Here is a 72,089-nt window from a genome sequence, read left to right as displayed (position 1 = left end):
GAGAAGGCCCTCCCCGTGGAGGTCGCCAGCCGACATTGTTTAGCTGACAATATCTGGAGGAGGCCCTCTCTGTGAGAGCGCACTGGTCGGTGAGAGGCTAATGGTGGCAGTAGGCGGTCCCGTAAATATCCCGGTCCTAAGCCATATAGTGCTTTAAAGGTGATAACAAGTACCTTGAAGTGAACCCGGAAGACCACCGGGAGCCAGTGCAGATTACGCAGGAGGGGTGTTACACGGGAGCCACAAGGTGCTCCCTCTATCTCCCGCGCAGCCGCATTCTGGACCAGTTGGAGTCTCCGGGTACCCTTCAAGGGGAGCCCCATTACAGTAGTCCAGGCGGGATGTAACAAGGGCATGAGTGACCATGCATAAGGAAGCCCGATCCAGAAAGGGGCGTAACTGGCGTATCAGGCGAACCTGATGAAAAGCTTCCCTGGTGACGGCCGTCATATGATCTTCTAAAGACAGCCATGCATCCAGGAGGACGCCCAGATTGTGAGCCCTTTCTGTGGGGGCCAATAGCTTGCCCCCAATGGTCAGTGATGGAATTAGCTGACTATACCGGGCCGCCGGCAACCACAGCCACTCGGTCTTGGTGGGATTGAGTCTGAGTCTGTTCCTCCCCATCCAGACCCGTACGGCCTCCAGGCACTGGGACATCACTTCAACAGCCTCGTTGGGGTGGTTATTGAACTGTGTTTTGCTGAACTGAAAGAAGACCTTGTTTGTTTTGCAAGTCTATGTTTGGTAAGAAGACTGACTGACTGGCTTTATATGTGTATGACCTGGAATTGTTTTTGGACTATGACTTTGCCTTTTCCCTAAAAGTAAAGGAATATCAAACCCCAGTTTGTCTGCAAGTGACTGTTATTGTATACAACCAGTCTCAGTCGTTTTCATGCGTAGGGTACTCTGCTCAACAGTCCACAACCTTGGTTGTGAACCCAGATTACCCTTAACACATAGCAACAATGCTGTAAACAACTGTTGTACAGGTCAATGGGCAGATAGGAAGAGAAAAATCTTTGCTCACTTTTTTTGTTGTTGTTGTTTACATTTATATCCCACCCTTCTCCGAAGACTCAGGGCGGCTTACAGTGTATAAGGCAATAGTCTTATTCTATTTGTATATTTTTTACAAAGTCAACTTATTGCCCCCCCAACAATCTGGGTCCTCATTTTACCTACCTTATAAAGGATGGAAGGCTGAGTCAACCTTGGGCCGGGCTTGAACCTGCAGTAATTGCAGGCTACTGTGTTCTAATAACAGGCTCTAACAGCCTGAGCTATTCCGGCCCTTTGAGGATGAGTAAGGAGGCCTTTGCTGTACTAGCAGATTACAAAGTAGGTTCATATGTGCTCATGAAACTCTGCATTGATAAAGATGGATCACTTGGCGCAGAGAAGAGATCCCAGATCTCTACTGGGAAAGATGATCTCTTGTATCAGTTAAAGTCATCTCTTTGAATTTTAGGGAACATCTATGGAATATTTTATGGAATGTTTTTCACTTTTGCTGCTTCCAGACAGTCCAAACATTCATCTTCTCACCCACCCTTCTGCGCCAACTCAGTAAGCTCAAACTGCCCAAGGAGCTGCTGATCCAATTCTACAGAGGAATTATTGAGTCTGTCATTTGCACCTCTATAACTGTCTGGTTTGGTTCTGCAACCCAACAAGAAAAACACAGACTTCAAAGGATAATTAGAACTGCAGAAAAAATAATTGCTACCAACCTGCCTTCCATTGAGGACCTGTATACTGCACGAATCAAGAAGCGGGCCGTGAAAATATTTACAGATCCCTCACATCCAGGACATAAACTGTTTCTACTCCTACCCTCAAAACGACGCTATAGAGCACTGCACACCAGAACAACTAGACACAAGAACAGTTTTTTCCCGAAGGCCATCACTTTGCTAAACAAATAATTCCATCAACACTGTCCACCTATTTACTGAATCTGCACTACTATTAATCTTCTCATAGTTCCCATCACTAATCTCTTTCCACTTGTGACTGTATGACTATAACTTGTTGCTGGCAATCCTTATGATTTATATTGATATATTGACCATCAATTTTGTTGTAAATGTTTATTTATTTATTTATTTATTAAATTTTTATACCGCCCTTCTCCCGAACGACTCAGGGCGGTGTACAGCCAAAGATAAAACACAATACATATACAATTAAAACCAACAATTAAAACCTAGCAAATTACAAAAGGCTGATAATTAAAAGTTTAAATTTAAAAATTATAAAAGACTTTAAAAACCCAATAAAAACCCCAGTTTAAAATTAAAACTATTAAAACCATTATGCCAGTCCCGCTTGAATAAATAAATATGTTTTTAGCTCACGACGGAAGGTCCGAAGATCAGGCACTTGATGTAGGCCAGGGGGAAGTTCATTCCAGAGCATCGATGCTCCAACAGAGAAGGCCCTACTCCTGGGGGCCGCCAGCCGGCACTGTTTGGCGGACGGCACCCTGAGGAGACCCTCTCAGTGAGAGCGTACGGGTCGGTGGGAGGCATAGGGTAACAGCAGGCAGTCTCGTAAGTACCCGGGTCCTAAGCCATGGAGTGCTTTAAAGGTGGTAACCAAAATCTTGAAGCACACCCGAAAGACCACAGGAAGCCAGTGCAAACTACGCAGCAGTGATGTTACATGGGAGCCGCGAGTGGCTCCCGTTACTACTCACGCAGCCGCATTCTGGACTAACTGTAGCCTCCGGGTGCACCTCAAGGGCAGCCCCATGTAGAGAGCATTGCAATAATCCAACCGAGACGTGACCAGAGCGTGAGTGACTGTGCATAAGGCATCTGGGTCAAGGAAGGGACGCAACTGGTGGACCAAGCGAACTTGGTAGAAAGCCCTCCTGGAGACGGCCACCAGATGTTCATCAAAGGACAGACGTCCATCCAGGAGGACACCCAAGTTGCGAACCACCTCCTTTGGGGCCACTAACTCGCCCCCAACAGTCAGCTGCGGCTGCAGCTGACTGTACCGGGGTGCCGGCATCCACAGCCACTCCGTCTTGGAGGGATTGAGCCTGCGTCTGTTTCTCCCCATCCAGACCCGTACGGCTTCCAGGCACCGGGACAGCACTTCGACCGATGTTGTACCTTGATGAACGTATCTTTTCTTTTATGTACACTGAGAGCATATGCACCAAGACAAATTCCTTGTGTGTCCAATCACACTTGGCCAATAAAATTCTATTCTATTCTATTCTATTCTTAGCCTTCTTAGCTTCTTGGCCAAATGGGCTTCTCCATATGCTGCTGCTTGGTGAGATCCTTTGTTATCTGCTATTCTACTGAGGTAAGGGACACGGTGGCTCAGGGGCTAGGATGTTGAGCTTGTCGATTGAAAGGTCGGCAGCTCGGGGCTTCTGGGTGGCGCCACCTTTCTCGCTGGGTGCTAATTTATGGCACTCCGCATTGAATATGGTAAAAGCCGGACATAACAACTGATCCCGGCTTAATTTCTCTCTCTGGTTGAAAGAGAGAGAAAGAGCAAGGGGGGGGGAACTGTGGTAGATTCCCCTAGGGGCTTTGTTTTTGTAATGCAAAGTCCTGAAAGGTCGAATCGCCTTACCCCTCCCCCAACCTCCAGTATTCACTGCGCTCCTGAAAAAGCAGGAAAAGAGGAAGGTGTCCACTTCTGCTAGCAATTGATTTCTTTTTGTGGTTACTAAAAGCAGGCGGAACAAGCGTGAGTGAACAATTATTGGTTTGAAAGTATTTTTGATTTTCTGACTTCTACCTTTTTTTTTAAAAAAAAGAGAAATTTCTGGGCCCCCCCCTTCAGTTTCGTTTTAGAGAAACTGAAAGCAGAGCGATACATCAAAGGGAGCTTTGCTGTTGAATCGAAACTGAATGGAGATTTTATCTTATTGTGTTTGAATGTGGACTGTTGGATTATATTACGTTGTTTAAGTACTTTACAAGGGGATTCTCAGCAGGAACTTTGTCATGGAGGTTCTTTCAGAAGAATGGATTTGTGACTTTATACAGGACTACACAGAAAGTATGTATTTAATTATTCAAAAATACGAATTGATAAAAAATGGGGACGTTTTGGATGAGAGCTTGGAGCAAATTAACCAGTGCAACCATTCGGAAAATGGAATGCAGGAGATACAAATAAAAGTGGATAAATATGAAGATTTGATCGTGAAGAAACAAGGTGATGTAAAGAAGTTTTCTTTAAATAGTTTGGATGAACTGCCTGAATTTGTGCTACAGGAGATTGTCCCTCAAATGGAAAAGACTCACAAGCTTAATGTTTCCCAAGAGTTCTCTTTTTGGACTGATGGAATATACGGCAGTAATTTTTGGATTCTTGGACATAAGGAATTACTAGGAAATATTGTGATTGACTTTTTAAAAGGAGTAACGAAGGAAAGACATTAATTAATGCACCAAAAAAAATGGCAAGAGACAAAAGTATTATTCTTGAAACAAGGTTTTTTTAAAATATTAATAGACAAAAATATTAGTGTTCCGGAAAGACAATTTGTGAGGAATCTGGAAGAAATGGGTTGATTATATGTTTTATATCTATCATAAAAGACTAGATATTTGGATCTATACTGGATTTTGATGAGGAAGGACTAAAGTTGAATAGATATTGTAATTTTCTGTATTGAAATTTTATAAGGTGTTGCACTAAATTTTAAATAGAATATTTTCAAAAGATCTTATGTAAGAAAGACATGGGGGGAAAAATTATATGGTTATAGAAGTTATAAGGGACATATTTTTTGAATTGGATTGGATTTTTATGCTTTAGTTGGTTTTAAATACTTTAGGATTAATTTGTTCTATTGATTTATATATTTTACTATTGTTAATTGTTAATTTTATTTTATTTTATTTTTTTTGAAGGATTTTGGTTATGTTAGGAGGAAGTCAGAGCTAGAGAGGAAAATTGGTATAATAGTTTTGGGAGAAAATTTTCTTAGCATATGTTTGTCTTATTTTTAACTATACCTTGTGCTTGTTCCGGAAAGCCAGGGGGGAGGGGGGAGGGTATTAGTGAAGGGAGGGGGGTTGGGGGGAAAGGGGGGGGGATTTTTTTTCTGTAAAACTTTTTGAATAAAAAAAAAGAAAAGAAAAGAAAGGTCGGCAGCTCAGCGGTTCGAATCCCTAGTGCTGCCATGTAACGGGGTGAGCTCCCGTTACTTGTCCCAGCTTCTGCCAACCTAGCAGTTTCGAAAGCACGTAAAAATGCAAGTAGAAAAAATAGGGACCACCTTTGGTGGGAAGGGAACAGCGTTCCATGCGCCTTTGGTGTTGAGTCATGCCAGCCACATGACCACAGAGACGTCTTCGGACAGCGCTGGCTCTTCGGCTTTGAAACGGAGATGAGCACCGCCCCTTAGAGTCCGCAACAACTAGCACATATGTGCGAGGGGAACTTTTACCTTTACCTATTCTACTGAGAGTTTTGAGCTGGGGAAGGCAAATCAAAGGGATTCTTAGCCAAATACCCACTCTGGGTAAAGGCTGCCCTTGAGCAGAAGTGCAGCTCAGGAAGTGAGAGGATTAGAGCTGTTAGATAGCTTAATATACGCAGCACACTTTTTTAGACTGTGTGTGACATGGTCATGGTTCTGCTTGTAAAAAAAAAAAAGAGTCAAAGAAGAAAGAGGTGGAAGAAAAATATTTTTTACCAAGAAATAAAGATTGTAAAAAGATATTGGAAAAGAAGTGAGCAGCGTGAAATGAATTGCAGAAAGGAGAGCAATGGAAAATTTGAATTTAAGGTCAATTTTAGATTCAGAATACCGTATAACTATTGTCAGATTCTTACAATAATGTTACAATTATTGTAACATTCTTACAATAATTCTCAGCTGTTATGGAAAGCTGTGCAATAGAAAATAAGTACCTGCCATGCCTTCAGCTTTGGAGTTTTCACATTTTTACCAGTGTTCCTGGATCTGGTTAAGTAAGCTGCATTGAAGGCCCATGCCACAGCCCAGATTGTGTTGTAAATGAAATAGTTGTCCCGGGTCAGGATTAGATCCATCTCCTCTTCCATAAGAGCTTTCAGATCTTCTCTCTGCCTGCATCGTCTCCAGATTTTCACCGAAAAGGCATTGTTGGTGTAGGAACACAGGAAGGAGGTCTCTACATGGTGTCTCATAAAAGAATAAAGGTTCAAACGCTTAACATACTTTGCAAATTGATTTTTTTTCATAGGAAAGGAAAATATGCTATGGATGTATTGAACAGGAAAAGATTTTTTTTCCAAATAAGCCGTGAAGTCCCAGCGGATTGTCATGAGCAGGACTTTTCCTCTAGGAGGTTCCATAAGCCCTTCAAAGACTAGATTCAGAAGCAAAATTCCTACATTGAATGCACTCGAGTCTGAACCAAAAATAAAGACATTCACTTTTCTCCAACTGAGGTATAAATTCCAGTTTATTTTCGCTTGCCGAGAAGCTGGAGAAAAAGTTTGTGATAAAACTGGGCAAATGCCATTCCTGACCAGCAGGGAAGTCAACCTCCTCATGAACCTTTGTCCATTCTCAGTGTCTGGAGCAAGGAGACCCACCAAAGTCCACCTGAAATGGAGGACCAGCTTCACCATCCCTGGGTACTGGGCTCCTTCAACAGGAAGCATTGGGTAGAAGAAAGGATTTTCATCACTCACAACCTGGGAATCAAGACTGTGACTGATCTGAAAAAAAAACCTTAATAATAATAATAATAGAGTTGGAAGGGACCTCGGAGGCCTTCTAGTCCAACCCCCTGCCCAGGCAGGAAACCCTACATCACTTCAGACAAATGGTTATCCAACATTTTCATAAAAATTTCCAGAGCATTCACAACTTCTGCAGGCAAGTTGTTCCACTGATTAATTGTTCTAACTGTCAGGAAATTCTCCTTAGTTCTAAGTTGCTTCTCTCCTTGATTAGTATCCACCCATTGCTTCTTGTTCTACCCTCAGGTGCTTTGGAGAACAGCCCAACTCCCTTTTCTTTGTGGCAACCCCTGAGATATTGGAACACTGCTATCATGTCTCCCCTAGTCCTTCTTTTTGTTAAACTAGACATACCCAGTTCCTGCAACCGTTCTTCATATGTTTTAGCCTCCAGTCCCCTAATCATCTTTGTTGCTCTTCTCTGCACTCTTTCTAGAGTCTCAACATCTTTTTTACATCGTGGCGACCAAAACTGAATGCAATATTCCAAGTGTGGCCTTACCAAGGCATTTTTAATGTTTTAATATTTTATAATTATGGGGTTTTATTCTAAATGTTTTAATTCGGCCATTTATGTAATAAGTTTTTTAATTATGGTTTTATGTGTATATTGCTGTTGTTTTACTATGGCTGTAAACCGCCCTGAGTCCTTCGGGAGAAGGGCGGTATAAAAATTTACTAAATAAATAAAATAAAATAAATAAATTATAAAATGGCACTAACACTTCACGTGATCTTGATTCTATCCCTCTGTTTATGCAGCCCAGAACTGTGTTGACTTTTTTAGCAGCTGCTGCACACTGCTGGCTCATATCTAAATGGTTGTCCACTAGGACTCCAAGATCCCTCTCACAGTTACTACTATCGATCAAGGTACCACATATCCGGTACCTGTGAATTTTGGTTTTCTTGCCTGAATGTAGAATCTAGCTCTAATGGAGGAATTGTTCCACTCCTTGCAATGAAGAACCTTTTATAGGGAGTCTCTGGTTATTCTGCTCTTGCATTACTTTTCTTCTCATTTCAGTGTAGCATTTGGCTGTTGCAAGTAGCCAGCAGAGATGCACAATCTGCACTATGAGTGTAGCAGAGAGAGGATGGTCTGCTCGGATCCTTCTCTTCCATTTGATAGAACCTTCATCCTTACTTCATGCAATTCCCACAATAGAACTTTGCTCTTCATTTACAAGAGAGGATGTCTAAAAATGGTCTTCACAACAAAGACACACCTGTGGGATTTTGTAGGTTCCCAACATGGTTGAAATCTGGAAGGAGATGTCAGTATCAGCCCCTTCGAGAACAGCCACGGTGTTTCTCTGCCTTCCACAGCTGTAGTTGGGAACATTGGCCTCCCCCTCCGAAAGCAGGTCCAGCGAAGCCTCCGAGGTCATTTGTGTTTTGAAATAATTGTCATAAATGTTGTATCCCAGGGTGACATTGAACAAAATATTGGGATTCTTGTTGATCGCTTGGATTGCGAAAAGGAAGGACAGCACTTTCCAGGACTCTGATGATGGTCTCCTGAAAAGTATGAATATATCAGGATATAATCAATGGACGTGCCATATTATTTAACTTTAACAACTGCATTTTTAATCCACCTAAGGCTGAGAGGTTTGGAGGCATTTTCAAATCTAAAAAAAAAAAAAAATCTCACCTATCTGAATGGAACTGAATGGAACAGAATGTAAACCAAATACCAGTTACCCAAACTCTCTGTATCTCTATTTAATATCTGAATTTAATAGTGAATTCAGTCATGCAACTTGAGCCTTTTCATCTTCTGTTTCAAATCCATAAAGCTTTATAGATTTTTGATATTACATGTTCACCATTTGTACATAATTCAGTTTCAAATTCAGTTTTGGCTTATTTTTCATATTGTCCTTATTACTGCTGTTGAATTAAGATTTCAAATTGACTTTCAATTTCTTTCTCTCCCTTTGCCTATTTATCTTCTCCAATAATTAATAATTGAAAATATGACCCATTATTCCACATAAAATATAGAATAATTAAAGGACACAGACAAAGACACCCAAACTGACACTTAAAATGAGCAACTGTGACTGTTAACAAATGGACCAAGTGCTCAATTTCTAGAGGTGTTATATGACCCACATGTCTATCATAGACACCTAGCTGACATTTAACTCATTGGATGATTAGGATCCTGGCATCCATTCAAATGAGATTCAAACATTTAAGAAAAGTCCATTTGGAACTGGGATCCATTCATTTAATTGGTAATACAGAATAAAATTGTCAAACTTATCTTATTTTTACTTCAGAGAAAAAGTCAACATTTCTGCATTTTTCAACCCATTGTGATGATCTTATTGGGCCTGAGTGTGGTAGAAGAGAAGAACCATCCTCTCTTCTCCATCCACAGTCCAACTCTGCTAAGAAGATCTCAAAAAAAGCAGATGCTTCTTCTTCAAAGTCAAGAAAATGAGAAAATCTCTACTGATTATTTATTTGAGAATTTCAAATCAGGTTCATCAGCTGAAAAGGATGAGCCAAGGATGAAATCAGACAGAAAGAGAAAAAAACTAGCAGATCAAAGAGATCATTCATTGTAAGAGAGGCAGGTAAAACTTTATAATTTAGGGTGGAATGGAAAATCTCTAATTCTGTGCACAAAATTTGACATACAGAGAAATTTGAGTCAAAGGAGATTTGTTGAAGCTTATTGGTAGAAGCAACTTCCTTGTTGCAGAGACGATGCCACCAACGAGAAACTCTCCTGGCTTGTAATAGTTCTCTGGATGAACTTCATCCCTCTTCAGAGTCAGGAGGCATTTGGCTCTGAGACTTGCCAGAACTTCCTGGGGCAGCAGAAGCAGCAGAAACAACAACATGACTTGTGTTCCTGATGGAGTCCCCAGCCTTGCTTTGAAGACACCGTGATAGGAAGAGGTGGAAGAAACCAAAGTCCTCTTCCAAGACAGAAGCTCCAATGGTTTTCTAATCCTGACAGAGTCTTTACAAGTCTTTATATCTGCATCCCCTGCCTGTCATAAAAGCTTTCAAAGTTCTCTCTTTCTCCAGGGCCATTTATGCCCCCAAGATTTCCCAGGGCAAAGAGATCAGCTAACAAGGTGTTGATATGATGTCAAAGTGGAAGCATGTTATGGCTGTGTTTGTGTGATATCTGAAAGCAATCCAAAATGTCTTTTGAGATTTAGCACCAAGAGAATAAATAAATCACTATGATTTGGATAATGGCAACAAGAAGAGATATTATCTCTGTAGACTATGAGTGAGTCAACAAGCAGGTGCCCAATAGGAGGAATCACAAATGGGATGAAACTCTGAAAATGTGCCCAGGAGTGAAACAGGAGAACTTTCTCCCAAACAACAATTAATAAGTGGAACAACCTGCCTGCAGAAGTTGTGAATGCTCCAACACTGGAAATTTTAAAGAAAATGTTGGATAACCATCTGACTGAGATGGTGTAGGGTTTCCTGCCTTATTTATTTATTTATTTATTTGGGCAGGGGGTTGGACTAGAAGGCCTTCAAGGTCCCTTCCAACTCTGTTGTTATATTATATTATAGTATCTCATTCCTACCATTGCATCATCATTATAGCATTACAGCATTACAGCATCATGGCAGCTGGTCAGCTCATCCCTTAGAAAATCTCTCAATACATTCCAGTCTCAAGAGAGAATTTTGGCACATTTGAGTCTGAAATGTTAATCCTCCAAATGGACACAGTTAATTCTAATTTGCCTTTGTTAAGGGATGGGTGGCTGTTTTTGTTCATATCAGTGGAACAACTTGCCTGCAGAAGCTGTAAATGCTCCAACACTGGAAATTTTTAAGAAAATGTTGGAGAACCATCTGTCTGAGATGGTGTAGGGTTTTCTGCCTGGGCAGGGGGTTAGACTAGAAGACCTCCAAAGTCCCTTCCAACTCTGATATTATTATTATTATTATTATTATTATTATTATTATTATTATTATTATTATTATTATTATTATTATTATTATTATTATTATTATTATTATTAGACATTCTTCTCTCTTACAAAGTTCCAAACCAGAACAAAATCCCTGAAAATCATTTTTATCCATGATAGTCAACAAAAGTTTGGGTTCTACTGTTGGGATATTTCAATTCTGGGGGGAAAAAAACTAAACATTTTTCTTCATTGGAGAAAAGCCATTATTTCTTTGTAAAGGTGGAACTAAATAACAGAATGAACCAGAAGAGGGTAGTTGTCAGGGACCAGTGTGTAAGGAGAGAGAGAAAATGTAGCAAAATGTCTACATCTTTAGAGATAGATCAATAAATAGATAGAATTAGGATAGCATAACATTTACACACATAAAACGTATGAAACCTGTTTAACTGATCTAGGCAAGTAAACCTAACAGAATCCACCATCTTTAAAACTTGTCTAATTTGTTTGATACTCTATAGTCCTTGTGTCAGTCCTGAAGCTGACCTGACCGAGGCCATTTCTGAGGCTTCAGTGTTGCCACAGTGGAGCTGAGGGAGAGGAAGTAGGGGGGGAACCTGACGCCTCGGTTAAATATGTGTGAAGAATTTATCAGAAAGTGGAATGTGTTAAGTGAATAACTCTTTGGCATCCAACATGGCCCAGAGCAGGGCTAGTACAGGGAGCTTCTAGGCATCCCCTCTATGAAACCATATCATCTAGTTGGGCCAGAAAGCATCTCTTCTCTCTGGCATCCCCTGCCTTGTGGAAGAGCCTCCCTGGAGATCCAGATGGCCCCCAACTACCTCAAGGTTAGGTGTATTGTTGCTATTGGTGTTGATGAATCTTTAGTGATTGATTGATTGATTGATTGATCGATCGATCGATCGATTGATTGATTCCTGGCACAAACTGGTTCCAAACTGTTTTGCACTCTTTCAACTGTTATTCCCCTCTCCCAAATTCCCACCATAGAAGTATACTTACTTACTTACTTACTTACTTATTTACTTACTTATTTATTTATTTATTTATTTATTTATTTATTTATTTATTTATTTATTTTATTTTATTTTAATTTATATATCGCCCTTCTCCCGAAGGACTCAGGGCGGTTTACAACCAGAGTAAAAACACATCTCAGAAAAGATTAAAAGATATATAAAAACTACTTAAATTAAAAACTGAAGGAAAATAAAACTATAATAAAACCCCAACCAAAACTTCATTAAGCCAGCCCTGCACGATAAAATAAAAAGGTCTTTAGCTCGCGGCGAAAGGTCTGGAGATCCGGAAGTTGACGTATCCTCGGAGGCAGCTCATTCCAAAGGGCAGGAGCCCCCACAGAGAAGGCTCTCCCTCTGGGGGTCGCCAGTCTACATTGTTTGACCGATGGCACCCTGAGGAGACCCTCTCTATGGGAGCACACGGGTCGATGGGAGGCTATTGATAGCAGCAGGTAGTCTCATAAATAAACTGGTCCTATGCCGTGGAGTGCTTTAAAGGTGATAACCAACACCTTGAATTGCACCCGGAAGACCACCGGAAGCCAGTGCAGCTTGCGCAGGACAGTGTTACATGGGAGCCTCGGGTTGTTCCCACTATTACCCGCGCGGCCGCATTCTGAACCAGCTGGAGCCTCCGGGTGCTCTTCAAGGGAAGCCCCATGTAGAGAGCATTACAGTAGTCCAGGATTTATTGCCCATCTGTCCCCCTCCCTTCCCCTCCATCCTTTGATGACAGGATTGTAGTAAGACAATTGCTTCATCGGAGAATGTGACTGATGACACACCTTGGGGAGACAGGGGAAACAGGATCAGAGCCGGGATGTAAATTAAGTGAGGTCATTTGTTCATTTGGTGATATGTGTTTGAACCTTGTGCTTTGATGTGGCCTATAGGCTAATCAAAAAAAAGCTTATTATTATTATCATTGGTTCATCATTTGCTATATCATTTGTTACTTATACATTAGTCTATCCTTCCATTTTGAAACGCATAAATATGAGTGCATCACTTTGTTGTGTGGGGGCCGTCTCTCAATATTAGTTCAGGGAGTCTGACCAGAACATGCTAAAAAACACTGCAGAAAGAATTCAATAATTGCTTTGGGTCCTACACTTTATTCTGAATTCTGAAAGAACCATGAAGAAGAGGTTGAGACCCTCCTAACTAACTCTGAAGTTACCCACCAAACTTAAATCAGTCCAAAACCCAGGACATGGTTTATATGTGACTCTCTTCAAGAGTTGCTTAAGGCAAATATTTGCTAACCTGTGTGCTGAGGAAAAAGAAGGTTATCTATAGTTTAAAAACACAAATAGCAATAAAATAATTCATTTTATTGTTTAGTGATTATCTTAGATTAATCTAACTGTTTTTATTTTCTTTGGTTATTAATGAATGTAAACTGTCAAATACAGGCTAACAAAGCATATAAACCAACAACAATTGCAATCATTAGTTAAATGTTATGATCCTAAGAAACAATTTCATTGTCAGTTCCATACTTTTATTGTTAGATGTTCCTTAGTGCTTAGATCTGGTCTAAGGATGAGAACGTAGCACTTGGGGAAGAAGATGCAGCCCAGCAGTCCAGCACTGGAAGCTGTTCTGTCTCCTTCCCCACTTCGGATTAACGAGCCAGTGGATTCATGGCTCTTAACAGTCCTGGCAGAGAAAACGCAGCTGTCTGCCAAAGTTCAAACAAATGACTCACGTAGCAAGACTTTCAGCTCTTTTTGAAATGGTTCAGCTAAACTTTTGCTTCCCGTGGAGTGATAGCAGTCCCAAAGCTCCTTATATATCCTGTGGGGTGGGGCTCCTGCCCCACCCTTCCCTTTGATGACGCCGCCTCTCTAATCTTCTGAAGTGTGGGTCCAAGCTTGATTATTATTATTATCAGCTGTGTCTGAAGGCGTAGCCTGGGGAAGAGAGGAATCGGGATGTCAGCCTCATTACGTCCTCCGACTGGTCTGGTCCTGGAGCCGGGCCAAAGGAATCGGTGCTCCTGAGGTAAGCCTTACCGGCCCTTCCCCCTCACTTTCAAGCATGCTGAAAGTTATCAGTCTGGCTTCATTGAAGGCCCCAGGCAGGTTTCTAGGCAGGAAAGCCACTATGAAGCAAATGACAGCTAGGAAATGACAGCCAATCTCTCAGAGCCCCAGGAGAGAGACAATGGCAAACCACTTCAGAAGAACCCTTTCACCTACAGTCTTTCTGATAACTTTCAAATGGAGCTGGCTGAGGCTGTGGGCCTTCCTGAGTCTGGCTTTAGTCTTGCAAAACCAGCCAGACTCCAATTTGCTAAACATGGGTAGATTTTTTTAAAATCTGGTTGTTCTATATAGAAGCGGCAGGAAAATTTGCGAGAGCAAGTTTCAAGCCCTCATGAAACCTTTTATCTTTCCAAGGTCAGGGAAATGAGGGCCCAGATTGTTGTGGGCAATACGCTGACTCTGTAAACTGCTTAGAGAAGGCTGTAAAGTGCTGTGAAGTGGTATATATGTCTAATCCTATAGGGCCTCTGGTGGCTCAGACTGCTAAAACAGTCTGTATTAACACAGCTGCTTGCAATTACTGCAGGTTCAAGTCCCACCAGGCCCAAGGTTGATTCAGCCTTCCATCCTTTATAAGGTAGGTAAAATGAGGACCCAGCTTGTTGGGGGCAATAAGTTGACTTTGTATATAATATACAAATGGATGAAGACTATTACTTAACATAGTATAAGCCGCCCTGAGTCTTCGGAGATAGGCAGGATATAAATGCAAATTTTAAAAAAATGCTATTGTTATCTTACTGTTCAAAAAAATCTTGGATTTTAATTTCATGAGTCTTAGACTCTTCATATTTTTATTTATTTCAGTTTTAAATGACAATTGTTAAACTGAGGTTAAGGAAGCATACAAGCCCAATAATAACTTCAACAACAATCTAAATGTTATGAGCCTAAGAAACAATTTCACAATCAGTTCCCTACTTTTATCATTAGATGTTCCTTTGTGTTGAGATCTGGTCTCAGGATGATAATGTAGCACTTGGGGAAGAAGATGCAGCACAGAAGTCCAGCACTGGAGGCCAAGATGGAGAAGACCTGCACAGCAACCATGTATTTCCCTTTGGTGCTCAGGTACGTAGGCAGGAAGGAGACCCAGACGCTGCAGAAGACCAACATGCTGAAGGTGATTAGCTTGGCTTCATTAAAGGCCCCAGGCAAGTTCCTGGCCAGAAAAGCTACTGTGAAACAAATGGCAGCTAGGAAACCCATGTAGCTGAGAACAACATAAAACATGGTAACAGAGCCTTCATTACATTGTAGGATGATCTCTCCAAGCTGGGAGTGCAGGTCAGATTCAGGAAATGGGGGAGAAACTCCCATCCATATGGAGCAGATGACAATTTGGACACCAGAACAAGAAAGGATGATGGAGTTGGCCAAGCTCTTCCCCAACCATCTTCTCATCCTGTTTCCTGGTTTTGAGGCCAGGAAGGCCAGCACTACTGTGATCGTTTTGGCCAACACGGAAGACACGGCTACTGAGAAGACAATGCTGAACATGGTTTGTCGGAGAAGACAGGTGACTCTCCTTGGTCGTCCAATGAAGAGAAAGGAGGACAAGAAGCAAAACAGAAGGGAAATCAGGAGGATAAAGGAGAGGTCCCGGTTATTGGCTTTCACAATGGGAGTTTCTAAGTATTTAACAAATATGATTAACATGAAGCCTGTGGTTAAGAATAGGAGTAGGGCAAAAGAGACCAGAATAATTCCCAGATGCTCTTCATGGGACAGGAAGGTTATTCTTTTGGGGATACATTGGATTCGGTCCTCATTTGGATATTGATCCTCTGAGCACTTGGTGCATTTTTCAGTATCTGAAGAAACAGACAGCAAGGTTCCTTTTGTAACTCTCTGTTTATATTTCAAGAAACACTTTCTTTGATTTACAGCTGATAGTGAGATACAGGAAGGTTAAGGCAAATGGTAAATAGGAGCCTGTATAAAACATTTTTGTAGCAGACCATTGTGAAGTAAACTTCGGGCAGCTTATAGCTCAGCAAAAATACACCAATATATACTTCGATATACTTTTAATACCCCAATATATAACATAACATAACATAATAACAGAGTTGGAAGGGACCTTGGGGGTCTTCTAGTCCAACCCCCTGCCCAGGCAGGAAACCCTACACCATTTCAGACAAATGGCTATCCAACATTTTCTTAAAAATTTCCAGTGTTGGAGCATTGACAACTTCTGCAGGCAAGTTATTCCACTTATTGATTGTTCTAACTGTCAGGAAATTTCTCCTTAGTTCTAAGTTGCTTCTCTCCTTGGTTAGTTTCCACCCATTCCACCCATATTTATTTTATTTATTTATTTATTTATCATACTTTTATACCCTATCTCCCTAGGGACTCAGGGCGGTGTACAGCCATATAAAAGCACAAAAATATACAAAGTAAAACATTCATCTAAAAAACTTATTATATAGGCCAAAATTTAAAATAGACATATAAATAATTAAAACCCAATTTAAAACCAAATCTAAAATTAAACATTTAAAATTTTAAAAATCTAGTCCAGTCCTGCGCAAATGAATAGGTGTGTCTTGAGCTCGCGGCGGAAGGTCCGAAGGTCAGGAAGTTGACGAAGTCCTGGGGGAAGCTCGTTCCAGAGGGTGGGAGCCCCCACAGAAAAGGCCCTTCCCCTGGGCATCGCCAGTCGGCACTGCCTGGCCGACGGCACCCTGAGGAGTCCCTCCCTGTGAGAGCGCACGGGCCGGTGGGAGGCATTCAGTGGCAGTAGACGGTCCCGTAAGTAACCCGGACCTATGCCATGGAGCGCTTTGAAGATCATTACCAAAACCTTGAAGCGCACCCGGAAAACCACAGGTAGCCAGTGCAGTCTGCGCAGGAGGGGTGTTACATGGGAGCCACAAGGGGCTCCCTCTATCACCCGCGCAGCCGCATTCTGAACTACCTGGAGTCTCCGGGTGCTTCTCAAGGGGAGCCCCATGTAGAGAGCATTGCAGTAGTCCAGGCGAGATGTCACGAGAGCATGAGTGACCGTGCATAAGGCATCCCGGTCCAGAAAGGGACGCAACTGGCGCACCAGGCGTATCTGGTGAAAGGCTCTCCTGGAGACGGCCGTCAAGTGGTCTTCAAAAGACAGCCGCCCATCCAGGAGAACACCCAAGTTGCGTACCCTCTCCATTGGGGCCAATGACTCGCCCCCAACAGTCAGCCGAGGCTGCAGCTGACTGTACCAGGATGCCGCATCCACAGCCACTCCGTCTTGGAGGGATTGAGCCTGAGCCTGTTTCTCCCCATCCAGACCCGTACGGCTTCCAGACACCGGGACAACACCTTGATAGCTTCGTTGGGGTGGTCCGGTGTGGAAAAGTACAGCTGAGTGTCGTCAGCGTACAGCTGGTACCTCACACCGAAGCCACTGATGATCTCACCCAGCGGCTTCATATAGATGTTGAACAAGAGGGGCGAGAGAATCGACCCCTGAGGCACCCCACAAGTGAGGCGTCTCGGGGCCGACCTCTGCCCCCCCGTCAACACCGTCTGCGACCGATCGGAGAGATAGGAGGAGAACCACCGATAAAGGGTGCCTCCCACTCCCAATCCCTCCAACCGGTGCAGCAGGATACCATGGTCGATGGTATCAAAAGCCGCTGAGAGGTCTAATAGGACCAAGGCAGAGGAATAACTCCTTCAACTGCAAAAAATAAAACCCAAGATAGAAATAAATAGTGCCACAACTAGCCTTCAGTGATACAATCCACCACATTCTTATCCTGTACTAACCTCACTTTCTTGAAAATGCCTGAGAAAATTATTTCAGAATTTTAGAAGAATGGGACTTATTGGAAAAAGCAGTCTTTGGAGGTTCCTCAAGGTGGAAATAAGGAGTGGATCTGGTGTATGTCTATTATATCTGCTGTGGTGGAACCACAGTACCCTTCTCCTATGTGAAGTAAGACTCTGAATTTAACTGCATTTGGAAAGAAACTCTACAGCTCACAAAACTCATTTTGTGTCTCATTCAAGACAATGACGAATCCGCATATAGACAAGAGGTCGAACGACTAGCCTTATGGTGCAACCAAAACAATCTGGAACTGAACACACTCAAAACCGTAGAAATGGTGGTAGACTTTAGGAGAAACCCTTCCATACTTCCACCTCTCACAATACTAGACAACACAGTATCAACAGTAGAAACCTTCAAATTTCTAGGTTCTATCATATCGCAAGATCTAAAATGGACAGCTAACATCAAAAACATCATTAAAAAAGGACAACAAAGAATGTTCTTTCTGCGCCAACTCAGTAAGCTCAAACTGCCCAAGGAGCTGCTGATTCAGTTCTACAGAGGAATTATTGAGTCTGTCATTTGCACCTCTATAACTGTCTGGTTCGGTTCTGCAACCCAACAAGAAAAACACAGACTTCAGAGGATAATTAGAACTGCAGAAAAAATAATTGCTACCAACCTGCCTTCCATTGAGGACCTGTATACTGCACGAATCAAGAAGAGGGCCGTGAAAATATTACCCCTCGCATCCTGACATAAACTGTTTCAACTCCTACCTCAAACGACGCTATAGAGCACTGCACACCAGAACAACTAGACACAAGAACAGTTTTTTCCCGAAGGCCATCACTCTGCTAAACAAATAATTCCATCAACACTGTCAGACTATTTACTGAATCTGCACTACTATTAATCTTCTCATAGTTCCCATCACCAATCTCTTTCCATTTATGACTGTATGACTATAACTTGTTGCTGGCAATCCTTATGATTTATATTGATATATTGACCATCAATTGTGTTGTAAATGTTGTACCTTGATGAACGTATCTTTTCTTTTATGTACACTGAGAGCGTATGCACCAAGACAAATTCCTTGTGTGTCCAATCACACTTGGCCAATAAAAAAAGTTCTATTCTATTCTATTCTAAACAGGGATATAGGAATGTAGGGGAACCCAACAATGTGAATGCTGTGGCATTCTGGAGCATTTGTAAATTCCAGGTGGACTTCAAGGGCAGCCCCACATGGAGCACATTGCAATAATTCAAACAGGAAGTGAACAAGGCATAAGCAAGGCCAGTCCAGGAAAGGACACAATTGGTTCACAAGAAGAATATATGCAAATGCCCGTTTAAGGATGGCATCCACCTCCACATCAAGCTGTAGCCCTGAGTCTAGAAGGATTCCAAAATTGTGCACCATGCACAGGGGTGGGCTGCTGGGGGTTCGCAGGGGTTTAGGATAACCTCTAGCTAAGATTCTGTGCAGTTCAGAGGACCCCCAAATCCCACCCCTGGCTGGCCCTCCCCCCCCCCAGCCCTGCCCCTCCCAGGAGTCCCCACACAGCCCGTTTTGGATGCAGGTAAGTGCAGAGCATGTGTGCAGAGGCTCGGGGAGGGCGAAAATGGGCCTACTGGAAGTTCGGGAAGGCAGGAAAAGGTCCTGTTTCCAGTCTCCAGAGAACCTCTGGAGGCTGGGGAGGCCGTTTTCACTCTCCCAGAGGCTCAAGAATAGCCTCCGGAGCCCAGGAAAGGCAAAAACACCCCCCCTGCCATGGTGCAGGAGGCTAAATAGGTCATGCCCACCATGGCCACACCCACCCAGCAACCGGACCGAGAACCCCTTGCTAAAAAATTTTTTTCATAAAAAGTTTTATTTTTACAATCATATCAAACAGCTCATCCAATGTACAGTTATATACAATTAGTTGGGCTTGCCCAGTCATCACCACCCCTTTTTAACACTCTTCCCTCTTCTACCTCCTTCTACTTTCCAGACCTTCCTCTCCTTCTCTTATCTACATCCTCTCCTCCCTCCACCCTACACCTTCTTTCTCCCTCTTCTACCCCTCTTCCTTCCTCTTCTCCTCTTTCCTACCTCCTACTCTCTCCTCTTTTCTCCCTCCCCACCATTCTAAAATGGTAACTGGGCAGACCTGACCCTACATTAATTATATTTATACATCTTCAATAATCCCTGTACATCACTCCATCCTCTACCCTCAACCCCCCAATTCCCCTCCCCCTTACCCCCCACCCCTAGCCCGACTTCCCAGAACAAAATGCAGGGTATCAAAACTAACAATCATAATCCAAAATAATTCCTAGATTATAATCTCTAGTCACTCCACACATAATCACACTCTCAATTCCCCTCTCCTCCAAAAATATATCTAATACAAAATATTTCCTAAATTTACTCATATGCTATTCAATATTTTTTTATCTGATACTTATTTTGAATATAATCAATCCACATTTTCCATTCTAAAATATATTTTTCTTGTGTATAGTCTTTCAAGTAAGCAGAAATTTTTGCCATTTCTGCCAGATTTGATACTTTGAGTGTCCATTCTTCAATTGTAGGTAATTCTTCTTTCTTCCAATATTGCTAAAATTTTTGAAGCCCACCCCTGACCATACCTCCACCTAGGGCCGCGATGGTGACCCTATGGCACGTATGGCACACGGAGCAATATCTGTGGGTATGCATTGCACATACATGCATTGGCCAGCTGATTTTCAGGCCTTCTGGTCCCACTGGAAGTTGGGAAATGGGCCACTTCCAGCCACCCGGGGGAGCCTCCAGGGGGTGGGGAAGGTTGTTTTTGTCCTCCCCAGGCTCCAAGAAAGCCTCTGGAGCCTGGGGAGGGTGAAAAACGGGCCTACCCAGCCTACCATACCATCGCGTACCAAAAGTGGGGGATTCCTGCGTGCATGCGCGGAGAGGTGAGGTGCAATGAATTATGGGTGTGGGCATGCGCACATGCAACTCCCCCGTGGACCCCCCGCTTTTGCCATGCGATGGCAAAAAGATTAGCCATCCCTGATCTAGGGAATAATATCACCTGATCCAGAATTAGAGATGGCTTTCATTATTTATTTATTTTATTTATTTTATTTTATTTGCATTTATATCCCGCCCTTCTCCAAAGACTCAGGGCAGCTTACACTATGTTAGCAATAGTCTTCATCCTATTTGTATATTTATATACAAAGTCAACTTATTGCCCCCAACAATCTGGGTCCTCATTTTACCTACCTTATAAAGGATGGAAGGCTGAGTCAACCTTGGGCCTGGTGGGACTCGAGCCTGCAGTAATTGCAAGCAGCTGTGTTGCAATTGCAAGCAGCTTTGTTGAGTTTCCATCTATTGCTTCTTGTTTTGCCTTCTGGTGCTTTGGAAAATACTTTTCCCCCCCCTTCTTTCTAGCAGCCCCTTAAAAGACTGTTGCCTACCACACTCTTGGGCAAAGCATGTGAGCCATTTCCTCCTTTCAGTGGTCCATGAAAGTGCATCTATAGCAGAGGTCTCTAACCTTGGCCACTTTAAGACTTTAAGACAGCAAAACTGGCTGAGGAATTCTGGGAGTTGAAGTCCATAAGTCTTAATGTGGCCAAGTTTGGAGACCCCTGATCTATAGTATGTAGATAATAAATTTGAAAAAAGGTGAACAACATTTTTGCAGAACTATAGATACGTTGAGGCTGGGTGTGACAAGGAATGGCTGGGAGGGGAGGGGCAAGGCAAGGTACCCCTTGACGTGAGTGACATTGAGTTGGCCATGCCTACCCAGTCATATGACCATCAAGCCACACCCACTGTCACATGACCATCAAAATAAGCCACGCCCACAGAACCGGTAGAAAAAAAAAATTAAAACCCACCCCTGCTTCTCATCCAAGAAGGTTCTTCAGGTTAGGGCTTCTTGGATGAGAAGCAAAATGTCTTCAAAGAAAAACCAGAAAGTACAGTTGCCTCTTGAAAAAGCACCTTTGGGATAAAGCTTGACTAGTCTGCCACACTCTCCTGTCTTGATCCAACTCCAACTTTGAGTTCTTTTAGGTATTCTTCCCTTTAGATAAACAATTGTGCCATTTGAAAATAAACATGAAAAAAAAAATTGAACTTCAATGCATCTTATATCATTGACTTTCATTCAAGTGCTCTGGATACAATTCCTTCCATTTTCTTCAGCGTGACCCACCTTCCTGAGTGGAGATGGTCCCCTCTGGACAAGGAATGCAATCATAGCAACAGAGTGGTTCTCCTTCTCGATCCCGCTTGACAAATCCAGGATGGCAACTTATCACACATTTGGACTGAGGCAGAGACTGAGCAAAAGAAAAGAAAAGAAAAGAAATTCCAAAGGAAATGTGTCAGGAATAACCAACCATAGAATATGGATGTAGGCATGAACATTAGCCAAGTAGGCTCCAAGCCTACTAAATACAAAATCACTGACTCATTCCAAACAAATATAGGAGATAGAAGTGTTAGCAGATTACTCATTTCATAGAATGTAGAACACAGAATAATAGGGATCTTCTACTCCAATACCCTGCCAGTGGCAGGAGTTTCTGTACAATTCTGGACTTTCTTTGGGTTTGGATTGGATCATACAAAGAATAACAGAAAAAACAAAACAAAATAATAGAGTTGAAAGGGATCCGGGAGGTCCTCCAGTCCACCTCCATACCCAACTTGGAGACCCGATATCATTTCAGACAAGTGGCTGTCCAATCCTCATGATTTATATTGATATATTGACCATCATTTGTGTTGTAAATGTTGTACCTTGATGAAGGTATCTTTTCTTTTATATACAATGAGAGCATATGCACCAAGACAAATTCCTTGTGTGTCCAGTCACACTTGGCCAATAAAAAATTCTATTCTATTCTATTCTATTCTATTCTATTCTATTCTATTCTATTCTATTCTATTCTATTCTACTGTACTCTACTCCATTCCATTCCATTTATTCCATTCCACATTTTTCTATTCTATTCTATTCTATTCTATTCTATTCTATTCTATTCTATTCTATTCCATTGTAATTATTCCATCCCACATTTTCTTTTCTATTCTATTCTATTCTATTCTATTCTATTCTATTCTATTCTATTCTATTCTATTCTATTCTATTCTATTCTTAAAAGCCCTCCTGCGATGGAGCATCCACAATTTCTGGAAGGAAGCCATTCCACTAACTAATTGTTCTCACTGTCAGAAAATTTCTCCTTAGTTCTAGGTTGCTTCTCTCCCTGATTATTTTCTATCTGTTGCTTGTTGTCCTGCTTTCAGGTGCTTTCGAGAATATGATCCCTCCCCCTTCTTTGTGTCAGCCCCTTAAATATTGGGATATTGGAACCCAGCTATAGTTTCACCCCAGTTCTTCTTTTCTCTAGAAATGCCCAATTCCTGCAATGTTAGATGCCAAATTTTGGTTTTGGCATCTAACATTGCAGTAAGGGACTTTTCTATTCAATAAAATCTGGAGAGATTTTATTGAGAAAATTTTTTTTGCATTGTGAGAACCAGTGGGTTCTGGATCATGGCTGTATTAGCATCTTGTCACATCCCGCCTGGACTACTGCAACGCTCTCTACATGGGGCTCCCCTTGAAGAGTACCCGGAGGCTTCAACTGGTCCAGAATGCGGCTGCGCGGGTGATAGAGGGAGCACCTCGTGGCTCCCATGTGACACCTCTTCTGCGTAGTCTGCACTGGCTCCCGGTGGTCTTCCGGGTCCAATTCAAGGTACTTGTTATCACCTTTAAAGCACTCCATGGCTTAGGACCGGGGTACTTACGGGACCGCCTACTGCCACCAGTAGCCTCTCACTGACCAGTGCGTTCTCACAGAGAGGGCCTCCTTCGGATACCGTCAGCCAAACAATGTCGGCTGGTGACCTCCAGGGGGAGGGCCTTCTCTGTGGGGGCTCCCGCCCTCTGGAACGAGCTGCCTCCGGGGCTTCGTCAACTCCCCGACCTCCGGACTTTCCGCCGCGAGCTGAAGACGTTGCTGTTTCGATGTGCAGGACTAACTTGAACATGGTTTTAAATTGGGGTTTTAAATTGGGGTTTTAATTGTATTTAAAAAATTTTAGGCCATTCATCGAATTAGTTTTTTATATTGTTTTTAATTTGTATTATATGTATTTTGGTTTTTATTGGCTGTGAACTGCCCTGAGTCCTTCGGGAAAAGGGTGGTATACAAATATAAATCATCATCATCATCATCATCATCTTTTACTCCATTCATCATATATCCATGATTTTAAAATATGATGATCAATTTGTAGAACATGAGTATGAGCCTTGGGTCTGAAAAATATATATTTTTGTCATTGCATGCACGGGAAAGAGCACTCCCACCAGCACCCATAATGCAATGCATGCACGATGTCTCCGTGTCCCATTTTGCACCTAGCAGGCTTCCCTGCAGCTTCCTGGGACCCATAATGGGCGGCAGGGGGGCGTGCTGCACTCTCCCATGCTCCCCCACCCACCCCTGCACACATGCACATACAGCTCCCATATGAGCCTCGTCCCCCGTGTATGCGTGGCAGAGACCCAAAAATCAACTGGCCGGCAGGAGGCACGAGCACATGCGCGGTGGAGCTGAGCTGGGGCAATGGCTCACGTGCCCATAGAGAGGGCTCTTGTGTGCCACCTGTGGCATGCCTGTCATAAGTTCACCATCACGGCACTAGCCTGTGGGTTCAGCATGTGACCAAAACCGTGGAAGGTTTGCTTGACTGTTTTTATGCTTTCTACATTTTCCATATCTTTATTTATTTTATTTTATTTATAATTAAACTTTTATACCGCCCTTCTCCCGAAGGACTCAGGGCGGTGTACAGCCATCTTAAAATACAACAAATAAATAGCAAATTTAAAATAATTTAAAAACAAATATTAACAAGGCCATCAACTAAAACGGTCAAAGACCGACTTAAAACCCCTTAAAATACAGTTAAAATACACATTAAAATATACTTAGGCTAGTCCCGCCCGATGAAATAGTAACGTCTTCAATTCCCGCTTGAAGGTCCAGAGGTCAGGAAGTTGGCATAAACCCAGAGGCAACTCGTTCCAAAGGGCCGGTGCTGTCACAGAGAAGGCTCTCCCTCTGGGGGCCGCCAACCGACATTGTTTGGTCGATGGCACCCTTAGAAGGCCCACTCTGTGGGAGCGCACAGGATGTTGGGAGGCTATAGGTGGCAGAAGGCGGTCTCGTAAATATCCCGGTCCTAAGCCATGGAGCGCTTTGAAGGTGGTCACTAACACCTTGAATTGCACCCGGAAGGCTACCGGCAACAAGTGCAGGCCATGCAGGATGGGTGTTATATGGGAGCAGTGTGATGCTCCCTCTATCACCCGCGCGGCTGCATTCTGGACTAGCTGGAGCCTCCTGGTGCTCTTCAAGGGGAGCCCCATGTAGAGAGCATTGCAATAGTCCAATAGCCCGATATCTTATCTACAGGATGCATATTATGTGATGAAATGAATGTATGAATGAAGTGAAAGTAAAGAAATGTATAAATAGTTGCCTTGCATTATCTTCTAGGTTCCTTCCCGTTACGAAGGGACCCGTCTTTGTTTAGGCGAATAAATAAGTTGACTTATCATCATACAACCCTGGGCTCTGTCTTTTATTTTACTGAGCCACACCTGTAGATCAGCGTAAAAACCCCCAGTCAATCAAAGAAAAATATGAAGTTTCTTCTCCCCACATTCATTTCTCAGTGAAGATCAGCCACCTTGTGTGAATTAGATTAAACCAGGGGTGAAATCCAGCAGGTTCTGACAGGTTCTGGAGAACCGGTAGCGGAAATTTTGAGTAGTTAGGAGAACGGGCAAATACCGTCTCTGGCTGGCCGCAGAGTGGGGTGGGAATGGAGATTTTGCAATATCCTTCCCCCAGTGGGGAGGGAATGGGGATTTTGCAGTATCCTTCCCCTGCCACACCCACCAAGCCACACCACGCCCACCAAGCCACACCCACAGAACCGGTAGTAAAAAAAAATTGGATTTCAACCCCGGATTAAACCCACTTGAAAGGATGCTGAGGCTTTGGAAAAAAGAGAAAACAGCAATATTTCATCCACCTTGTTGAGTGACTTTAGCCGTAACAGTGCATCTTCTTTAACCATAAGTCTCTCTCGTTCAAAACTCCCCAGTTGCTCTTGGAGGGGATTCTCGTGGGGGAATACCAGCAAACTCACAATGCCCAGATCTGCTGCTACATCTCCATTTTGGTCCAAGTACAGTTTCGACCATGAAAGATTGCAAAATTCATTCTTCTCCAGGAACGGATGAAACTAGAATGAAAACATCCAGGAATTTTGAACACCGAAACCTTGATTTCTTATCCCAGGTGGTCTTTCTACAATTGAAGTTTTTTAGTGTACAAATAGGCTTATTTGGGAGAACAAAAAACCTGTTGCTAAAATTCACCTCTGGGAACAGCTAATTGGAAGTATTCCGGGAGGCCGACCCACCTGCCAATCAGCTTTTTTCTTATTTTCCTCGCCAAAAACTAAGATGCGTCTTATACTCTGAGCCGGAATAGCTCAGGCTGTTAAGAACCCTGTTATTAGAACACAGTAGCCTGCAATTACTGCAGGTTCAAGCCCAGCCCAAGGTTGACTCAGCCTTCCATCCTTTATAAGGTAGGTAAAATGAGGACCCAGATTGTTGGGGGGGCAATAAGTTGACTTTGTAAAAAATATACAAATAGAATGAGACTATTGCCTTATACACTGTAAGCCGCCCTGAGTCTTCGGAGAAGGGCGGGATATAAATGTAAACAACAACAAAAAAATTATACTCTGGTCAATTATGGGGAACATTCTAAAGCCAGTGTCAAATAAATCAAACAACAATTTAAAAAGAGATTATTCATAAACTCCTTGAAAACAGCAGGTTGATTACACGAAACTAATCTTTTGTAAGGTAGACCAGACACACATTGTGAATACATGAACTAATTCCAGTTTATTGTAAGCCTATATTGCAAGTCTGAAAGTACAAATCTCACACCAATTCTTTTTTTCAACCTGAAAAATTAGGTAGGATCTTTTCTGAGTTTCTTTCTCTGCCCTTTATGTATCCGCGGGTCCCTTGCCCCCCCCTCACCAAAAAGCTCAATAAATTGTGTGCTGGCAGATGTCGCACATTGGCGGTTCTAACGCAGGGAGCCGCAGCAAAGGGGTGAAAGAGCCACACGCGGCTCCAGAGCCACAGGTTGTTGACCCCTGGTCTGGAACATATTTAAGGAATTCAGTGACAAGAAAGGATATCCTGACTGAATGAAAGGAAAGACATCCTAAGTGGAGGAGCAGTTTTAATGCCGAGCCAGTGAGCTAAATAAGTTGAGTCTCCCCTTCGCTGCTTGTCTTAATGCAAAGACTGAGCAGTCATTAGTCAGAGAATATTTAACTGAGATTCCTGCAGAAAACGGAGCTTTGGATAGGGTCTCATAGTGGCCTTCAAATTTGTAAAGGTAAAATTCTATGATGTTAATTATGAGCCATGCATACAGGAATATATTTAAAAGTTCAAACATTGGTTTAAAATTAGTAGTGTTTAATATCAAAGTGTATCAGGAGTCCAATCATTGGGAAATTATCCCCAGAGTAATTAGATTGGCCAAATTTGTTAACCTTCTGTAATAGAATAGAATAGAATAGAATAGAATAGAATAGAATAGAATAGAATAGAATAGAATAGAATAGAATAGAATAGAATAGAATAGAATTGAATTGAATAGAATTTTATTGCCCAAGTGTGATTGGACACACAAGGAATTTGTCTTGGTGCATATGCTCTCAGTGTACATAAAAGAAAAGATATGTTAAAAACAAGAAAAAAGTCAAGGAAACAATTGGCCCATTGCTGGGAGAAAGTGGCAAGAAGATGACAAGCAACAGGGAGAAAGCAGATGTCTTTACACAAAAGGAAAAAACAATCCAACCTATCAAAAACAGCATTACAAAAAACAGATTAGAAACACAAGTTAAAATAGGGAAGAAAATGGTAAGTGGACACCTGTCTACCCTAGACGAGTTCAAATCACCAGGACCGGATGGATTACACCCCAAGGTTCTGAAGGAACTGGCAGACGTGATCTCAGAACCACTGAACTATATCTTTCAAAGATCCTGGAGCACAGGGGAGCTGCCAGAGGACTGGAAAAGAGCTGATGTAGTTCCCATCTTCAAAAAAGGGAAAAAAACAGATCCAGGAAACTACAGACCTATCAGCCTGACCTCAATACCGGGGAAGATTCTGGAAAAGATAATCAAGCAACGAATCACCGAACACCTAGAAGCAAACAAAGTAATAACCAAAAGCCAACATGAGTTTGTCAAAAACAGATCATGCCAGACTAATCTTATCGCATTCTTTGACAAAATGACAAAATTAGTAGACCAGAGGAATGCTGTTGATATAATTTACTTGGACTTCAGTAAAGCATTTGATAAAGTAGACCATAACCTACTACTAGATAAAGTAGAAAAATGTGGGTTAGACAGCACCACCACCAGATGGATTCGTAACTGGCTGACCAACCGCACTCAACGTGTAGTCCTCAACGGAACTACATCCACATGGAGGAAGTATGCAGTGGAGTACCCCAAGGCTCTGTTTTAGGCCCAGTACTCTTCAACATCTTCATCAATGACTTGGACGAGGGATAGATGGGGAACTCATCAAATTTGCAGATGACACCAAGCTGGCAGGAATAGCCAACACTCCAGAAGATAGGCTCAAGTTACAGAAAGATCTTGACAGACTTGAACATTGGGCGCTATCTAACAAAATGAAATTCAACAGTGAAAAAGTAAGGTTCTACATTTAGGCCAAAAACAAAATGCACCAGTACCGTATATGTGGTACCTTGCTCAATAGTAGTACCTGTGAGAGGGATCTTGGAGTCCTAGTGGATAACCATTTAGATATGACCCAGCAGTGTGCAGCAGCAGTTAAAAAGCCAACACAGTTCTGGGCTGCATAAACAGAGGGATAGAATCAAGATCACGTGAAGTGTTAGTACCACTTTATAATGCCTTGGTAAGGCCACACTTGGAATATTGCATCCAGTTTTGGTCGCCACAATGTAAAAAAGATGTTGAGACTCTAGAAAGAGTGCAGAGAAGAGCAACAAAGATGATTAGGGGACTGGAGGATAAAACATATGAAGAACGGTTGCAGGAACTGGGTATGTCTAGTTTAACAAAAAGAAGGACTAGGAGAGACATGATAGCTGTGTTCCAATATCTCAGGGGCTGCCACAAAGAAGAGGGAGTCGGGCTGTTCTCCAAAGCACCTGAGGGTAGAACAAGAAGCAATGGGTGGAAACTGATCAAAGAAAGAAGCAACTTAGAACTAAGGAGAAATTTCCTGACAGTTAGAACAATTAATAAGTGGAACAACTTGCCTTCAGAAGTTGTGAATGCTCCAACAGTGGAAATTTTTAAGAAAATGTTGGATAACCATCTGACTGAGATGGTGTAGGGTTTCCTGCCTGGGCAGGGGGTTGGACTAGAAGGCCTCCAAGGTCCCTTCCAACTCTGATGTTATGTTATATTATGTATACATAAAAGAAAAGATAATATTAAAAAAAGCCACCTGGGACATGGTGGCTCAGGGGCTAGGACGTTGAGCTTGTCGATCGAAAGGTCAGCAGCTCGGTGGTTCGAATCCCTAGTGCTGCCGTGTAACAGGGTGAGCTCCCGTTACTTGTCCCAGCTTCTGCCAACCTAGCAGTTTCGAAAGCACGTAAAAATGCAAGTAGAAAAAATAAGGACCACCTTTGGTGGGAAGGTAACAGTGTTCCGTGCGCCTTTGGCGTTGAGTCATGCTGGCCACATGACCACGGAGACGTCTTAGGACAGCGCTGGCTCTTCAGCTTTGAAATGACGCTGGCTTCAGCGCTGGCTCTTCGGCTTTGAAACGGAGATGAGCACCGCCCCTTAGAGTCAGCAACAACTAGCACGTATATGCGAGGGGAACCTTTACCTTTACCTTTAATATAAATAGGTTGGGATGATTCCCCTTCTTCTCTTTTGGATCACTGTTTAAAATGAATGTACTTTTATGGATCCTTGTCTAAACGCCATACCTGCCATGGTTGGAGCCTTGGAGTCCCCAGAGTCTTTTGGGTCTCCTTCCTTCTCCTCCTGGATCTGGAGGAATATGAGGCCTTCAAGACATGTGCCAAAGTCATAGCAACAAAGTAAACGTAGTCACTATTTTTGAACCGTATCCTGTTCTTTGTCTCTTGGGTGTCCAGTGGTGTTTTCTGGGTGCATCTTCTCCGCCCTTTGACGGACAAGATGTGTTTTGAAAAAGAACAATGGAAATGCTGATTTTCAAACTGAGGTTCCACAAAAAAATAAATCTCAAAGGCACCATATACTGGGCTCTTTTTTCTCAGAAAAGCGAAGCTCCAAATACTATGGATGTATTTATGAATTCTGTGCTTTTTTATTGAATATATTCCCAAAGTTGTGGTGATCCAGACTTTCCCTTCAATGGGTCCTGGCAAACCATCAAGCGTTAAATGGAAAGGAAGAATTCTTTCCTCGAGAAAAACATATTCCATGAAGTGAACAAATACATTGACTTCTCTCCACTTGGAGAGGGCATCCTTGAGGGGTCCCGTATGTCCTGTCTTTGAGAACCGTTGTGATATAACAACACAAATTCCATTCCTGACAACCAAAGGAATAAAAGTCTTCATGAAATTCTCTCCATTCTCTGTGTCTGAAGCAAACAGGCCAATCAAGGTCCACCCAAAATGGAGGAGCAATTGGACGATTGCTGGGTACTGGATCCCTTCTTTGGGGAACATCTGGTGGAAAAAAGGGAATTGTCTTTTATCTCTCAGAGCCCCTGAAGCAATTTTATAACTGATCTGAAAAAGCAATAAAGAATGCTGTGTTATATTTGGGGTCAAATCAGATCCAAAATATGAGTTTTTAATAAATCCAACTTTGTTCTGACTAATGTATTAGATAGCTTGATGATTAGCCATTTGAGAGGTTGCCACAAAGAAGAGGGAGTTAAGCTATTCTCCAAAGCACCTGAAGGTTGGACAAGAAGCAATGGGTGGAAACTAATCAAGGAGAGAAGCAACCTAGAACTAAGGAGAAATTGCCTGACATTAATCAGTGGAACAACTTGCCTCCAGAAGTGGATGCTCCAACACTGGCCATTTTTAAGAAAAGATTGGACAATCATTTGTCTGAAATGATATAGGGTTCCCTGTAGAGCAGGGGGTTGTACTAGAAGACCTCCAAGGTCACTTCTAACATTGTTAGGTAAAGTAAAGGTTCCTCTCGCACATATGTGCTAGTCATTGCCGACTCCAGGGGGCGGTGCTCATCTCCGTTTCAAAGCCGAAGAGCCAGCGCTGTCCGAAGACGTCTCCATGGTCATGTGGCCGGCATGACTCAACGCCAAAGGCGCACAGAACGCTGTTACCTTCCCACCAAAGGTAGTCCCTATTTTTTCTACTTGCATTTTTACATGCTTTCGAAACTGCTAGGTTGGCAGAAGCTGGGACAAGTAACAGGAGCTCATCCCGTTACACGGCAGCACTAGGGATTCGAACCACTGAGCTGCTGACCTTTCGATTGACAAGCTCAACGTCCTAGCCCCTGAGCCACCACGTCCCTTCTCTAACATTGTTGTTCTATTCTAATTCTATTAAGTCTCAGAGGGAACTATCTCTAGGTAACAAAAAATGTTACTTTCTCTATTGATTTACCATCTAATACCATCTATGTCTTTAATGTCATTTTCCAAAGACTGTAACTTCTGAATTTCATTTATTCATAGTCAGAGAATTAATATAAGAGGAGAATCCAAACTCAATTGCAGAAAATACGACTTCAGCAACAGAGTGGTCAGTGATTGGAATGCACTACCTGACTCTGTGGTTTCTTCCCCAAATCCCCAAAACATCATCATCATCATCATCATCATCATCATCATCATCATCATCATCATCATAAAGTTGGAAGGGACCTTGGAGGTCTTCTAGTCCAACCCCCTGCCCGGCAGGAAACCCTACACCATTTCAGACAAATGGCTATCCAACATTTTCTTAAAAATTTCCAGTGTTGGAGCATTCACAACTTCTGCAGGCAAGTCATTCCACTGATTAATTGTTCTAACTGTCAGGAAATTTCTCCTTATTTCTAGGTTGCTTCTCTCCTTGATTAGTTTCCACCCATTGCTTCTTGTTCGACCCTCAGGTGCTTTGGAGAATAGTTTGACTCCCTCTTCTTTGTGGCAACCCCTGAGATATTGGAACACTGCTATCATGTCTCCCCTAGTCCTTCTTTTCATTAAAGTAGGCATACCGAGTTCCTGCCACCGTTCTTCGTATGTTTTAGCCTCCAGTCCCCTAATCATCTTCATTGCTCTTCTCTGCACTCTTTCTAGAGTCTCAACATCCTTTTTACATCGTGGTGACCAAAACTGAATGCAATATTCCAAGTGTGGCCTTACCAAGGCATTATAAAGTGGTATTAACACTTCACGTGATCTTTAACCTTAGACTGGCTACTGTTGACCTCACCCCATTCCTAAGAGGTCTGTAAGGGGTGTGCATAAGCACACTTACATGCCTACCATCCTTGTCCTAATGTTCCCTTTTATTTGTATTTATTTTATGTATCATCCATGCTTATACTTATTACCTAATACGTTCTTCACAAATAAAATTAAAAAAGCACCCTTCAGTCTCATACTTAAATGGTTTTCAACCACTCCATCTTCCAAAGTGTTAGCAATTTTCCCACTTTGGGAGTTAACAGGAGTTTTCTGCAAATTTGATAAGTTCTTCTTTCTCCTCATCTATACTCAAGAACAGTAACTGTGAGAGGGACTTTGGCATATTACTGGACGATCACTTAAATATGAGTCAGCGGTGTGCAGCGGCAGCAGCCAAAACAGCTAATACAATCCTTGGTTGTACAAACAGAGGCATGGAATCAAAATCACGTGACGTATTAGTGCAGCTTTATAAAGCCTTAGTAAGACCACACCTGGAATACTGCATCCAGTTTTGGTCACCACATTCCAAAAAATATGTTGAGACTTTGGAAAAAGTGCAAAGAAGAGCAACTAAGCTGATTAAAGGCCTGGAGACTAAAACATATAAAGAACAATTGCAGGATTCGGGTTTGGCTAGTCTTTGAGAGGCTGCCACAAAGGGGAGGGGGGGTCAATTTATTTACCAAAGCACCTGTAGACAGGACAAGAAACAATGGATGGAAACTAATCAAGGAGCCAAGCAATCTGGAATTGAGAAGAAACATCTTAACAGTGAAGACAATTAACCAGTGGAACTGCTTGCCTTTAGAAGTTGTGGGTGCTTCATTACTGGAGGATTTTAAGAAGAGACTGGCCAGTCACTTGTCTGAAATGGTTTAGGATCTCCTGCTTGAGCAGAAGGTTGGGCTAGAAGACCTCCAAGGTCCCTTCCAGTTCTATTCTGATTGGTTGGTTGGTTGGATTGATTGATTGATTGATTATTTATGAAGTTGTTGAAGAACACTGGGCCTAAAACAGAACTGGAAGTATATCACTGCATGCTTCCCTCCATGTATCTGTGCGTCCATTGAGCACTACACCCTGAGTGCAGGTGGTCAGCCAAAATCGGTTCAGTCTACTTGTTCTTCAGCAAAAAAAAAAACCTTTGTTCATCTACCCATTCTCAAGTCTACTCAAAAGGACCTTAACATTTATTTTAATTACAAGGTCTATTAGTTGAATGGGCCAATAACTGCTAGAGTATTTTTTTATTTTATTTTTTATGCAGAGAAAATGCCATTGCCGATGTCGTGTCCCCCTCCCCCTCCGACGACCGGGTCTAGAAAGTCCGTATCAAGCATGGCAACGAAGCCTCTGCAGCTTGTCAAATTCCTTTTAGGTTTCTCAGGGCAGGCAGGAATCCAAGTTGTGACTTCAGCGATAGCAGCAAACTAGATGAGACTTTGCTTAACTCAAGGTTGGAATCCCAAAAGCAGGTCCTTTATATAGGCTGTGGGGTGTGGCTCCATGACTCAGCATTTATCCAGGCCTGCCCCTCCCTTCCTTTTGCTGGCGTCACCTCTCAGCTCTCCAGAAGCAAGGATCCTCCCACTTTGAATTCTCTTCAGCTGGATCTGCTGTCAGTAATTCTAGCACATGGCTGGCTTCCTGCTCACATGCTGTAGGAGTGAGGTTTATCAGGTTTGTTTGTTCATTCCTGGAATCTTCTCCGAGCATGGGGCCAGGGCCGAGGGCTGGAGGCATGACAGGCCGTTCATCTTCATTATCAGACTCAGAGTCTGATAACAGGCCCGGGTGTAGATGGGAGGGGCCCGGCTGAGGAGAGGAGGGAGGACAAGGTACAACAGCCATCTTCCACCCAACTGGCTATAGCAGGTATTTTTTATATGTGTAAATAAGCTTGCCAATAGAGGGCCCCACCAGTTGTGATATTTTTTTAGAATACGTCATCTCCAGGCCTCTATTACTCTTCAAGCTTTCTACGGGGAGTTTGAATTTGATTATAAATATGTTAGGCTGAAAAATAGTTGATATGTCGCCTAATATGCCTTATATTTTTTAAAATAAAGTTCGTAAATAATGCTATTGGCCGCTATGTAAGTTTTATCAACAGTAGGTACCCTGTTTTCCCAAAAATAAGACATCCCCTGATAATAAGCCCAATCAGGCTTTTGAGCACACGTGCTAAAATAAGCCTCCCTCCAAAATAAGTCCGCCATGAAAATATTTAAACACATGCGCAGCCAGTCCCTGACATTTCTTCTGGTTAGGTTTAGGGAGAAAGAGCTGAAAATCAGGGAAGATGACAAGAGGAGCCCCATCTTGCTCCATGTACCCCAAAATAATAAGACCTCCCTAAAAATAAGGCCAAGCGCTTATTCTGGGGTTCAAAAAATATAAGACAGGGTCTTATTTTCGGTATGATTCTCTATAGGGACTCTTCATGAAACTGGGATTTGTTCAACATTGAAATTATCTTTATTATTATTATTATTTTGGTTGAGATCGTGTACAAAATGTAAGCTTCTCATTAGTGCTGCACCTTTTCTTTTTGTACAGAAGATCTTTTTATTGAATGATGTCGTGTCCCACTCCCACTCTGACGCATGAGTCAAGGAAGTCCATGGCAAACTTGGCAACGAAGCCTCTGCAGCTTGTCAAGTTCCTTCGAGGTTTATCAGGGCAGGCAGGAGTCCAAATTGTGACTTCAGTGATAGAGTCCAATATCAGCAAACTAGATAAGACTTTGCTTGACTCAAGGTTGGAATGCCAAAAGCAGGTCCTTTATATAGGCTGTGGGGTGTGGCTCCATGACTCAGCATTTATCCAGGCCTGCCCCACCCCTCCTTCTGCTGGCATCGCCTCTCAGATCTCCGGAAGTGACCGTCCTCCTACTCTGAGTTGTCTTCAGCTGGATCTGCTGTCACTAATTCCAGCACCTGGCTGGCTTCCTCTGACGGCTGAGTCCAAGGAACAAACGCTGTAGGAGTGAAGTTTATCGGGCTTGTCCGTTCACTCCTGGAATCCTCTCCAGGCATGGGGCCAGGGCCGGGGGCTGGAGGCATGACAGGCCATTCATCTTCATTATCAGATTCGGAGTCTGATAACAGGCCTGGTTGGAGACGGGAGGGGCCTGGCTGAGGAGAGGAGGGAGGACGAGTCACAACAAATACAGAGTCTCTCCTCACCTTCATGAGTGTGCATCAGATGCCCCAAAGCTATGTGGATGGTGTCATGAGAGAATGTGGCTGCTTTGATTCTTACTCACTCTCTATTGTACAATACAGTCTCCTTCAATGCCCATACTGAAAATCAGGTCTTGAACTCCATAGAGAAGATATGGTTGCATCTATTGCAAACTCACTCCCACCCCACTCACTTTACCAGATGGAAAAAAACAACACAAACCTGTGGGACTTTGTAGGGGGCTACTAATGTTGACATCTGGATGGAGATGTCCCTTGCAGCTGCATCAACAAGGGCCAAAAGGTTTTCCTTCCTTCCACAGCTGTAGTTGGGAAGGTTGGCTTCTCCAGTAGAGAGCACGTCCAGCAAGGCATCTGAAGTTCCAAGTGTGTCCAAGTAGTTGTCATGGATATTGTAGCCAATTGTGAGATTCTGCAGGAGCTGGCGATTATTGTTGACCACTTGAATATTGAAAATAAAGTGCAGTATTCCTAGCTTATGTGAAAGTGAGCTAATGTAAAAAAATGTTCATGTTAATATCAGCATCATCAACAAGCAATATTAGCAATAGCACTTAGATTTATATACCACTTCATAATGCTTACAGCCCACTCTAAGTAATTTGTAGAGTCAGCATGTTGCCCTGGACTATCCTTATTTTACCGAGCTTGGAAGGATGGAAGACTGAGTCAACCTTCAGCCCTATCAGGATCAAACTCCAGACTGTGGGCAGAATTTGGCTGCAATACTGCATTCTAATCACTGCACCACCAGGGCTCCAGTAACAGAACGGTTTTCTTTTTAAATTAATCCCCATTTTCTCCACTAGCCTACTAAGTCTTAAGCCAATATTGATCTAAAATGAGAAATAAATTATAGGCACCCATCCACATTTAATTTTAATGAGCATTGAGAAGATGGGATGGAGTTGGTCATCTACTGGGGGTTAAGAATCACAAATCCACCAAAATATGTAGCAGTACTAATTTTTATCTGTCTCTTAACCAGGATGTAACATAACTTATCATAAGTAATGTAACATCAACTTATCATTAAACCATCAAAGTTGATGTAACATCAACTTATCATTAAACCATCAAAAATCATTAAACCATCAAAAAAGAAAGATAATTTCTTCTTTGGGACACTTATGAGATGTCTTCATAAGTGTCCCAAAGAAGATTTTTTTTTTAAAAAAAAGTCATCTATTGCTATGAATATCACGAAGTAAGTGGTTATAAAAATATAGAAATGATCTGGTCAGGTGAAATTGCAACAATCACTACTTTAAACAAAAGCATTCGAGTCATGAATTCAGGATTGGACATGTAGAATAAAATAATGTGGACTTCTTTCAGATTATTTTTTTTTCTCCCCATTTGTGGATTTGAGTCTCTTCCACAAAATCAGACAAAAGAGAGAAGCCATGGGAATCAAAACTACTCAAGAAAGGTCCTGCAATATAGAATAGAACAGAACAGAACAGAACAGAACAGAACAGAACAGAACAGAACAGAATAGAATAGAATAGAATAGAATAGAATAGAATAGAATAGAATAGAATAGAATAGAATAGAATTTTTTATTGGCCAAGTGTGATTGGACACACAAGGAATTTGTCTTGGTGCATATGCTCTCAGTGTACGTAAAAGAAAAGATACGTTCATCAAGGTACAACATTTACAACACAATTGATGGTCAATATATCAATATAAATCATAAGGATTGCCAGCAACAAAGTTACAGTCATACAGTCATAAGTGGAAAGAGATTGGTGATATAGGAATAAGTGAAGAAAAAAAAAGCAGAAAATAAGAAGTGTTAGACCTGCGAATGAAGGGACTGAAACTTCATTACGCTGAATGACTTACAAGCGAGCATGACTATAAGGAACCATGTTGAAGCTCAAGATTTCGTGTACTCTTGTTGATGCGCTATTGACTATACTAATGTGATGGTCTCCTGGCCTGTAATAGCTCCATGGTTTTTTCCCACTCTGGCGCTTGACATTCACCAGGCAGTTCATCCTAAACTTCCCAGAGACTGGCTGGGACACCAACATCATCAGCATCAGAATCAGGAAGTCCATAATTCATGGGACTGAAAAAAATCCCCTTCCCATTTCTAAAGAAGAATAGGAAGCCTTCAAAGCACTCTCACAAGAATATCCAGTGGTTTTCCTGATTCAGACACAGACAAACCGAATTTCATCTGGAAAGGAGAGAACACAGGCTCTGCCTGTTCCAAAATTGTGCTCCATAAAGTGTGATCTGATGCATTTATCCTTTTTCCCTGGTGCAAAGTCACTTCCGTGTTGTTTCGGTCTGATGTTAGTTACATCAAAGGCAAGTGAGAGTCAATTGGTCCTCTGGGACTTCTGAACTTCTAACACAGCTCCATGTGAGGAGGGATAATGAAAAGTCACAAATACACCACCTGGCAGCACTGTTCTGTAGTGGTTGTCATCCTTCCTGTCAGGACTTGTCCAAAAGTAATACTGGAGGAAGATAATTCAACACCCAGAGAATGACTTCTGCTATCCTTCAACATGGTCTCTTCTCGTTGGAGATGTGATTGTGAGGATGCTATTTATTATCATGTATGGTGGACTTGTAAGAAAATCAAAGCATTTTGGATAAAAATCTGGTGGATTATGCAGAATATTTTGAAAAAGAAGATAAAATTTACTCCACAGTTGTTTTCATTGGGCATGACTACGGAATGTACGGTAATAAAGACTAAATTGATTTTAAATTTAATAACAGCTGCAAGACTCTTGGTTGCACAATATCGGAAGAAAGAAGATTTACCTACATTGAAGAATGTATTTATTTATTTATTTATTGTTTAAATTTCTATACTGCCCTTCTTCCAAAGGACTCAGGGTGGTTTACAGCCAAAATAAAACAATTGATACAAAAATTAAAACCAGTTTAAAAAGAGAAAATTTAAAGTTGGCTGGACACTATAAAACCAATAAAAATCCCATTTAAAAAAAACCATTAGGCCAGTCCTGCGCGATGAAACAGAAATGTTTTCAGCTCACGTCGATAGGTCCGGAGATCAGGGAGTTGGTGGATACCTAGTGGTAGCTCGTTCCAGAGGGTTGGTGCCCCCACAGAGAAGGCCCTCCCCCTGGGAGTCGCCGGCTGACATTGTCTGGCCGACGGCACCCTGAGGAGACCCTCCCTATGGGGGCGCACTGGTCGATGGGAGGTCACCGGTAGCAGCAGGCGGTCCCGTAAATAACCCGGTCCTATGCCATGGAGCGCTTTAAAGGTGGTAACCAACACCTTGAATTGCACCTGAAAGACCACCGACTTCATACTTTAAGAATGGACACTTAAAGTATCGAACTTAGCAGAAATGGCTAAAATTTCTGCGTATATGAAAGACTATTCTCAAGAAAGATACATATTGGAATGGAGAAGATGGATTGACTATATTCAAAATAAGTATCAGACTAAAAAGTATCAAATAGCTTATGAGTGAATTTAGGAATTGTATTATATTAATGTATTAGTTTAAATGGGAAAGGGGAGTTAAGGGTGCAAAGGGAGAGGAGAGACTGTGGGTTATGGTTTTTGTTGTATTCTAGTTTATGATTGGGAAGTCTTGGGGGGGTGAAGGGTAGAGGGAAGGGGAAGGGAGGGGGTGGGGGTGGAGGGGGGAATAATTGTAAAAAAAATGTTTTTGTTTTTGTAAAACTTTTTCAATTTAAAAAAACAAACACATAGTCTCTTCTCTACAGATACTGCTAGGCAGTCATCCAGAGCTATGGAGTTTGGGGATACTCTAGGTTGGTGACACACAATAATGGCCATGGCCCAAGGACTGGAGACACCTGTTTTTGTTTTTGTTTTTGTTTTTTTTTATTTCCATTTATATCCCGCCCTTCTCCGAAGACTCAGGGCGGCTTACACTATGTCAAGCAATAGTCTCCATCCATATACAAAGTCAACTTATTGCCCCCAACAATCTGGGTCTTCATTTTACCTACCTTATAAAGGATGGAAGGCTGAGTCAACCTTGGGCCTGGTGGGGCTTGAACCTGCAGTAATTGCAAGTAGCTGCTGTTAATAACAGACTATCTTAGCAGTCTGAGCCACAGAGGCCCTAACACCAAGGAAGCAATCAGCACCCCTGAACCCTGCCTAACGTTAAGAGTAGGGTCTGTTTACTATTTTCCTTTGTATTAGATCACCATATATTAATCCTGAATTGGAGCCGATTTTAACATTGCTTTAGCCTATAGTGAAATTTCATTTCCCGCCTTTTCTAGAAATATGAATTTTGGGATGAAAGCTGATTCAGAGGCTGGAAAGTGAAAGCCAATGGATTGTATCATTGGGTCCATAGGAAGAATGTTACAGAATGGATAGATTTTTTTTTCCTTGACATTTTCCTTGTTGTCTTTCGGTGTTCATGTACAGTATTGAGGTATTTTTTTTTTAGTTTGAAGTTTCTTAGTTTCTTAAATAAAGAATGGGCTGTGAGATAGTAGTGGTGCACATAGTAATGTGGAAGATTTGATATATATATATATTTTTGCCACGCTCACTCACAAACTGGGAACCTATTAATTTTCCTCTGTTTGTGTAGATGCATTTGGTTGGATTGGGCCCCTTTGACATCCCCATTTCTGAGACTTGGTATGCACCTCTGAAAAGATCTCCAAGTGCTTTGAAGAGGCAATTGGGACCCCCATGTTCCTGGTTTATCTGGGTCAATCTGGATTACATTTTTGATCACGTTGGGTGGCACACTGATATATGTTCAACTTGGCCTAGAAGGGAGAACTGGAGATTTGAGTGAGACAGGGGAGATGAAGGGATAGGTAGATCCATTCTGATGGTGAAGAGCTGTCATGTCCCCCTCCCCCTCCGACGACCGGGTCTAGGAAGTCTGTATCAAGCGTGGCAACGAAGCCTCTGCAGCTTTGCCAAATTCCTTCCAGGTTTCTCAGGGCAGGCAGGAGTCCAAGTTGTGACTTCAGCAAACTAGATGAGACTTTGCTTGACTCAAAGTTGGAATGCCAAAAGCAGGTCCTTTATATAGGTGTGGGGTATGGCTCCGTGACTCAGCATTTATCCAGGCCTGCCCCACTCTTCCTTCTGCTGGCGTCGCCTCTCAGATCTTCGGAAGCAAGGATCCACCCACTCTGAATTGTTTTCAGCTGGATCTGCTGTCGGCATCTGGGAAAGGGAGGGGTCAGAGGGAGCAGGTCTGGGTAATTGCACCACTTGGCTGACTTTCTGCTCTGACAGCTGCATCGAAGGAACACACACTGTATGAGTGAGCTGTATTGGGTTTCTGTTTTCACTCCTTGACTCCTCTCCAGGCATGGGGCCAGGGCCGGGGGCTGGAGGCATGACAGGCCGTTCATCTTCATTATCAGACTCGGAGTCTGATAACAGGCCCGGGAGGAGATGGAAGGGACCCAGCTGAGGAGGACGAGGCACAACAGGAGCAGAGCGTGGCACATATCCCAGGTCCACTCCATGAATGGGGTCCCACTATATGTCCCTCAGCTTCTACTCTCAGCACCTGGCTATCAGATCCTTGGTGGCTCTGGCTGCTGCTTTTGAACGCCAGGTTGATGCATAATAAGGTTGCTCTTGTCCAAGATGTTATCTGCCATGTCTCACTGAAGACTGGTTTGCCCAGAGGGGAGGAAGCCTCTTATCAGTCAGAAATGTGCCCACTCTTTTTTTTTTTTTACATTTATATCCCGCCCTTTTCCGAAGACTCAGGACAGCTTACAGTGTATAAGGCAATAGTCTCATTCTATTTGTATATTTACAAAGTCAACTTATTGCCCCCCCAACAATCTGGGTCCTCATTTTACCTACCTTATAAAGGATGAAGGCTGAGTCAACCTTGGGCCGGGCTTGAACCTGCAGTAATTGCAGGCTGCTGTGTTCTAATAACGGGCTTCTTACCAGCCTGAGCTACCACGGCCCTATACTCTACAGCAACTCTGAGCTGTAGTTTTGCCCTAGGTAAGAGCCCAGTGGAGATGAGAGTGGCTATTGTCATTTGTTGCAAGCTGTCAGAATGCTGCATCTAGTTTTGTCCCCCCCCCCCACTTTCTGGGTGGCTGTAAGAATATTTTCTTAGCCTGGCAAGGAGCATAGTCTATGACTATGCTCCTTGGAAGAAGAAAAGTGTCCTTAACTTATTTCAACTATAAAAATATGTTAAACTTGATCATGAGAAGTATTAGTACCACTTCATAAAACCCTAGTAAGGACACATCTGGAATCCTGCAATAGCAATAGCACTTATATACCACTTCATAGTGCTTCACAGCCCTCTCTAAGCGGTTTAGAGAGTCAGCATATGGCCCCCAACAATCTGGGTCCTCATTTTACCCACCTTGGAAGGATGGAAGGCTGAGTCAACCTTGAGCCAGTGAGATTCGATCAGCTGAACTGCAGCTAGAAGTCATCTGAAGTAGCCTGTAGTACTGCACTCTAACCACTGAACCACCCCGGCTCTTATTTTATATACTATATTAAAGGTAAAGGTTCCCATCGCACATACATGCTAGTCATTGCTGACTCTAGGGGGCGGTGCTCATCTCCATTTCAAAACCGAAGAGCCAGTGCTGTCCGAAGACGTCTCTGTGGTCATGTGGCCGGCATGACTCAACACCATAGGCGCACGGAGCACTGTTCCCTTCCCACCAAAGGTGGTCCCTATTTTTTCTACTTGCATTTTTACGTGCTTTCGAAACTGCTAGGTAGGCAGAAGCTAGGACAAGTAACAGGAGCTCACCCCGTTACATGGCAGCACTAGGGATTCGAACGCTGAACTGCCGACCCTAATTAATACTGTAATGAAGAAAGAAAGAAAAATGCAGATGGCAGTCCAGCATGAAGTAAAACTTTTCCCCATCCTTCTCAAAATTATTCTTTCTTCCTTTGGTGAATCTAATTTGTTCCTTAACGGAATGTTTGATCAACAAATTACTGGCATTTTGCACCATCATGGACCTCTCAACTTCCACCTCTTGGAGCAACTCAGCAAATCCCTTAAAGGATTCAATGATGTTGATTTCATCATCTGTCAGAGTGTCCCCAGTGAAGTCAAACTGCAAGGACTGGAGTGTCAAGGAGAATTTCTGGACAGCCATGGAATAATTTTTGATGGCCCTGGTGAGCGCATTGCCATCCTTGACCACCTCCTTGAGGAACATGTTGGTGTACTCCAGCTTCTGCTCGGAGCACTGGAACCACTTGTGGAAGGTAGCAGTCACTGAATTCCAGTGCCGGGAGCCCCATGTCCCCCCACAGGCTCAACCCTGGTGGAGTGCTTGCATCCCATGGCGGAGGGGTCAAGACGATGGCTGGTGGGACCTCCTGGCAGGGTGCTTCAGCAGCTCCGCATTGGCCACTGTGCCCGGGCCACCTCGAAATGAAGCGAGTGGGCACAGGCTCCCATGGTGGAGCAGTTAAACCACACTGACATCATAGTTAGCACTGTCGATACAGAGCAAAAATTGTCTTTGCTTATTTCCTTCCTTTTCTATGTTCTTTGACTTTCTGAAGTCAAAGTTAGCAACTTACCAAGTTTGAACCAACCTAGAACTAAGAGGAGACGTGGTGGCTCAGGGGCTAGGATGTTGAGCTTGTCGATTGAAAGGTCGGCAGCTCGGCGGTTCGAATCCCTAGTACTGCCGTGTAACGGGGTGAGCTCCCATTACTAGTCCCAGCTTCTGCCAACCCAGCAGTTTCAAAAGCACGTAAAAATGCAAGTAGAAAAAATAGGGGACCATCTTTGGTGGGAAGGAAACAGCGTTCCGTGCGCCTTTGGCGTTGAGTCATGCCAGCCACATGACCACGGAGACGTCTTCGGACAGCGCTGGCTTTTCAGCTTTGAAACAGAGATGATCACTGCCCCCTAGAGTCGGCAACGACTAGCACGTATGTGCGAGGGGAACCTTTACCTTTACCTTAGAACTAAGGAGAAATTTCCTGACAGAACAATTAATGAGTGGAATGATTTGCCTCCAGAAGTTATGGGGGCTCCAACACTGGAGTTTTTAATGATTGGACAACCACTTGTCTAAAATGGTAAATGGTAGGGATTCCTGCTTGAGCAGGGGGTTAGACTAGAAGGAAGGACTCCAACATCCCTTCCAACTCTGTTGTTCTGTTTCAGGCATGCCATATATTTAGCAAATTGTTAAGAGCAGAGGTTTAGTTTTAGTACCTAACTGTGGTGGGGGTGGGGGAGGTGAGAGAAAGATGAATAAATTTGTCTCTCCCAGCTTTTTAAAGTTCTTTGTTGAGGAAATGTGGGTTTTGTGGGAGGAAGAGGGTCAAAGGCAGGGAAAGGTTATCGGAAGCTCATCTGAAGCTGCCAGGTTGGCATTCAGTGTCTGGTTTCCCAAGCCTAGCAAGAGCCAGGAGAGGTCTGCAGTCTCCTAGCAGCCTGATGATTTTTTTTAAATTTGCATTTATATCCCGCCCTTCTCCGAAGAATCAGGGCGGCTTACACTATGTTAGCAATAGTCTTCATCCATTTGTATATTATATACAAAGTCAACTTATTGCCCCCAACAATCTGGGTCCTCATTTTACCTACAGTGGAAATATGAGTTGAATGAGGTTTACTCTTAGCTGTCCTCACCACCTAATTGTTATCAGCAATAACTTCTCTGTGATCTTCAAAGGGAGGCCCATGTAGAATGTATTGCAATAATAGTTCCAGCAGACGGACCTAAGGAAATTCCTCCTTTCAAAGAACTCAGGTATTCCTACAAAGATAAATGTAGAAGGGCTCTTCTAAACTAAAAAGCAGAAAAGATATTGTCTCTGGCAGTATAAAGCTTACCCAATCTGACATATCCTCCAATCATTATCCAGCCCCTCCTTGAATGTTATTGTTATTCTTCTCTTTAGATAAACAATTCTGCCGTTTCACAATAAAGAAGAAAACGGCTGACCTTCAATCTTTCTTTTAATCTCCACTTTCATGAAAATATTCTGAATGAATCCACATTCTTTTTTTTATTATTTACATTTATATCCCACCCTTCTCCGAAGACTCAGGGCGGCTTACACTATGTTAGCAATAGTCTTCATCCTATTTGTATATTTATATACAAAGTCAACTTACTGCCCCCAACAATCTGGCTCCTCATTTTACCTACCTTATAAAGGATGGAAAGCTGAGTCAACCTTGGTCCCGGTGGGGCTTGAACCTGCAGTAATTGCAAGCAGCTGTGTTAATAACAGACTGTCTTAGCAGTCTGAGCCACCAGAGGCCCAGGGTGGAAGGCTCCAAACGCAGCCACCATTTCTTCAACTAGATTGGCCAAATCTATTGGTCTTTTGTAGCACAAGGAGGTTGATCTGATTCCCCTCTTTCTCTAATGGATTCCTTCTCCAGAGGAATTTAGTTTGTTGGATCATTGTTGGGACCCTATACCTGCCACAGCTGCAGCCTTGGAGCCTCCAGTGTCTCTTGGGCCTCCTTCCTTCTCCTCCAGGACCTGGATGAAAATGCAGCCTTCAAGACATGGGCCAGAGTCGTAAAGATAAGGTAAACAGAGTCACTGTTTTCAACTAATATCCCATTAAAATCATCTTCTGTCTCCACTGGAGTTTTTTGGGTGCATCTTTTCCGGCCTTTGACAGAAAAAACATGCTTAGAAAAAGAACACTGAAAATTCTTGTCTTCATACTGGGAGTCTATAAAGGAAAAGAGTTCAAAAGCACCATCTTTTGGGCTTGTTTTTTGCATAAATTCAAAGCTCCAAATACTATGGATGTATTTGTGATATCCAAGATGAGTCAGTATACAGTTTCCTGTATATGTGTGTTCTGTGAAGTGAACAAAGATATTGACTTGTTTCCACTGAGAAAAGCTGGAATCCCTGAAGGGTGCTGGAAGTCCAGTCTTTGCGAATCGTTGTGATATAACGACACAAATTCCATTCCTGAGAAGCAAAGGAGGAAAAGTCCTCAGGAAATTCTCTCCCTCCTCTGTGTCTGGAGCAAGGAGACCAATCAAGGTCCACCTGAAGTGCAGGAGAACTCGGACAATTGCTGAACACTGGAACCCTTCCTTGAGGAGCATCCGGTGGAAAAAGGGAATTTACTTTTATCACTCAGAGTCTCTGAAACAACTCTATGATTGATCTGGAAAAGCAATGGAAACGGCAACTCCAAAATATGAGTTTTTAATAAATCCGACTTTTTGCTTTGATAAACATCTTAGAATCATTCGCTGATTGGCCATTGTTGAAAATATTAAACACAGAATATTAAGAAGACTTTTCATAAAAATGAAAAATGAGAAACAAATTAACTAAAAAGAATAACAATCAAAATGCAAATCATATTTCTCGATCACCCCTACAATTGCAAGCAGTTAAACTCACATGTGGAAAATTTAACTGAGGTATATTGTTCCAATAAAGGGACATATTATATTTAATTTTGGAAGATTGTTACATTGATCTCTGCTTCTATATTTCAGATTCTTTGTGCAGCCATCTTTTTATAGTCTTCTCCAGTTGTACAAGAGGCAGGAAGACCATAGCTGGAAATTATTTGTTATTTGTTCCCCAAGCAATGATCAACTCTACTCAATAGGAACGTAGCATTTATTTTAGACACAATATCTATTTGAGAAACGGGTCAATAATTGATTGGGTATTTTATATACTTTTTTATATATATTTAGAAAATATTATTGCCATCTTCCACCCAACTGGATATAAGAGGCATATGCGTAAATCAACCTGCCCACAGTGGGTTTCACAACATGGGGACTTTTTTTGAAAATTTCAGCTTGTAGAAAATCATCTCTTTTATGATAAATTTTATGATGAATTTGATTCTAAATACAAAAGTATAAAAATAGTTGACATGCTGGCTAATATGCTCGTAATTTTTTTAATAAAGAGAAGAGCCTAATGCTGGGAAAGATTGAGGGCAAAAGAAGAAGGGGACGACAGAGAACGAGGTGGCTGGATGGAGTCACTGAAGCAGTAGGCATGAGTTTAAATGGACTCCAGAGGATGGTAGAGGACAGGAAGGCCTGGAGGAATGTTGTCCATGGGGTCGCGATGGGTCGGACACGACTTCGCAACTAACAACAATAACAACAAAAGTGATCACTGTAAAACATATATGTTTCATCAACACTAGATAAGATTGGAATTAACAGAACAACAGAGTTGGAAGTCAGGTTGGATGTCATCTAGTTCATTCTCCTGCTCAGGCAGGAAACCCTAAACCATTTTAGACAAATGGTTGTCCAATCTCTTCTTAAAAACTTCCTTTGCTTGAGCATTCACGACTTCTTGAGGCAAGTTGTTCCATTGATAGATTATTCTAACTGTCAGAAAATTTCTCCTTAATTCTAGGTTGCTCCTCTCCTTGATTAGTTTCCATCCAGGGCTCTAAGTTCCCTCTCACAGTTAGCTTTCTATCAGTGTTGCACTTTCCTCTTGTACAGAAGACCCTTTGATTGGACACGGAGCATCTCCTCACCTTCACAAATTTGCAGCAGAAGCCCTCAAAGGAATAGAGATGCTATCATGAGAGGATAGGACCGTTTTAATACATGCTCCCATCCTAATGTGTATCCCAGTTCCCAGCCACGACACCTACAATGGACATAGTGAAGAGCAGCTCTTGAATTCCATAGAGAAGATATGGATGGATCTATCCTGACCCACTACCATCACACTCACATTACTATATAGAGAAACACACACACAAACCTGTGGGACTTTGTAGGGGCCTACTAATGTTGACATCTGGATGGAAATCTCCCTGTCAGCTGCATCAAGAAGAGCCAACAGGTGGTCCTTCCTTCCACAGCTGTAGTTGGGAACATTGGCTTCTCCAGTAGAGAGCATATCCAGCAAGGCTTCTGAAGTGCCAAGTGTGTTCAAATAGTTGTCATGCATATTGTAGCCAAGTGTGAGATTGCACAGGAATTGAATATTCTTGTTGATCTCTTGAATGGTGAAAATGAAGCGTTCTATTCCTTTGTAAGTATAAGATTCACTAGTGTAAAAAAAATGCTCTGGTTAATACAAATATCACCAACAGCTGTGATACAATATTTTTTTTTTCCAATGTCATCATCTTTATCAACACATGACTGTTGAGTCTGAAGTCAATACTAATAGAAACCAAGAGGCAAATGATAGTCACCTATCAAATTTAATATCTGTAAATGTTGAAAAAATGGGAAGCAGGTAAGAATCACAAATAGTCTATTATTTATAGCAGCAGTGATTTTCATCAGCACAGAACCCAGTCTGCAAAACAATTCCTTCTTTAAAGTACAGCCATCATAAAAGGAAGAGGATATTTCATAAGTGACCCAGAAAAGCTGTTCTAAAAACAAGTCATCCTCTATTCCTATAAGGATCAGGCACTGAATATCAATGAACAGTTAGAAAAATATGGAAGTAAGGTGGTCATTACGACTTTAAGCATCATTACTTGAAACAAAAATCAGAATTCAAACCATGCATTCTAGATTGGATGTTAAATGGAACATAATGTGGACTTCTTTCATGTATTTTTTTCTGCTCCATCTTTGTCTTTGTTTTGCTTCCACTAAATAAGACAAAAGAGGAAACCCATGGAAATCTGGTCAATCAACAAAATTAATCAGTTCCTGAAATATAGGAGTAAGCAGAATAAAGAGAGAAGAATGAAAGTGTCAGAACTGCAGATGGAACGAATACGATTTCATCACATTGAATAACTTACAAGTAAGACAGACTATAAGGAAGCAGGTTGAAAAACAACATTTGTTGTTGTAGTGTTACTGCACTGGTGACTATACCGATGAGATGGTCTCCTGGCCTGTAGTAGCTCCAGGGTCTTTCTCTATCCAAGTGCACCATATTCAGTGGGCACTTCATTCTAAGCTCCCCAGAGACTGTCTGGGACACCAGTAGCATCGAAAGCAGAAGCAGGAGGTCCATAATTCAAGGAGCTGAATCAATCGCCTGTTTCCAAAGAAGAGTTAGATGATTTCAAAGCACTCTCAGAAAATGGAAGATCCTGGGGCTTTCCTTATTCAAACAGAAACAAATTGAGCTTTATCTGGAAAAAACGCATGTGTAGAGGCTTATATCTTTTTCTGATGCAAGATCCATTCCATGTTGCTTCAATCTGACATTATATCAATGGCAGACACTGGAAAAATAACAGTAGACATCTCAAAGTCTGGGATTGTAATAATTACAGTGAGTGATAATTTGTGCTCTTCCAGGGCTCCATGTACTGAGGGGTAGCTGGTGAAAAGGATTTTTGTGTAACGTTGCATATCCACCCCTGGAGACACCCTTCTATAATGCTTATCATCCTTCCTGTCAGGTTATGTCCAGAAAGTGATGCTGGAGGAAGATGCTTCAATACTTAAGGAATTGACTTCTGCTGTCCACCATTGTGGCATATGGTCTCCAGAGATCTCTCAAGAAAGTCATCTGGAGCTATGCAATTTGATGGCAGTCTAGGTTCTTAACACTTAATTCTTAGTCCTCTCGAACACCTTCTGCACCCTTGAATCCTGCCTAATGTTAAGAACTGTCCTCTTTGTGATTTTCTTTTCTATGAGATCTCCAGATATTAATCCTAATTTGGCTCTGATTTTAAAATTCCTTATTCCTGAAGTGACATTTTATTCCAATCTGTTCTAGAAGTATAATTTTTTGGAAGAGTCAGGAAAGTGACAGACCGTATTTTTGGGTAAATGGGGTAAATTTATAGAAGGGATAGAAATGTTTATTTCCCTTGACTCTCTGTTGTCCTTCAATATTCTTGGAAAATGCTGAAATCCTTTATATTTTGAAGTTTCATAGTTTATTAAGTAATGAATGGGGGGTGAAGTCTGCAGCTGAGATAGTGGCGGTGCTCTCAGGATAGTCTATGGTGTGACTTTATTTCTTGCCAAACCCACCCAGAAACTGGCTTAGAGATACATAGCGGCCCTTTCTCTGCTTCTATTTTTTTTTTTTTTTTACATTTATATCCCGCCTTTCTCCGAAGACTCAGGGCGGCTTACAGTGTGTAAGGCAATAGTCTCACTCTATTTGTATATTTACAAAGTCAACTTATTGCCCCCCCCCCAAACAATCTGGGTCCTCATTTTACCTATCTTATAAAGGATGGAAGGCTGAGTCAACCTTGGACCTGGTGGGACTAGAACCTGCAGTAATTGCAGGCAGCTATGAATCCCACTTGGTAGGATGGTCCCCATTTGAGTTTCCCATCTCTGAGGCATTTTGTGACACACACACAAGTGCTTTGAGGAGCAGTTGGGAGACCTGCTTTCCTGGTTTATCTGGGTGATTTATAGTTGAGGTTAGGTTTCTTACCTGGAGAATAGATGGAAATGAATTGTCACTTGATATGTACCGCTTGGCTTTGAAGGGACACCTGGGTGTTTGAGTGAGAGGAGAGAGCTGAGGGGATAGGCAGGTCCATCCTAAAGAGAGGAACAGAGAAAGTGAGAAAGTTTTCCCACTGTATGGCCTTCAACTTCTACTCTCAGGGTTTGGGCCTCCCGAGATGGGAGAATTGCCCTTTTTGGTCAGATGCTGTATGTGCCCTTTTCAATATGTAGTTTTTCCCCAGGGGAGAGGAGGAAGGAGTGCTGTTGTCATTTGTGGTTTGTTACAGTCTCCCAGGAGGCTGGACTTAGACCTCCTTCTTGTCTCAGTTTGGCTATTTTTCCTGATCTAGTAAAGTCTGTTGTGTGAATGTCAGGAAGAAAAATGTCCCTGGTTATTTCAGTTACAAACTATTGTTCAGTTTTTCTCCACTAGATTAATGTACTTCAGGGTACCAGTAATTCACTGACCCATCAATCAACAGGTTCAACTTCAGAAAACAAGCCATAGTTATAAGTTACAAATGTGAATGCAGCCATTGGTGAAATGACCAGGCTAAGTGGATTGTATGGATATGAACCAGACCACTTTGGTGTAGTGATTAAGGCACCAGGTGATCATAACGTCAAAGGCACTCACTGTAGAAGAATAGATCTCCATTATCACCAGAACAATGATAATTATGATGAGAAGAAACTTGTCCTCTGGGGATCCTGAAGTTCATGTAAGTGAAAAATCACAAAAGAACCCAGGAAGTGTTTTTGTCCTCCCTGTCAGAACATCTCCAGAAAGTGATGCTGGAGGAAAAGAGTTCAACATCTAAAGAATTAGCTTCTGCTATCCTTCATCATGGCATCTTGTCTCCAGAGACTGCTGAGGAAGGTCACCCAGAGCTGTGGACTTTGGTTACACTCTATGTTGACGACACAACTCTAATCTTGCCTATCTTCCAGTTCAAATATCCTTGAACCCTCCCTAATGTTAAGAGTAGGGTCTCTTTATGATTTTCTTTTCTGTTAGATCTCCATTTTTCAATCCTAAACTGGAGCTGAGTTTAAAATTCTTTATGTTTGAAGTGAAATTTAATTTCCCATCAGTTCTAGAAATGTCAATTGTTGGAAAAGTGCCAACTATCAGGCTGAAAATTGACAACCTAGAGGGAGACAGTCAAAGAGTGGATAGGAGTTTTTCTTTCTCTTTCTCGTGACACTCTCTGTGTTGTCCTTCCACATTGACATAAGTCACTAAGTATCTTTATAGCTTGGAGTTTCTTATTTATCAAATAAACTCTGGGCTTCTGAGGTCTGCAGCTGAGATGATGGCAATGCCCAGAGCATGATGGGTGATGCAACCTGACTTCTTGCCACACCCACCAATAGTTCATGGGGATGGCCCACTTTGCCTTTCCCATCTCTGAGACTGTGTGTAAATCCTCCCAAAATATTGCCAAGGGGTTGGGAGTCCCCAAAATATTGCAAGTGTGGTTGGGAGTCCCCAAATTCCTGATGTATCCAGTTGGGAGGATAATGTTTCTTGGCCTGTAAATGTTAACTTGAAGTTTGAATTAAAGAGATGAGCTGAAGGAATAGGTAGGAGCATCTTGATAGGGATCGGTAGATGTTTGGTCATACTTGTTACCTCTGATCTGTAACTCAAAGATTGTCCCATTGTATGGCCCTAGGCTTCTAATCTCAGTGCCTGGCTAAGAGATCCTTGGTGGCTCTGGGCTTTGGCTGTTGCTTTTGAATGCCAGGCTGATGCATAAGGGGTCCCATCCCTGATGTTATCTGCCACATCTTACTAAAACTAAAGGGAATTGGAGTGAACATTAGTAAGAGCCCATGTTGGGGATTAAGTCATGGTGATAAGTGGGGTGAAATAGCAATATTTTCCCATCTTCACTAGGTCTGCTGATAGCCACTCAGCAGCCATATTTAGGGTGACTTGGTCCTTATAAGTTAGGAAAAACATCTGCTGGGTTCTGGGAGGAATTTTATCCAGGCTGTCTGGAGGATAAAATTACTGAGATTTCTTCTGATCTGAACAAGGAAGGTCAAAGTGCCTCGTACATGGTCTGGTCTTCTGATATGGGAGGTTGAGCTGGTGAATCCAAAGGAAATGAATAAGGTTCCCTCAGAGATCCAGAAAGCCTCCCACAATGCTTTTGTTTTTAAGGGGTCCGAACATTTTGTTCTTTTTATCCGCTTCAATTTGGGAAAGAGCTAAATAGCAAGATGAGGAGCACTGAGGACAAAGATGGGAGACATTATATTGATAAAAGTTCTCAAACCAAATCGACTAAAACAGATTTCCAGATATTACATCATGGGGTCTTTTACTGCAAAGCTTTGTAGAGTTGAAAATGTGAAAAATGTGAAGGGACATTTTATTATGCTCGGTGGACATGTAAAAAGGCTTTAAAATCTCTTCAAATAAAGACAAATATTCAATATTTTATTTGAGGACTGATGGATGATTAGGAAAATACAAGGGAACATTCTTTTAATATGTGATTATTGTGGTGGGATTACTCAATGCACAAGGAAACATTCAGAACTTCCCAGCAGAGAGGAATGGCTTGTGAAATTGACAGAACTTCCTGAAATGGACAAACTGCCTATTTTAAATAGAGAAAGGGTGACATCTACATGTATTGGTGACTGGAAGCCCATTATGGATTTTTTGTATAAAAATAAAGTTGTGATTTATGGTTTTCATGCAGAGGAAAGTATAGATAAAAAGATTCACAATGTAACTTTAGGAAAAGAGAGGTTAAAATATAATTGTACTTGTAACATCTGTGAAGAATATTGAAATATTTTTTGACAATTTTAGATTATTTAATATCTCTTAAAGATTATTTCTTTTTCCCTACCTATTTTTTTGTAAACATTTCTCAACCCATGCACAAAATTGGTTTTGGAGAAATATCCATCTCGTTCAGTTCCAAGCAAGGAGAAACGCACTGGCGACAAAGTAAGTAAGAAAAAGTCCAGGGATACAATAAAGCAAACAATATTATAACGAGAGCCACAGATGTGAAAGAGACCTGCTGGAGTTCTGTGCAAATTTGTAAATTGTAGATTAGATCATCTATATTTAGTCTTAAGTCAGCTGTCAACAAAATATATTATTCAAAGGAGAACTCAGAGAAGAAAACTGAACAATAAGAGTTAAAAAAAAGAAAAGAAAAAACATTTAACATCAATGTTTGAAAACTAGTTAATCACATATATGTTTTGAAGAAAAACAGCCCATGAATATGATTAACAGTTTCTCTCCAAAACAACAGAATAAGAGAGGATGCTGTACAAAACCTGGCCATATTACTACTTGTTTCTTCAGCAAAAACAGCCTTTCTCCACATTAGCTAAAGATGCAGATTGTGGCTGTCAATAATGCATATTTATCCAGGTCCAAGAAGGAATGAGGAAGGCTGATAACTTCTTGCGCGCTACAAATATGCAGCCATGATAAAGCCAAGAAGGGAGATACACCCAACCAAACATATTTCTGCCAAATTTATGAAGCTATGTCAGGAGGATGTTAGGAAACATCCATTTCCAAAAGCTAAAAACAGGTCTTCTGAATCAGGCCAGGATTTTTTTTTTTAATTTACATTTCTATCCCGCCCTTCTCCGAAGACTCAGGGCAGCTTACAGTGTGTAAGTACAGTGTGTAAGTACAGTGTGTAAGTACAGTGTGTAAATATAGTGTGTAAGTACAGTGTGCCATCTCCAGGATCCATCTCGATCCACTTGGAATTCTGTATCCAATTTTCGTCACCATGATGTAAAAAAGATGTCAAGAAAGAGGCAGAGAAGAGCAACAATGATGACTAGGGGACTGGAGGTCAAACATATAAAGAACAGTTGCTGGAGTTGGGTATGTCTAGTTTAATGAAAAGAAGGACTAGGGGTCACATAATAGCAGTCTTCCTATATTTGAAGGGCTGCCCCAAAAAAGAGGGAGTCAACTATTCTCCAAAGCACCTGAGGGCAGGACAAAAAGCAATAGATGGAAAATAATCAAGAACAGAAGCAACATAGAACTAAGGAGAAATTGTCAGACAGAATAATAATCAGTGCAACAACTTGCCTCCAGAAATTGTGGGTGCTCCAACATTGGAGGTTTTTTTTAAAAAAGATTGGACAGCCATTTGTCTGAAATGGTATAGAGTTTTCTACCTGAGCAGATGGTTAGACTGGACAAGGTCCCTTCCAACTTTGTTATTCTATTATTCATGACCCAAATAACTCTGGAGTGTCCACCATAAGAAGAATGAGATGGATGAATTGTTGCACCTCTCTCCCTTACACCACATTTATGGGATATTTAAATATGGATGCCATCAATTCTTTAGGAATTGTTTTGCAAACCAATTTATACGGCTCTATTTCAGCTCCCCTGTTATTTTATTTCTACATAATTTGATAAGATGGATAATCCAGATTATCCAGATCTTCCAATTATATTGGATAAGGATGGAGGACACTATCTTCCAATTGCCCTTTAATTATTTCACCTCAAAATCATTGCCCCAGTTCATGTAAGTGGGACAACTTGAAACAATTTCTATGCTTGGCATGTTGAAATATGTTGAGAATGGAAATTCCTCTAACTCACATTTATACATTTCTTCTGGTTGTAAGATGCTCCTTTGTATTCAAGTCTGGCCTCAGAATGATAATGTAGCACTTGGGGATGAAGATGCAGACCAGCAGACCAGCACTGGAGGCCAAGATGGAGAAGACCTGCACAGCCACCATGTATTTCCCCTTGGTGCTCAGGTAGGTGGGCAGGAAGGAGACCCAGACATTGCAGAAGACCAGCATGCTGAAGGTGATCAGCTTGGCTTCATTGAAGGCTCCAGGGAGATTCCTGGCCAGGAAAGCCACCGTGAAGCAGATGGCAGCCAGGAAGCCCATGTAGCTGAGGGTGATGTAGAACATGAAAACAGAGCCTTCGTTGCATTGCAGGATGATCTCTCCAGGCTGAGAGTGAAAGTCCGAGTCACGGAATGGGGGAGAAATTCCCAACCAGATGGAACAGATCATAATTTGGACACTAGAACAAGAAAGGATGATGGAGTTGGCCAAGCTCTTCCCCAACCATCTCTTCACTTGGTTTCCTGGTTTTGTGGCCAGGAAAGCCAGCACCACTGTGATGGTTTTGGCCAAGAGGGAAGAAACAGCAACTGAGAAGATGATGCTGAAGACGGTTTGTCGGAGAAGGCAGGTGGCTTTTCTTGGTTGACCGATGAAGAGAAAAGGAGACAAGAAGCAAAGCAGGAGGGAGGCCAGGAGGACGTAAGAGAGGTCTCGGTTGTTGGCTTTCACAATGGGAGTTTCCTGATGTTTAAGGAATATGATTAAAACAAGGGCTGTGGCTACGAACAAGAATAGGGCAAAGGAGACCAGGATGATGCCCAGATGTTCTTTATAAGACAGGAAGATTATAACTTTGGGGATACATTGGATTCTGTCCTCATTTGGATATTTTTCATCTGGACACTTGGTGCATTTTTCTGTATCTAAATAAACCAAAAAAGAAATATTTTTAAAAAATATTCTGTACTTTCACCTTTCAAGAAATACTTTCCTGGGACAATATTTGTTACCAGCAGCATTTTCCGAAAAGCATTGCTTAAAGTCTCTAGAGAAGGAAGGTAAGAATATCATTTTGTAAAAAAAACAGCTATATTTTTATAGTTTATGAAATTGGAAGCAGTCCTGGAACCTGAATGATTTATTCTGTAATTTGCAGAACCGACATTATTAGAGGTAGATAATGAATCAATTAATCTTTTTAGACACATTTGCTGGATCCTGTCAGATGGCATTTCTTAATATACTTCACCCTGGATGCCTATCTTCTGAAAACGAATTAGCTAGAAAAAAAGTTAGTTCTGGAATCCAAACTAAAAAGCAGAAGAGATTTTTGTTTTCTGGCAGTAGAGAAGCTTGTCCATTCTGCTACACCCTCCTCAAGGTCTTCCCTCAAGGTTTTCCTGCTATTCCTCCCTCTAGGTAGGAAATTGCACAATTTGAAAATAATAGCAATAGCACTTAGACTTATAAATAACTTCACGTGCTTTACAGCCCTTTCTAAGCAGTTTAGAGTCAGTCTATTGCCCCCAACAATCTGGGTCCTCATTTTATCAATCTCAGAAGGATGGAAGGCTGAATCAACTATGTGCCGGTGAGAATTGAACTGCCGAACTGCTAGCAAAAACAAAAAACAATTGAACTTCTACTTGTCTTTTAACTTGCACTTTCATGAGAGTGTTTCAGGTAAATCCACTTCCACAAGGCTTGCCCTTTTCCTTGGTGTCTCCCACCTTCATGAATGGAGATGGTCCCCTCAGGACAAGGAATACAGTCGTAGCAGCAAGCAGGCTCTCCTTCTCGCTTCCGCTTCACAAACCCAGGATGACAACTTTCCACACATTGGGACAGAGGCAGAGACTAAGCAGAAAAAGAAGAAATGCCAAAGAAAATATATTGGGATAAAGGATCCATGAAAATGGATGTAGACATTAACATTAGCCAAATAGTTCCTGGGCTGCACTAAGATAAATATGAAATCCTTGACTCATTCCAAACAGATTCAGGAGAGATAAACACGGGCAGAGAATTCATTTACTCACTCCTCTTTTCTTTTGGCTTCTAACATTGAAATAAAGGATTTTTCTACTTAAGAAAGACTGGAGGGATGGAATTGAAAAGATTTCAGCCTTAAGTGACAACCCATTTGGTTCCTCCTCCTAGCCTTGTTAACATGCATTTCTCCATTCTTGGGCTTAAGGTGGCTGGCAATAAAGACAAAAAAATGAACTCTAGGTTTTTCATATGAAATGCCCTCTTAGAAGGCAAAACCCAAACCCAAAACCCAAGCATTTCCTTTCAGATTCTCCCTCACTATTTCCAAAATGAGAAACGGTTTTTCTTTGAATCGAAGTCTTGTTTTGCTGATTCAGTTTTCCTGGTTATGGGTATTATCTCACATCAAAACTGCCTTCATGGTTTCATGTGATGCTTGAACATCTTTGGAGCTTCTTCAGAGGAGCAGAACGCCTGTTGCTTATCCCAGTGGGGTAAAAGAGAGACATGGGGAACTCTGGACAGGTTTGGGCTGCTTAAAAAGATTATAGAACATCAGTGACCTTTCAAAAGAGACATTCCTCAACCTGGACAAGGTATAATATAATATAATAACAGAGCTGGAAGGGACCTTGGAGGTCTTCTAGTCCAACCCCTTTCTTAGGCAGGAAACCCTATACCACTTCAGACAAATGGTTATCCAACATCTTCTTAAAAACTTCCAGTGTTGGAGCATTCACAACTTCTGGATGCAAGTTTTTCTATTGATTAATTGTTCTAACTGTCAGGAAATTTCTCCTTAGTTCTAAGTTGCTTCTCTCCTTGATTAGTTTTTACCCATTGCTTCTTGTTCTATTCTCAGGTGCTTTGGAGAATAGTTTGACTCCCTCTTCTTTGTGGCAACCCCTGAGATATTGGAATCCTGCTATCATGTCTCCCCTAGTCCTTCTTTTCATTAAACTAGGCATACCGAGTTCCTGCAACCATTCTTCATATGTTTTATCCTCCAGTCCCCTAATCATCTCTTCTATGCACTCTCTTCAGTCTCCACATCCTTTTTACATCATGGCAACCAAAACTGAATGCAGTTTTTCCCTTTGTGTAAAGACAGATGCAAAAAATGAGTTAAGTAGTTCTGCTTTTTCTTTGTTGCTTGTCACCTTCTTGCCAATTTCTCCCAGCAACGGACCAATTATTTCCTTGACTTTTTTCTTGTTTTTAATGTTGGAAGAAGCTTTTTTTGTTTGTTTTTTTTACTTTTGTCGCAAGCCTTTGTTCATTGTGAACTTTAGCTTTCTTCGCTTCATCTTTACAGGCTCGGGCTATTTGCTGATATTCTGCCTTAGTTATTTGCCCCTCTTTCCACTTTTTATACTTGTCCTTTTTGTCTTTCAATTTGTCAGAGTTCTTTATGCTGGTTTCTTTTGAGAGCTGTTATTTTTCTTCTTCATTGGAATTGTGCTAGATTGGGCTTTTATAATCTCACTTTTCAAAATTTCCCAAGCTTCTTGAGTTGTTTTCCCCTTGAGGATTCTCATCCATGGAATCCTTCCCAAGCTCTCTCTATTGAAATTGTTGAAATTATTGAAATTGGCTCTCTTAAAGTCCAGATTCTAATCTGACTTTGTTCTACTAGTTGTGCTTGCATAATGTTGAATTCCAATATTGCATGATCACTTGCCCCCAAGGTTCCTATAGCTTCAACACCTATTATCATTTCATCTCTTTTAGTGAGAATTAAGTTCAATAGGGCTGATCCCCTTGTTCCCTTCTCTACTTTTTGGGAAACAAAGTTTTCTGCTAGGTTTGTAAGGAACCTGTTGGATCTTCCACTTGATGCAGAGTTTGCCTCCCAGTTGATGTCAGGGTAGTTAAAATCCCCCATTACTACTGTGATGTCCTTCCTACATACCTTAGTTAGCTGACTAGCAAAAAGTTCATCTATTTCCTCTGTTTGGCTGGGTGGCCTATAGTATAGACCTATGGCAATGTCATTCTTCCCCCCACCTTTTTTTCATTGACCCAAATGCATTCCAAGCAGTTTTCATCATTGTTGTGCTCTATTTCTGTAGACATTTAGTTATTTCTTATATATAGTGCAACTCCATCTCCTCTTTTATTGGGTCTGTTTCTTTTAAATAATTTAAATCCCTCTAGCTGTATTTTCCATTTGTGGGTTTCATCCCACCAAGTTTCCATAATGACAACAAGGGTGAGGCTTATTTCTCACATGGACCAACAAGACCTCTAATCAGTCATGACTATATTTCATCTGATTTGGTCCAAATCATAATGCAGACACTGGTTGAAAGAACCTGCTATTAGGAACACAACTGCCAGCACTTGGTTTCAGGTCGACATTCGGGGCTCAGGGCCCCAGACAGCACCCCAGTATCTGGGGAGCTGGTGGAATTTCAAAGAAGATTTGAGTTAATGTCAGGGTTTCAAGTAACACCCCCAACAAAAGAGTTACATTTTATTAGAGATGTCATATTGGCACATCTGGGAAAACCTGAATCTGAAAGCTTCCAGGTTTTCCATACCCAAAAGAAAGTTCAATATCCTGCTAAACACCCACATGTCCATCACATGGTCCAATCCAAACTCCGTCCCAATTGGAGATGCCTCCCAGTTCCAGTCATCCAGGTGCAGGGAAAGATGGCCTCGACTTTCTGAGAAAGGAATGTTATTATGACTATATATTACCCTGGCTCCATACAATTCCCCCTCCCTGTTTCCCACAGCAGTAAATGTGGCAGCCCTGAAGGCCCAATGAAAAAGATGGCTTCCAGGATTGACACTGAGGCTATTAGGAAGGCAACTGCCAGCACTTGAATATTTCTCACCCGCTTGATCCATGGTCTCCGTCCTAATGAATAATCACCCAGCATCCAATATTGGGCCTCTTGTGGCTCAACAGGCTAATGCAGTCTGTTATTAACACAGCTGCCTGCAATTACAATTACTGCAGGTTCGAGTCCCACCAGGCCCAAGGTTGACTCAGCCTTCCATCCTTTATAAGGTAGGTAAAATGAGGACCCAGATTGTTGGGGGGAGGGGCAATACAAGTTGACTTTGTATATAATATACAAATGGATGAGACTATTGCCTTACACAATGTAAGCCGCCCTGAGTCTTCAGAGAAGGGCGGGATATAAATTCAAATAAAAAAAAATTGAACATGACTGAATCAGTTTAAAAGGATATTCCTTATCATGGCATCTGAAGGACACTTTTGTGAATAGTATTGAAGTCCCCACAATCCATCTAACAAAATGTTAAGTTTTTCCTTCTGTACATTCAGCTCCTAGTGAGGGTCACTAGAGTTAACCCTCTTGAAATGGGTCATAATCTTTAGAAAAAAGCAAAAAGACAGCAATATTTGACCCACCTTGTTGAGCTGATTTAGCCATGAAAGAGTAATTTCGTTGATAATAATTCTCTGTCTTTCAATACTCCCCAGTTTCCTTTTGATCAAATCCCCCTCTGGTGAGATCACCATAAACTCAATGTCCATATCTGCAGCTATTTCTCCATTATGATCCACGTAAAGATTCCAGTGGGAAAGATTGTAGAACTCATTCTTCTCCAGAAAGGGATGGAACTAGAATGGAAACATTCAGGAATTTTAAAAGCAGATACTTTGGTTTGTTATCCCACCTGGTATTTTCATGTATGACTTTTTCTTCTAGTTTTTTTTTTAATATGCAAACATGATAAATAGGACAACAAGTGTTACCACTAAGTTCATGAATGAATAAGAAAGGTTCAGCAAAATTAATGGTATATTGAAAAAACATGTATTGAGAAAACATAATAGACACATTTGATCAATTATAGGGCACATTCTACAGCAGCTATCAAATAAATTGAAGAGCAAAAAAGATTTTATTCATAAACTGCTTTAAAATAAAGGTTGATTTATCTAGACACAAGATAAAATATAAAATAAACATAAAATAACATAACATAAAACATAACATAACATAAAAAATAAAATAACATAAAATAAAGGTTGATTTATCTAGACACAAGAACAGTTTTTTCCCGAAGGCCATCACTCTGCTAAACAAATAATTCCCTCAACACTGTCAGACTATTTACTGAATCTGCACTACTATTAATCTTCTCATCGTTCCCATCACCAATCTCTTTCCACTTATGACTGTATGACTATAACGTTACTGGCAATCCTTATGATTTATATTGATATATTGACCATCAATTGTGTTGTAAATGTTGTACCTTGATGAACGTATCTTTTCTTTTATGTAACACTGAGAGCATATGCACCAAGACAAATTCCTTGTGTGTCCAATCACACTTGGCCAATAAAATTCTATTCTATTCTATTCTATTACCAGAAAGTATTGGTTTTTGTTTTTTTTTCAAGATGGAAGTTCCCAAGATAATCTTCTCCCAGGTAGACAAGACAGGAAATGTTACTAATTTGATTTTATTGGAGTGCTATTAAGAGAATCTTGCAAGTCTAAAAATCTCCCACCAATTCATTTTTCCAGCCTGAAAAATTTGGGGTGGATCCTTTGTGAGTTTTTTCTGCTGGCTGTTATGCAGCTGCAGGATCCCTCACTTTATCTGATCAGGCAGGTTATCTTCTCCCTTTCCTCAAAGTTATTCTTGCATATCATTACAGTTCCTTAACAGCTTATGGGAATGCTGGTGATATAACTTGTATTCAGCAAAACAAAGGTTACCTTTGACTTACAACAGTTCATTTAGTGACCGTTCAAAGTTACAACATCACCGAAAAAAAAGTAACTTATGACAACCTTTGCACCATCCCTAGGGTCACGTGATCAAAATTTGGATGAGGGGAAACTGATTCATGTTTATGACGGTTGCCGTGTCCTGGGGTCATGTGATCCCCTTTTGCGATCTCCTGACAAGCAAAGCCAGACTCACTTAACAACCCTGCTACTAACTTAATAACTGCAGTGATTCATTTAACAACTACGGCAAGAAACCGTGGTCATAAGTCGAGGACTATCTGTACTGCCAAATGATTTTGTTATGTGATGATTAGAAACCAAGTTAAATGATAACTAGATAGTATGAATACAGGAATAGTGTTAAAAGTGCAATCACTCTCTTAAAATTTGAAGTGTTTAATATCAAAAGGTATCTAACAGGCTGTGCGCATGTGCAAGATGGCGGCTCGCTAGAAGATCGGAGCCGGCAACGGGTAGATCTGCGGTGGATGGCGGCGTCCTGGAGGCAAGCCGAGCTGCTCACTCCCCCCGGCCTGCTGTATCATCTCCTCGGCAGCCGTGGGAGAGGTCTGCGGGCCTTCTCGGACTCACGGCTGCTGAGAACAAGGCCGGGAGGGCGAGGGCGAGCGGCGGACGGTGGCCATTTTCCGGGACATGAGGTGAGGCTGCGGCTTGTCGTTTGCTTATGAAAGACGAGGCCGCAGCTTGTCCTTCTTCCCACGATGGAACATCTGTGGTATTCCAACCTTCCCCCTGGCCTTGCTTTGACCGGCGATGGGGTGGAGGGTTGTTGCCGGTTTTCCCAACGTCTTCCCTGCTGTGATTCTCTACCAGGATGGGGTATTCCGCTCCTTGCCACGTTGGGATCTGCGGCATTTTACAGCGTGCCGGCCCTCCTTGGAGGTGCCTGGCCTGGCCCTTGGAAAAGGCCTGGCCTGTGGAGTGGTCAGGCCTTTGGACAGGACCTGGACTTTTTGGGGCGAGTGGCCTGCCTTGGAGAGGTTTTGGCCTGGACCATCTTGGTGGAGGACAGCGGTGTGGTGGGCGTTGGAGGAGTCCTGGCCTACTTTGGCCTGTTTCTTCCCATTATTACAATGTGCAATGTCATCTGCACCTTACATGGCCTTTTGGGACTCTTTGGCCATGATTGTTCCTTTGGAACTGCTGTGGAGGAGATTTTGAGACCGGTTTGCGATCTGCCGGGGGACTTATCCGGAAACAATGGTGGATACCGATGGCGGTGATAGAAGAGCCACCTACCTCATTTTTAGGATTTTAGGACTGAGCTATAGGCGGATTAGCTGTATATCCCGGACCTATTAAGATCTTTGGACCAGGACTTTATTATGGACTAGCAGCCATAAATGCTATCTGCCTATTTTTTCCATCTTTTTCCATCTTTATATTATTCTTGTCATCATATGCCAGCCCCCATTTGAAGAGTCATCAGATAATGGGTATCAGAATGTTATGTAACATTCTGCTATCCTGGGACAGTATCACCTCTCGCCGACTTCTATCATATCTATGCGATATTCGGTACATGAACTCTTGCACCTGCGAAGTGCCCCCGCCTCGCAGGAGTGGCCCGCTTCGTTACCGAAGGCCGGCCTCAATGACGGGTCTTGGGACCCACAAAGGTGGCATGCATCGAGGAAGAGCCTTTGGGGTTTTTTAGATAGGGAATTTTTAAGGGGAGGGAGGGTAAGGGCGGGTGTTGGGGGTAGCCCGTCGGGGGGGGCAGTTCCTGTGTGTGCTCGCGGCATCCTTTTAACAGGTTCGAAGGTTATGGGGGAGGATTGCGTTCCTTCTGGTGAGGCTGGTTCTATTATGTACGGTAAGTGGGAGGGGCAGATATGGCGGAAGTGAGGGCTCGCATCGTTTTTTGGGGGCGCGCGCTCGATGTTTGAAGGCGATTGCGCGCCCCGATCCCTCAGACTTCTCCCGTTCCCCGGATGGTCAAGACCCTCAGAGCCTGGGCCTCTGGCTGATGTTGTGTAATGCACGGTCCATGGTCAATAAGGCCCCCCTAATATATGATCTTATTCAGGGGGGTTCCGCGGACCTTATGGGCATTACGGAAACCTGGTTGGGCACAGAAGGGGGCGTGCCCCTTGTTGAAATGTGCCCACCGGTTTTCCGAGCATTCCATCAGCCGAGGGCACAGGGTAGGGGTGGGGGGGGTGGCGGTTGTCATTAAGGAGAGTCTATAGTCGAGGGAGACCACTGTACCTCAGATTGCTGGCTGTGAATCCCTCTTTGTGAGGTGGGGTCATAGCTGTCAGATGGGCTTGTTTGTCATGTACCTGGCTCCTTGCTGCATGACAGCAGCCCTGCCCGAGCTCCTGGAGGTGCTTGCTGGAGTGGCAGTTGAGACCCCCAAACTTATGGTTATGGGGGACTTTAACTTGCCATCGACCGGCATGTCATCGACAGCAGCGCGGGAGTTCATGGCTTCCATGATGGCCTTGGACCTGACTCAAGTAATTGATGGCCCTACTCACACTGGGGGAGGCACGCTGGACCTGATTTTTATCTCTGGACGTGGTTGAAGGATCTGGACTTGAGGGATTTAGTCATTGAACCTTTGTCATGGTCAGATCACTCTCTCCTCCGCCCGGACTTTCTGACCGCCACTCAACACTGCAGGGAGACGGGACCAATACGTTGGTTCCATCCCAGGTGCCTGATGGACCCGGAGAGGTTCTGGATGGAGCTTGGGCCGTTTCCTGAGGGTCTGGCTCACGGCACGGCTGAAGAACTAGTCGCGGCTTGGGAACTGGCCGCAACTGGGGCTCTAGACCGTGTCGTGCCTTTGCGGCCTCTGACCCAGCGTAGGTCTCAACCAGCTCCTTGGTTCTCCGAGGGGCTGAGGGAGATGAAGCGCCGGAGAAGACGCCTAGAGAGTTCTTGGAGATCCAGTCGTTCGGAGGCTGATCGGACACTAGTTAGGTCTTATAATAGGACCTACCTTGTGGCATTGAGGGAAGCGAGATGTTGTTACATCTCCTCCCTCATTGCGTCGGCAGATAACGACCCGGCTGCCCTGTTTCAGGTGACTCGCTCTCTCCTTCAACAGGGAGAGCGGGATGACCCATTGCAGGGACGTGCCGAGGAGTTTAGTGGTTATCTATACGATAAAATCGTTCAGCTTCGGGATGGTCTGGATCAAAATTGGGTGGATCCAGGTGAGTTGTCGGAGAGCTGTCTTGTTGAGACTATTTGGGATGAGTTTGACCCTGCGGCTCCTGAGGACATGGACAGGTTGCTGGGGAGGTTGAATGCCACCACATGTTTACTGGACCCGTGCCCCTCCTGGTTGGTACTGGCCACGCAGGAGGTGACATGAGGCTGGCTCCAGGGGATTATGAATGCTTCTTTGTTGGAGGGGTTCTTCCCGGCCGCCTTGAAAGAGGTGGTGGTGAGACCCCTCCTCAAGAAGCCTTCCCTGGACCCAGCTGTATTAGGTAATTACCGTCCGGTCTCCAACCTTTGCTTCATGGCGAGTAGAGAGCGTGGTGGCATGTCAATTACCCCGGCACCTGGATGAAACTGTCTATCTAGACCCATTCCAGTCCGGCTTCCGGCCCGGATACAGCACGGAGACGGCTTTGGTCGCATTGGTTGATAATCTCTGGAGGGCCAGGGATAGGGGTTATTCCTCTGCCTTGGTCCTATTAGACCTCTCAGCGGCTTTTGATACCATCGACCATGGTATCTTGCTGTACCGGTTGGAGGGATTGGGAGTGGGAGGCACCGTTTATCAGTGGTTCTCCTCCTATCTCTCTGATCGGTCGCAGACGGTGTTGACGGGAGGGCAGAGGTCGGCCCCGAGGTGCCTCACTTGTGGGGTGCCACAGGGGTTGATTCTCTCGCACCTCCTGTTCAACATCTATATGAAGCTGCTGGGTGAGATCATCAATGGTTTCGGTGTGAGGTACCAGCTGTACGCTGATGATACTCAGCTGTACTTCTCCACACCGGGCCACCCCAACGAAGCTATCGAAGTGCTGTCCCGGTGTCTGGAGGCCGTACAGGTCTGGATGGGGAGAAACAGGCTCAAGCTCAATCCCTCCAAGACAGAGTGGCTGTGGATGCCGGCATCCCGGTACAGTCAGCTGCAGCCACGGCTGACTGTTGGGGGCGAGTCATTGGCCCCGATGGAGAGGGTGCGCAACTTAGGCGTTCTCCTGGATGGACGGCTGTCTTTTGAAGACCATTTGACGGCCGTCTCCAGGAGAGCTTTTTTCCAGGTTCGCCTGGTTCGCCAGTTGCGCCCCTTTCTAGACCGGGATGCCCTATGCATGGTCACTCATGCTCTCGTGACATCTCGTCTGGATTACTGCAATGCTCTCTACATGGGGCTCCCCCTGAAGAGCACCCAGAGGCTCCAGTTAGTCCCAGAATGCGGCTGCGCGGGTGATAGAGGGAGCCCTTCGTGGCTCCCATGTGACACCTCTCCTGTGTAGAGGTGGCTACCTGTGGCCTTTTGCATGCGCTTCAAGGTTTTGGTAACTATCTTCAAAGCGCTCCATGGCATAGGGCCGGGCTATCTACGGGACCGTCTGCTGCCACCGATTGCCTCCCACCGACCCATGCGCTCTCACAGGGAGGGACTCCTTAGGGTGCCGTCAGCCAGACAGTGCCGACTGGCGACACCCAGAGGGAGAGCCTTTTCTGTGGGGGCTCCCACCCTCCGGAACGAACTTCCCCCGGGTCTTCGTCAACTTTCCAACCTTCGAACCTTTCGCCACGAGCTTAAGACACATCTATTTATTTGTGCAGGACTGGACTAGAATTTTAAATTTTAATTTGGTTCTAATGGGGTTTTATTATTTTATTATTATTTAATAAGTTTTTTAAATTGGTGTTTTATTTTGTATTCATATGTATGTTTTTATTAGGCTGTAAATTGCCCTGAGTCCTTCGGGAGATATGGCGGTATACAAATGTGATTAAATAAATAAATAAAATAAATAATAAATCTGCTACCAGCTCTCTTTCGGAAATTAGATTGGCCAAATCTATTGGTCTTTTGTAGCACAAGGAGGTTGATCTGATTCTCTTTCTCTAATGGATTCCTTCTCCAGAGGAATTTAGTTTGTTGGATCATTGTTGGGATCCCATACCTGCCACGGCTGCAGCCTTGGAGCCTCCAGTGTCTCTTGGGCCTCCTTCCTTCTCCTCCAGGACCTGGATGAATATGCAGCCTTCAAGACATGGGCCAGAGTCATAAAGATAAGGTAAACAGAGTCACTGTTTTCAATGAATATCCCATTCAAATCATCTTCTGTTTCCACTGGAGTTTTTTGGATGCATCTTTTCCGGCCATGCTTATAAAAAGAACACTGAAAATTCTTCTCTTCATACTGAGAGTCTATAAAGGAAAAGGGTTCAAAAGCACCATCTTTTGGGCTTACTTTTTGCAGAAATTCAAAGCTCCAAATACTATGGATGTATTTGTGATATCCAAGATGATGCATTATGCAGTATCCCAAAGTTGTGGTGATCCAGATTTTCTCTCTGATGGGTCCTGACAAAATATCAAGTGTTAAATGAAAAGTATGAAATGTGCTTGAAACAATGATGTGTTCTGTGAAGTGAACAAAGATATTGACTTGTTTCCACTGAGAAAAGCTGGAATCCCTGAAGGGTGCTGGAAATCCAGCCATTGAGAATTCTTTTGATATAACGACACAAATTCCATTCCTGAGAAGCAAATGAGGAAAAGTCCTGAGGAAATTCTCTCCCTCCTCTGTGTCTGGAGCAAGGAGACCAATCAAGGTCCACCTGAAGTGCAGGAGAACTCGGACAATTGCTGAATACTGGAACCCTTCCTTGAGGAGCATCCGGTGGAAAAAAGGGAATTTACTTTCATCACTCAGAGTCTCTGAAGTAATTCTATGATTGATCTGGAAAAGCCATGAAGAAGGCAACTCCAAAATTTAAGTTTTTAATAAATCCAACTTTTTGTTTTGATAAACATCTTAGAATCATTTGCTGATTGGCCATTGTTGAAAATATTAAACACAGAATATTAAGAAGACTTTGTATAAAAATGGAAAATGAGAAACAAATTAACTTATGAGGCCACGGTGTGGCTCAGGCTGTAAGATAGCCTGTTATTAAAACACAGCTGCCTGCAATTACTGCAGGTTCTAGTCCCACCAGGTCCAAGGTTGACTCAGCCTTCCATCCTTTATAAGGTAGGTAAAATGAGGACCCAGATTGTTGGGGGGGCAATAAGTTGACTTTGTAAATATACAAATAGAATGAGACTATTGCCTTACACACTGTAAGCTGCCCTGAGTCTTCGGAGAAGGGCGGGATATAAATGTAAAAAAAAAAACCCTAAAAAGAATAACAATCAAAATGCAAATCATATTTCTTGATCACCCCTACAATTGAATGCAGTTAAACTCACATGTGCAGACATTAACTGAAGTATATTGTTCCAATAAAGGGCCATATTATATTTGAAGATTGCTACATCGTTCTCTCCTTCTATCTTTCAGATTCTTTGAGCAACCATCGTTTTACTTTCTTCCCCAGTTGTACAAGAGACAAGGAGACCATCGTTCCTCATATAATTTGTCAGTTGTATAATTTATAAGCTGTATAAGGTCGGACACAACTTCGCAACTAACAATAACAACAAATAAGCCAAGAAACCTTTAATTGAAATTTTGTCTGTTCTAACAGACACAATTTTGGGAGTTTGTAGTTTCCATAGCTTTTATTTTGCACCAATAATTAGTGATGTTGTTGATTAACATGATGTTGGTTAGCTGATATTAATTAACATCAAGCCAACAATTCAGAAGTAAACAATACTCCACTCAAGGAACTGCCAAACAAACAGTAAATAGCCCACCCAAAACTCTCCAAGACCACTCCCACCAGGGTTTACAGGGCAAGTCTAAAACTAATATCCTATGGCATCTTAGGACCCCTTCACGAATGGATATCTGCTTTTCTGTCTAACAGACAACAAGTGGTTAAAATTGGCAATGCTTTATCAAATTCTGTTCCTGTCAAGAGTGGCGTTCCTCAAGGCAGCGTCCTTGGACCAACACTCTTTATACTATACATTAATGATCTTTGTGACCATATCTCAAGTAATTGTGTTCTCTTTGCTGACGATGTCAAACCATTTAACACCACAGACAATACTTCTATCATTCAAAACAACCTTGATCATCTAACCGCTTGGTCTAAAAATTGGTCTAAAAATTGGTAGCTCCAAATTTCAACCAGCAAATGCTCATATAGGAAAAAAGAACCCAAACACTAAGTACATACTAGATGGACATTACCTTACAGACGACCCCCATCCTGTTAAAGACCCTGGAGTTTTCATGTCAAATGATCTAAGTGCCAAAGCCCACTGCAACTACATAGCAAAAAAAGCTCTAAGAGTTGTAAAACCTAATCTTGCGTAGCTTCTTTTCCAGAAACACCACACTACTAACCAGAGCATATAAAACATTTGCTAGACCAATTCTAGAATACAGCTCGCCTGTTTGGAACCCTCACCACATCTCTGACATCAATACAATTGAACGTGTCCAGAAATATTTTACAAGAAGAGTTCTCCATTCCTCTGAAAACAATAAAATACCTTATCCCACCAGACTTGAAATTCTAGGCTTAGAAAACTTTGAACTCCGTCGCCTTCGACAAGACCTAAGTTTAACTCACAGAATCATCTATTGTAATGTCCTTCCTGTTAAAGACTACTTCAGCTTTAATTGTAACAATACAAGAGCAACTAATAGATTTAAACTTAATGTTAACCGCTTTACTCTAGATTGCAGAAAATATGACTTCTGTAACAGAATCATCAGTGCTTGGAATACTTTACCTGACTCTGTGGTCTCTTCCCATAATCCTAAAAGCTTTAACCAAAAACTTTCTACTATTGACCTCACCCCCTTCCTAAGAGGACCATAAGGGACGCGCATAAGCGCACAAACGTGCCTACCGTTCCTGTCCTATTGTTTTTCTTTTCTTCTTCCTATATATATATATGCTTATACCTCCTTATATTTACTCATATATGTCTTTATATACTATATAATCTTTTTTGTATGATACCTACATATATTGTTGTGACAAAATAAATAAATAAAATAAATAAGTCACTACAAGATAAAATTGAGAGCACTCCCCAATCCTTGTTAGTACTGATGATGTTGCCTAGTTTGGGTAATCAAATGTCTGCAAGAAAACCAAAAAGAAACCCTCATTTCAACACTGAGCTACAAATATTCTCCTTTATCAGTTTGACCTCATCCCTCTATTGATGCAGCCTAGGTCTCCATTGGCTTCTCAGATTCCGATGAACAGAGATAGACGAGGGCCTTGTAGGTCATGTAGTCCAACCCCCCTGCCCAAGCAGAAGACCCTAAACCATTTCTGACAAATGGCAGTCCAGTTTCTTCTTAAAAGCTTCCAGTGATGAAGCTCCCACAACTTCCGAAGGCAACTTCTGTACCATGGGTTAATTGTTCTCACTGTCAGAAAATGTCTCCTTAGTTCTAAGTTGCTTCTCTCCTTGATTAGTTTCCACCCATTGCTTCTTGTTCTACCCTCAGGTGCTTTGGAGAATAGTTTGACTCCCTCTTCTCTGTGGCAACCCCTGAGATATTGGAAAACTGCTATCATGTCTCCCCTAGTCCTTCTTTTCATTAAACTAGACATACCGAGTTCCTGCAACTGTTCTTCATACGTTTTAGCCTCCAGTCCCCTAATCATCCTGGTTGCTCTTCTCTGCACTTTTTCTAGAGTCTCAATGTCTTTTTTATAGTGTGGTGACCAAAACTAGATGCAGCATTCTAAGTGTAGTCTTACTAAGATCTTATAGAGTGGTATTAGTGCCTCACGTGATCTTCACTCTGTTAATACAATTTAGGATTGCATTGACTTTTTTGGCTGCTGCTGCACACTGCTGGCTCATATTTAGCTGGTTGTCCACTAAGACTCCAAGATCCCTCTCACAGTTAGGACTATTTTAGGGTTAGGGTTTTTTAGGGCTGTTAGGGTTAGGGTGTTTGTTGTTATTTTTTGTTGTGTGTGTGTGTGTGTGTGTGTGTGTTTGTGTGTTTTGGCAGCTGCAACATACTGGTGCCTCATATTTAACTCATGATCCAGTAGGACACCTAGAGTTTTCTCACAGTTGCTACTGCTCAGCCAGGTAACAAGTATTCTATAACTGCATTTAGTATTTCTTGTCTAGGAATAGGACCTTACTTTTCTCACCACTGAATTGCATTTCATTGGATAGGGCCCAGTGCTTAAGTCTGTCAAGATCCTTTTGAATCTTGAGTCCATCTTCCAAAGTGTTAGCAATTCCTTCCCCAAAGCAATAGAGATGCTATCAAGAGAGGATAGGACTGTTTTGATACATGCTCCCATCCTAATATGTATCCCAGTTCCCAGCCATGACACCTACAATGGACATAGTGAAAAGCAGCTCTTGAATTCCATAGAGAAGATATGGATGGATCTATCCTGCTACCACCCACTACCACCACACTCACATTACTACATAGAGAAACACACACACAAACCTGTGGGACTTTGTAGGTGCCTACTAATGTTGACATCTGGATGGAAATCTCCCTGTCAGCTGCATCAAGAAGAGCCAACAGGTGGTCCTTCCTTCCACAGCTGTAGTTGGGAACATTGGCTTCCCCAGTAGAGAGCATGTCCAGCAAGACTTCTGAAGTGCCAAGTGTGTTCAGATAATTGTCATGGATATTGTAGCCAAGTGTGAGATTGCACAAGAACTGGATATTCTTGTTGATCTCTTGAATGGTGAAAATAAAGCGTTCTATTCCTTTCGAAGTATAAGGTATACTAGTGTAAAAAAAATGCTTTGGTTAATACAAACATCACCAACAGCTGTGATACAATATATTTTTTCCAATGTCATCATCTTTATCAACACATGACTGTTGAGTCTGAAGTCAATACTAATAGAATCCAAGAGATAAATGATAGTCACCTATCAAATTTAATATTTGTAAATGTTGAGAAAATGGAAAGCAGATAAGAATCACAAATAGACTATTATTAATAGCAGCAGGAATATTCATCAGCACAGTACCCAGTCTGCAAAACAATTCATTTTTTAAAGTACAGCCGTGATAAAAGACAATATTTCATAAGTGACCCAGAAAAGCTGTTGTAAAATCAAGGCATCCTCTATTCTTATAAGGATCAGGCACTGAATATCAACAAGCAGTTATAGAAATATGGAAGTAAGCTGGTCATTACGACTTTAAACATCACTACTTGAAACAAAAGTCAGAATTCAAATCATGCATTCTGGATTGGATGTGGAATGGAAAATAATTTGGATTTCTTTCAGGTATTTTTTTCTGCACCATCTTTGTATTTGGGTCTCTTCCACTAAATAAGACAAAAGAAGAAACCCATGAAAATCTGATCAATCAAAAAAATTGATCAGTTCCTGAAATAGAGGACTAAGCAGAATAAGGAGAAAAGAATGAAAGTGTCAGAACTGCAGATGGAAGGAATACAACTTCATCACACTGAATAACTTACAAGTGAGATTGGCTATAAGGAAGCAGGTTGAAAAACAACATTTCGTGTTCTAGTGTTACTGCACTGGTGACTATACCGATGAGATGGTCTCCTGGCCTGTAGTAGCTCCAGGGTCTTTCTCTATCCAGGTGCACCATATTCAGTGGGCACTTCATTCTAAGCTTCCCAGAGACTGTCTGGGACACCAGTAGCATCGAATGAAGAAACAGGAGATCCATAATTCATGGAGCTGAATCAATCGCCTGTTTCCAAAGAAGAGTTAGATAATTTCAAAGCACTCTCAGAAAATGGAAGATCCAGGAGCTTTCCTTATTCAAACAGAAACAAATTGAGCTTTATCTGGAAAAAACGGAAAGATACATTCAGCAGCAGAGGCCCTGCCTGTGTCCTAAATTTTATGCAAACTATTCAGCATGAGTAGAGGCTTATATACTTTTCTAATGCAAGATCCATTCCATGTTGCTTCAGACTGATGTTATATCAGAGGCAGACACTGGAAAAATATCAGTAGACATCTCAAAGTCTGGGATTGTGATAATTACA

General features: G+C 42.3%; 1 protein-coding gene across 1 annotated transcript; it reads right to left on the bottom strand.

Moving 5' to 3' along the window:
* Positions 1-14,637: 14,637 nt before the first annotated feature.
* On the bottom strand, positions 14,638-37,354 carry LOC131190422 (vomeronasal type-2 receptor 26-like). Its single transcript, XM_058167743.1, has 4 exons — positions 37,137-37,354; positions 35,488-35,776; positions 29,636-29,699; positions 14,638-15,542 (listed from the first exon to the last, which is right to left on the bottom strand). The coding sequence occupies exons 1-4, from the start codon at positions 37,352-37,354 to the stop codon at positions 14,638-14,640; spliced, it is 1,476 nt and encodes a 491-aa protein (XP_058023726.1).
* Positions 37,355-72,089: the final 34,735 nt, after the last annotated feature.

Source organism: Ahaetulla prasina, chromosome 2 (genome assembly GCF_028640845.1).
Source record: "Ahaetulla prasina isolate Xishuangbanna chromosome 2, ASM2864084v1, whole genome shotgun sequence".
Classification (NCBI taxonomy): domain Eukaryota; kingdom Metazoa; phylum Chordata; class Lepidosauria; order Squamata; family Colubridae; genus Ahaetulla; species Ahaetulla prasina.
Note: the sequence above shows the minus strand (reverse complement) of the source record. Positions and strands in the feature narration are given on the sequence as shown.

Coding starts and splice junctions, on each gene's coding strand:
- LOC131190422 (XM_058167743.1), bottom strand. CDS start 37,354: ATGGACTTCCTGATTCTGATGCTGATGATGTTGGTGTCCCAGCCAGTC. Junction 35,777..37,136: donor CCTTATAGTCATGCTCGCTT/GTAAGTCATTCA, acceptor TTTTTACATTAG/CTCACTTTCACATAAGCTAG. Junction 29,700..35,487: donor CCCCCTACAAAGTCCCACAG/GTTTGTGTTGTT, acceptor ATATTCCTCCAG/ATCCAGGAGGAGAAGGAAGG.